At 45.2% G+C, this 71875-nt stretch overlaps 3 protein-coding genes across 4 annotated transcripts; 2 read left to right on the top strand and 1 right to left on the bottom strand.

Annotated features, from left to right (window-relative positions):
- Nucleotides 1–27698: 27698 nt before the first annotated feature.
- On the top strand, nucleotides 27699–35622 carry prdm9 (PR domain containing 9). Of its 2 annotated transcripts, none has more exons than XM_080020790.1 (7): nucleotides 27699–27815; nucleotides 29438–29543; nucleotides 29636–29713; nucleotides 30518–30786; nucleotides 30903–30973; nucleotides 31358–31548; nucleotides 33195–35622. In XM_080020790.1, the coding sequence occupies exons 1-7, from the start codon at nucleotides 27765–27767 to the stop codon at nucleotides 35321–35323; spliced, it is 2895 nt and encodes a 964-aa protein (XP_079876916.1). In that variant the 5' UTR covers nucleotides 27699–27764; the 3' UTR covers nucleotides 35324–35622. The 2 variants fall into 2 exon arrangements, with proteins under 2 accessions (XP_079876916.1, XP_079876917.1); XM_080020791.1 differs by lacking the exon at nucleotides 27699–27815 and adding an exon at nucleotides 28354–28493.
- Nucleotides 35623–35690: 68 nt separating this feature from the next.
- On the bottom strand, nucleotides 35691–60658 carry LOC307245551 (neurabin-2-like). The gene is made up of 10 exons (XM_080021195.1): nucleotides 59168–60658; nucleotides 51412–51544; nucleotides 49647–49767; nucleotides 48216–48320; nucleotides 45954–46086; nucleotides 39108–39257; nucleotides 38967–39020; nucleotides 38613–38842; nucleotides 38259–38355; nucleotides 35691–37260 (listed from the first exon to the last, which is right to left on the bottom strand). The coding sequence occupies exons 1-10, from the start codon at nucleotides 60626–60628 to the stop codon at nucleotides 37210–37212; spliced, it is 2535 nt and encodes an 844-aa protein (XP_079877321.1). The 5' UTR covers nucleotides 60629–60658; the 3' UTR covers nucleotides 35691–37209.
- A 4807-nt stretch (nucleotides 60659–65465) lies between these two features.
- Nucleotides 65466–70593, top strand: sgca (sarcoglycan, alpha). Its single transcript, XM_080021530.1, has 10 exons — nucleotides 65466–65514; nucleotides 65776–65901; nucleotides 66425–66576; nucleotides 66679–66745; nucleotides 67006–67204; nucleotides 67305–67473; nucleotides 67794–68002; nucleotides 68137–68163; nucleotides 69879–70058; nucleotides 70330–70593. The coding sequence occupies exons 1-10, from the start codon at nucleotides 65478–65480 to the stop codon at nucleotides 70358–70360; spliced, it is 1197 nt and encodes a 398-aa protein (XP_079877656.1). The 5' UTR covers nucleotides 65466–65477; the 3' UTR covers nucleotides 70361–70593.
- Nucleotides 70594–71875: the final 1282 nt, after the last annotated feature.

The following is a 71875-nucleotide window of genomic DNA, read 5'->3' as shown; positions in this document are numbered from 1 at the left end:
AGTTTCAGCCCGTTCACCAGTCAGCACATACATTTTACATTACACCCCTGACCGTTTTCCTGACGACAGCTCAAATATTCGTATTTTGTAAACATTATCCCTATTTTTGGGTTTTGGAAAAATTCGAACGATATGGTGAGAAACCTTACCTCTCGCTCGGACAACAGCAGCGCAGAATAAATTGGAGTTTGTTTTAAAGGGGATTCCCTCTTCCCTGAGCGGATGTGATATGGCTTAAAAGGAGTCCACTGTGGAGAAAAATAACAACCAAGGTATTGGGATCGTGATTGTGTCTCCCGAGGATTAGTTCTTCTTCTCAAGTATCCAGTGGAAGGAATGGTAAAAATGATGACCTGCTGCAGCCAAGATAGCCTCTGTTTGGTTTGGTGAAATGGTGAAATGGTTCCAAATTCTGTTTTTCTGACGGAGCCAAAAACCTTGAAATGAACCCTCGCTCCTCGTTATCCGACTTGGTGGTTATGTATTCTACCAGCGATGGTAAATAAATACGCCAAGTTTATCCGTGACTTGGAAAAATCAGTTGCTAATCAAGTTATTTTAAATTTCTGGTATTTCCCTCTTCGCTGCCTTTTTTTTACTTTTTGCCCTTATTGAACTGATGAGACATCTCTCTCTCTCTCTCTCTCTCTCTCTCTCGCTGTCTCCCCCATCTAACCCTAACCTCTGCAGTACAGTCTTTCATCATTCAGACAAAACATTTGAGGTATAGCAAGGTAGTGATTGCACTGTAAACACTTGGAATTCGCTCGCTTAGCTTTGCTCCCAATGCCAATCTTGTGTATTTTTTCCTTCTGCTATGAGTCAAACACATAATTACAAGGAAATACAAGTACAAATGTAGTTTCCCATTTTAAAAATATATTAAATAACACTTTATTTAAAATATGGACTCGAAACAACCCCTGCAACCGTTTCGCTCATAGTAATGCTGCGTAAGCACGGTGAAATCCAGAGCACGGTCCTGAGTTACGGCGCACTCGCTCGCGCACAAAGCAAGGTTTATTTACGGCCGAACGAGACCCGGGTCCAAGGAGCATGTGTAAATCTCATTAGCTGTATATCCAACTGTCTGAGATGCGCAATTACTAAATTATGAATGTGAAATTAATCAGAAAAGGGGCTCAGTCTTTGTGAGAGGGGGGATTAATCTTGTCCTTGTTGCCACTGTTGGCAAGAGACATTATTCGTGACCCGGCCCCGTGTTCCTCACCCCCGCGGAATGAGAAATATATATTTCTGAGCCGAGAGGCAGCGTTTACTTTCCTCCTCTGTAGACCCTGAAAAAACAGTATTGTAATTAGTTGAAATTATTGATCTAAACAAACTGACGAATGACCAGTGGACTATGTATGTATGTATGTATGTATATGTGTGTGTGTGTGTGTGTGTGTATGTGTGTGCATGACAACTTCCCGAGTGCAATTTATCAAGTATACCTGCAGGTATACACACTGCACGTACGTCCCTGTGGATTTACATGTGCATGTGATTTGGTGCAAGGGTGCGTTGGTGAGTGAGGAAACAAGTTGATGAGGGACCAAGCACAGAATCAAGCAAATAACTTGGATTGGAGGCTGATTATTGAGCTTTCTAGACCATGATTGTGTGTTTGTCATTAATGTAAACCACTTGTGGCGCTAACAGTAAGTGAGGCAGTGATGAAAGGTTTGAGACCTCTCTGAGATTTGGTTCCTGACAAGTCACTCAAAGCTCGTTTGATTTACAGGCTCTCCGTTTGTTTGATTCCGTGCATTAATTACTGTTTGCCAGTTGACGGTTCTCTCGTGCCCACTCGCTGAAGCGGAACTGAAGGAGCTTGTTTGGACTTGCTTCCTCCACGAATTGGGAGCCTGTGTGAACGAACGAAACAAACAAAGAGTGACTCACGAGTCATTGGAAAGATCTGTTCGCTACAAACGAATCGTTTGCGAGTCTCGCATCAATAATGGTAATAAACGTGCTTCTTATGCTGTGTGCAGGCTTGAGCATTAGCAGGCTTAGGTGTTTCCAGAGGAATGCAGTTTGAGTAATTCAATAGATACGGTTTTTGGCGCCCAGACTATTAAATGGGGGGCAAATACAATTATTCATCAGATGTCAGCAAACATAGAATAAATAAACAATAGTCTAAATGTTTAAGGCTGTGAGGCATTTTGAAACTAGTTAATGGAAACCGTACGAAAAAATAAAAACTATGCCACACACATATCTGCTTGGCAGTAAAGTGGTACAGTTAGGGAACCTTTAATGGGACGTAATCTATTATGGAGACTCATAAATGTCCTCAGAAATATACACGTCATGGCGGAGTGGGATGTGACATGCACTCTCGCAAAGACATGTCCTCATTTATGTGGCCATAAGCCGGGCTTTTTTTTTTTTCTTTTACGAGGGATTGTGGATGAGTTTTTGAAGACAGGACGGGAATGGTGCTATGTTTTGTTTCATGCACTTTAAATTGTGTCGTGCATCTTTTTTAGTGCCTGGCTTCAAAGGACAAGCTTGCGAATGATGAACAACTTCTAACATCTCCCGGTATTAAAACATTTACCTGTGTAATTCCTTCTTTTACAATCACAAAACAGGACGGTTTCCATTTCTTGACGCATAAACTTGGAAAATATACAATGAGCTCATTGGAGTCCAGCGTGTAGGACTGGAGTGTTTACACTTTGACTTCACTTCGATTTGTGTCAATCACAGTGATTTATTCAGCCCTGAGACAAATTACTCACTCCCCCTTGGCCCCCTGGACGACAGGGCCACTACTCCTCTGATTGGTGGGCTTCGCTCTCATTCGTCTTTGACACCCCACGCCGGCCAGCCAGCGGTACCATCCATCTCCGGTGTCAACGGCGGACTGGGGAGGGAGTCGCACTGTAGATGGAGAGGTCTGCTCCGTCTTGGAAACCACCTTCACTCCCAGGTATCCTCCATGACTCAGTGATTGGTCAGAAATCAATAAGCATGCATAGCTATGGGTGGCCTAAGCACTGGGTGTGGAGCTACTTATTCCACTTGACGTCTGCCTTTAGAAGGATCAATCACAGTGTTTTCAATGCATTTTCATATTTCAATTAATCATTCAATGAGAAATTCAAGCTCTTCCTCCCAGTTCTCCCCACATCTCGAAAGGTTTGCCATATCTGCAGATCCCAAGAAAGATAGTACCAGCCAGCCACTCATACGAGAGGTCATGCTTGGATTGAAACTGGAGAGGTTCCAGAGTGCCTATAAGCCAAATTGGGCTTTTTATCAATGAAGTCCACTGTATCAGCAATTGCGCAGATCTGGGATTATGTCTGTTTGATATGTGTGTGCCTTCATGTACGTGCTCTCGGAAATTAAGGTACAGAACAGCTAGCCACACTAGCAGTACACTGTAAAGGCCAGTTTGGCCTTTTCTTCATCAGTGAGGTCCACATTTTTCATCAGAGCTACAAAATTACAAACAAGTGCCCATGCGAAAGGTACGATGAGTGTACCCCATGTTGAGCAATGGCTCTCAACACGGGGTCCTTCAAGAGGTTCCAGGGGGTCTTCAGAAAAATTACTGATAGTTAAATATCATAATTTTTTCAATTACAATTAGCATTACAATTGCATTAGCACTGTGAGACAGTCTACGATTATTTCTTATAATAAAATCTTGCCAGATTAGGGTCCCAGAGACAAACTCTTATCAATTGGGATCTGTGGCCTAATGGGTGATTATTGGTATTGATTGCCCTTGCTATGAAAAATGTAAAGAATCACTGCCTTAGAGCATACTACAAGTGCCACTGTAGCGATAAAAGTACAACACCGTACTTTATTTTCTAAGGGTGCACAGAGAGCAGCAACAAGAAGCCACATTAACCTCTGCTGTGGAAACCAGGCACCCCAAGGCCTATATGGTGTTGAGCAGATGGACCTTTGACCATACGGCTAGTCTCAACTAGTACAGTGACACCCGGCACCCAGCCCTTTGGCCATTTTTTCTGTAAATTCAAGCCAAACAAACACTAGGTCGAGAATGATGCACAATGTCTGGAATCAGACCTGTTGTTTCCCCAAACGGAGGCACGGGAGGGAAGAAAAAACAAACCAAAACATACAGGTCACCAAGCTTTTCCCTTGGCGTTCATTAACTTTTCATAATGGATAATGTTTTTTTAATGGTAACCTTTGAAAATGCAGAGAAAATGACACGGAGTGAAATCTCAGCAGCGCGGTCCTTTGTTCCAGCAACTGCATTAGTTCATTGGAAACGGCAACGGCGACTTCAGAGCAGTGTAGACAGTAGACTCGATGTTTCAACAACAAAATCCATCCAGGCTCTCTCCGAAAGAGCGTGATCCCAGAATGTTGGAAATGGTTTAATGCCCGCGCTCCATCACAAGATCCATCTGTATATGACGTTGGCCGGTGCCACTTCAGAGGAGGTTCGCCCTGACTTAATGTAAAACTGTGCTCGGCTTTCAGCATGAATTGATATAGAACCCACTCTAAATTCAAATTCTCCCTTTTATTGTCTCTAATCTGATGGGCATTGACACGTGTCTGTTTGGCATTATTTATAATGCATTCCTCAGTCCTAAAGGAGACTTCCAGGGTCCCAAGAGCACATTTCCTCTTTCCAAACACTTATACGTGCACCTGGTAAGTGCCCCTCTCAAGGGTCACAAATTGAAATCTGTCCGTCTACAGTATATACAGTATAACTTTAAGTCTGTACAGCACTGACTTTTCCTTCTTCTTCTGACTAATAATAAGTGATAATAATAATAAAAATAATTAATTGTTATTATTTATACATATTGGAAAACATCTATATTATTATAACATAATATCAAGAATTAAATTAAATTTAGAGTATATTGAAAAGGGGCTCCCTTTCAGACATGATATAATAAACACAAATTATTTATTTAAAGTGTCTTTAAGAATTTTCTGAATGTTTTCTTTTTTTTTGTTTTTTAAATTGTTCTTAATGATTATTTATTGTTTTCCTTTTCTATCGCTTCTTACATAACAACGCAGTAAAGCATGATAAAACAGTTGATTGATTGTTTTTTATTTAAGATATTTACAGAGTATCTGTCTATCTATTTATCTATCTATCCATCTATCCACACACCTTCCACACATTTGCAAAATTCTAATATCTCATATATTGTACTATTTTATTGTATTTTTATATCACACAGTAGTGCAGCCAAGTCTCCAATAACTCATTTTCTTCTCCAACCATCGGCTCTGGACCGACCCTCCATATTCCATATTTGCTTTGGGGTTGTGCGGTGCAGTGTGCGCCAGGGAACGTCCCTTGTGTCGGGGACGTTCATTTGTTTTAATTTGCTGTTAACGCGACTTGTCGGCACCGGCCGCAAGGTCACGTTCCCAATACTGTACCTACGCAGAGAATACACTCTACAAAACAAACCAGATTAATAACACGGCTCAGAAAAATAGTCAAAACAACCGCTGCCAGAGTACTAATGGGCTCCGGTCCTATTCGTCAGCGCTTGTTTTCATCGCCGTGCATATAAAGAATTAGCGTGCGGCTCTGGTGTCGCCGCTGCCGCCGAGCCGTCGACGGATGAGGAATGATAAGTGGAGGGATAAACCGTTTTGGGGGTACGTGGGGAATAGTGGGGGCACCGGGCATCCAGTTTCACGACTCAAGTCGCCATACAGGGTCCCATTGAAAACCTGAGCCCTCTTTTTTTTTTTGTTTTTTGTTTTTCATCATCTGTCAGTTTAGAATCAAGTAGAATACGCCCGGTTGTTTTCCATTCACAGGTGCCTCGAAGCTGGCAAAACCCCCAACAAACCCGAAATAAGATGAATCCAAAACTCTGACGGCAGATCTTCTTTGAGTTGAAAATACTTCAGAAAATTGTATTTTTCTGAAAAATATATGTTTTTGTAACTACTGACAAACAGGAATTAAACAACAGGTTGATTTTTTTTTTTTTTACAACCCAGGCCCCAAGCAACATTAAAATGTTGGTTCCCATCCTGGTTTACCCTCCCCGAATGCTTTACTGTTGAGAATCATACCGCTCTGCTGCAGCGTCTCACCGTGCAGTGTGGTGTGACGAGGGTTAAAAAAAAAACCAGACAATTTTCAAAAATAGTTTCAGACAGTTTCATAAATATTGTCATACAGTCATTTACATGTTGTACTAAAAACGTGTGTAAACAGTGTAGAAAAGTTATGTTGTTTCCTTTCTGTTAATTTGTGTGCATATTAAAAAAAATATAATGTTTTTTTTGACATGGACATTTCTGTCAACTTCTGCGGCTGTAACGCCTGAACTTCTAGATCTGATCTTGTCTTTCTATTGACAAGGTGCTGGAACCAAAATGGCAGTATGGATGTACTGTGGTTAATTGCAAAGAATAGTTGTGATATTAAAAATGTGATATTGTTGTTATTCAAAACATGTGTAAGAAGAAAGAAAAACACTAAGGCAAGTGGGTTCATAATAGAGGTTTTCTGTTTTCAAAAAGGAGATGGAAGTTCTAAGTGAATAGGTGTAAACTTTTGCCCCATTGGACTGCATTGAAGCACTGTGAGAAGCTGCAGCAGAGTGGTAGGTTTTTCAGTCCTGCAGCGCTCAGCGAGGTTGTGAGCAGTTCTAGACGAACATTTTAACAAGGCCTGGGTTAAATGTAGCTAACAATATCCATTAAAATTAGATGAAAACCATTTGCATTTAAATTTAATTATTTTCATTTGAAGCTATGTGTGACCCTATTATTCATTATATCGTAACAACTGAGCACGTTAACGAAGGCCAATGTTCTCAAACAAATGAATCGGGTAAATGTGAGCCGGGGAAAAAAAATCCTCTAATTATCTGAGTCAACGTTATTGCCACCGTCTCTCTTAAAAAATAAAATAAAATTTTAAAAAACGCAACCCCTTCACCACAAACAGGATTCCTTAAAATGTGTTTGTCAGCTGCTAGTTAGTGATAAGCAGGCGATATATCTCGCAGCGGGGCCACAAATCACATTGAGGGATATTAATTCCGGCTTCTCCATGGTCCTTCTCCACAGTCGTGTTTGTACTGTACTTCAAAGGCACGGCATCAAGCTCACGCACAAAATCTTCTCAACTCGCGGACAACTACTAAGCCCAATTCTGAATCCCATCTTCTGCAACTCCCAAAAAACGCTCCCAAGATCTCAAATTATGTAAGAGAAGAGACTTCTTTAAAGGGAGTTTATCGATGAAGGTACCTGAGTGCCTTGGATGACTCTGGGAAGTGAAGAGAAGGTCTATCATCGGGCTCAGGGCTTTTCCATTTGCTCCCTTGCTCCCTTCCCTCCCCCACACGCCTTGTTCCGCTTCCAGAAAGAAAATCAACTTGCTCCTCAACGCCATGTAGAACCTGATCGCACGGCCGCCGAAGAAAAAGAAATGGACGTCTTTGTGAAGACACGTGTGACGAATTCACTTGCTTGACGTTGGCCTTTAACTTTAACCGTTTCCCCCCCTCCTGCTGTTTGTTTGGTGCCATGTTGCCATAGCACCTATCTGGATTTTTCATTTGGGGTGTTATATTTTTTATTTTATTTTTATTTTTTTTGTGACTATCTCCCATACTGCGGCTCTGCAGATATAATGTCTTTCTTCTGGTTCATTTTCTGGTTGACTGCAGTGGCTGCGTGGCCCTGGGGCTCTGCTCTTCGAGAGCAGGCTCACACTGCAGAAACCCAGCGTCCTGCTGTGCTGTTGGGTGTTCCCCCGTGCAAAATTAGGAGATAATTACTGTTGTTATTATTAAGATCTTGCACTTTGCCCTTACTCATTCTTTTTTTGCATTTTATTATTTTTTATTTTATTTTCATTTTCTGTAAAGCGCCTTGAGTCACATCTGTCGTATGAATTGTGCTTTGATATAAATACGTTTATAAAAATAGTAACATAAAAATGGTTGTGTTATTGTTTAGTTTAATTTAATATTTAATTATTATAATGGTAATAATTGTTACGTTATTTATACATTTTATTACATTTAATACATTTTATTTTTGTGGCACAATTTATTTGACTGATGTAACTCAAAGTGCTCCACAGAAAATAAATATAAATAACTGCTTATAGGTTCCCACGGTGGAATTTTTAGAGCTGTGGAATTTTTGTCATTTACAAGTTTAAGTTCTGAGATGCTTAATCCTTTCCCATACTGTTTATAAAGGACAGAGACGGGAAGAGAAAGGGAAATATAGAGAGAAAGAATATGAATTGCAATTGTTGGCTTTTGTTTGTACATTGCTTTGGCTCCCAGTGGAAGTCACCGGCCTTTGTGCTGAATGGAAAAAGGAGAAATATGAGTCTTCCTTTTTATTTTCTGAGTGTTCTCCTGCATGTACTGGAGCATGCTTTAGCACCTTCTCCATCAAGCCAGGCGTGTTTAGAAGGCAAGCGCTGCAAACTGACCCGCAGCGCACAGTTTACACATCAAAATAGGCGGAATAATTGATTCTTATCCCCAAGTCTGAGTTTGTTTATAATGTTACGTGCACTTTTAAACGCTTCAAACTCTGCAAACGTGCACCGGGGGTCAGAGAGGAGCTCATTGAGGCAAAGAAGCTAAAACTAATGATATAAAAACAGGAAATCCTAAGTTATTGTACTTTAGGAGCGAATTGCCTTTTACTAAATGTTATTGGCATATTAGAACCACAATTAGTAGAATGAAGTTAATATCACACTATAACATATCTGAATAAAAAGGATTTACTTTTACTAATAATCTGACAGCTATTATTTTTCTTCATGGTCGGCTCCCACGAAAATCGAGGACCATCAATTAACTCTAACTTTTAATAATAATAATAATAATAATAGCTTATGATTATTATAATTATTATTATTATTATAAGGAGTCATAGTAGTATAGTATTATCATTATTATTGAATTATATTGTTATATGTGTAATAACCTGGACCAACAGCTTCCATCCAAAATCCTCTCCACCATTATCTTCCTGGCTACAAGTTTGTAGGAACTGTGCTTTCCATATCTAACTATTGATATGTAAACATATCATATATCAGATTTGGTTACATCTTCTTAGATTGTCGTGATAGGGCTGGTGATAGCAGCGAGTCCTTCCAAAAGTCTGGAACGGCCATTTTGCCAACACGCTGTGATTCAAAACACATGAGCTCCATTTCAAGTGGCGCAGCTCGTGCTTCAGCTCCCAGTAAAACATCCGCTTTGATCCGGCCTGACGTTTCCAGCTGATCGAATCATATCGGGTTTCCCCTATGGACGGCTTGGTGTTTGGACGGCTCTCGCTGGGGGATTGTCATGGACTCAAGGTCCCGAATTCTCTATCGTTGTCGTTTGGCCAAAAGATTGTGACTGATATTATAAACTCTGCATTATTTTTCTTATTTCTGCTCTCTCTCCCTCTCTGCCTCTCTATACCTCCTTTTGATGTTTGATATTTATGTGTGTGTGTGTGTGTGTGTGTGTGTGTGTGTGCACGCGCGCTGTGTGTGTGTATGTATGTGTATATATATATATATATATATATATATATATACACTTACTGCCTGTTATGCCTTTTGACATGTAGGGCAGCATATATATATATACAGAGCACACACAGCATATGTGTGCATATATGTGTATATATATGTGTGTATATATGTATATATATATATGTGTGTGTGTATATATATATATGTATATATATATGTGTGTATATATATATATATATGTGTGTGTGTATATATATATGTGTGTGTATATATATATATATTTTTTTTTTAATTTATTTTTTTTTCTCGTAATCCACGTCCGACGTCTTGCCAAAGTTATTTGGAAGTGTGGGAACTTCATCTTTGTCGCTACTTGCAATCTCACCATCATTTTGACCGACAATTTTGCTTTGTGTACAATATGATTCACATGACTGCACCATCCCATTTAGAACGGAGAAGACGACGACTAAACAAAACAACCAGTTTTCCATGGTAAAGTAGTGTGCGAGTCTGCCAACTTAACAATTGAAAATCTTATCTGTATTTTCTTTTTTTTCAATTCTCAAATTGTTTCATGCTGCTTCTGCATATCCATATGTTTGTTATTGTTTATTTTCCTTTTTATTGCTGTTTTTACTTTCACTGTGAGACGTTACTCAAATTAATCTCACTTTGCCAATTTTTTTCCCACTTTGTCCTGTGTTTACCAGCCTAATAATACATGTGTGATATGCCAGTATATTCTATCTACAATAGTTTGACAGAAAATTATTTAGCAAATTATGATGACAATGGGGGAGAAAACAGGGAAAATCTATCTTAGTATTTTTTCTTTTCAGTTTATTGCTTACCTTCCTTCTTATTCAGAGGACCAAACTACATTCACGCATGGATCACACGCATGGGTTGTGGATAAGGTACCAGGCATTAGTCTTCCCCGTTCATTACTCGGTACATTCCAGACCTGAGAATGGAAATCCACGCAGTGTCACCCTGACTTAAGGGTTTTATGGATGAGGGACCACAGCCCATCAGTGCACATTTAAAACAACGCTGCAGCTGCAAAGAGCAATCCCTTACATCCTTATCTGGCCCAATAGCACTTTTCAGGACATAGACTTTACATATTTGGACTAATGCCGGGCAAGAGTTAACCCCATTTCACTTTCCTTCGTTCATTTCCTTGCAGCTGTTTACAGGAGTTCCAAAAAGAACTAAAGGCCGAAATGGGTTTTTATTAAACGTCTAACGAGTGTGTGGGGAAGTGTAAAATAAAATACATGCTAAGTGAGAAAGCAGCCAGTGACTTTAGCGCAATGAAACACTACATAAAAGAAAGAGGGGGAGAGCAAGGGAGGTTCGCACCGAGCAGATTGGTGGGAAAATGGCCCGGGAGGTTCTGCTTGTTAAGTCGTTCCACTAAGGCAAATTATTCTAAAAGATAGTAAAAAAAACACAACAACAAAAAAAAAAAACCAAACATGCTTGAACAAGGTCAAAGTTATTGCAGAATTAATCCACAGCATTTCGATTTATACAAAACTTCAGCATTAAGATAAGGAGGGGAGAGTTGAGGGCCACATAAGAAAAAAAACGTGTGAAACAATTTTATTTTGGAGATTAATGTCAGAATGCTTAGAATAAAGTCAGAATTATTAGAAAAGGTAAAAAAAACAACATCTGAGTTTAATCTCAAAATTCAGATGTTAGTCTCATAAACCAAATAATGTTTTTCCACATGGCAATAATGTCTTTCATGTGGCCCTAACCCCTAATCTATAGAAAAGGGGTTGAGTTAAATGTTTTAAACTTGTATCTCCCTTTCATGTATGGTATTGTGTCATCTGTATAAGGCCTGAAATGGCTCAGACGGCTCCTTCTTGCGAATGGTTTGGACGTTGGAAACAGACTTTGCCAATGTCAGACAGAGAGCAGAACCAAATGTGACAAGCGTTGCCACATCTTGACATCTTGTATTATCCAGTAAAAGTCATTCAGCGCCGTGTCTGCGCGTCATTTTTCCTTGCTTGAAGCTGCCCGGGTATTTATTTCACACCTTTGCAGAACGACGGGAGGGAAAAAAAACCAGATCGGAGAACACCTTAAAAGGTCTGCGTCTGCCTCCCGGCATGCAGCGAAGGACGAGGATAGTCGCCGGTCAGAAAATGCACGCCTTAGTCACAAATAAGAGTTTGCGACGCTCGGCTCTACATATACTGTAGTTCTGTAGACTATATATCGCTACATATATATAGGCTATATAATGATCTTCTGGGCTGCAGACGTGATCTTCGCCGCATGAGAAACAAGACATACATGATGTCTCGCACCATATCCAAAAAACATCTGCTCCTAATATGGGTCCGTTTTATCACCCGGCAACCCTCGAATTCTGCACGTACTGGCCCTATTTTATCACTTGTATCAACATGGAGGAAGACCCATGGAGCTGTGAAACATCTGAGCCGAGACACCCGCTGGTTGTCTCTCGGCCATGAACGGTCCGAGGGTCGAGCGAGGAGACGGTGAAGACCCCTCAGGCGTATACATACTGTTTAAACAGGAGTCATGTGTTCGCCGGCGTGCCTGGAAAATTGCGTTTCTGGTGGCGAGCAATGGAGAAACATCCAACTGACTCCGAAGTCGTTTTGAACACGTTGGCTGGGGTCGATCAAAGTAAAGGGCGAAAATTCCCTTGCTCTGAGACTCCTGATAACCTCCCCGAGAGGAGATCGTGGCGGCAACATCCATCAGAATTTCCATCCCTCATGGAAGGAGAGCGAGGTCGGAGGTGGAGTGGCGCTGGCTCGCTGCCAGCTCTCAGCTCCTCCGTCCACAGGTCGTCAGAAGTTCAACCGCATCGCGGCTTTGTTCCGCGTCTCGAGGACTCGGCATTGTGACGGGTTAAGCGGTGCGGGCAGCTCCGTTTCGAGGAAGCAAAACTGTTGAAAACAATGTCGAAGAAGCCGTGGCATGTATGGAAGCACGTGTGGTGACTGCTTGAGGGTCCGCGGTCTTCTCTTATCGGGCGCTGCCACTCTAGACGGCTCGGGCCCCGGCGGTATCAGGGCGCGCGGGAGTGCAAACATCTGTAGTTGACGCAAGCCAACAGTTAATTGCTCATTATAGTAAGACTGAGTGCGTGACTCGGACTCGAGAGGGGAGGGAACCGATAAACCCTGTCTATTAGCCGCCCAGACTGCGCCGCGTTTCTCCTTCTCTGCATGTCGATGGCGTGTGTTTCACATTTTGTGGCTCTGCCTTCTATCTTTCTTCGCTATTCGTCTCCGTCCCGTAAAGCTACCATGCCGCTTCAGAGATGCGTGCTGGGGCTTCAAACACGGCACCTGCGTTTTCTCCTTCGGAAGTCTGGCTCCCCCGAAGGCATTATGCTCGTCTTCTGCGCTGCGGTATTGCCTTACAATTCACTTTCTGTTTCTGTCTGAGGGAATGGAATCCTGTGTGAATTGGCTGATTGTTTCAGGTTTGCTCCCCCTTCCCCCGTTCCAGGATCTGTATGTCTGGACAACCCCCCCCCCCCCAAATAGGGCTGTTTTACGCAGGTCACCTTTGACCTCTGCGTCGCCATATTCACGAGTCAGAAAACATTGAAATTATGACCCTCAGTGCTGTCGCCGGTGAGTGTCTGGAGCAGCTTTTGGGGAAACTGAAAGCCTTTGAGACTCTGTCTTAGGGTAACCCTAGAGATATTCGAGAGATACTTTCACACCGGCATCTCGTAAAAGCGTACCAATTGTATTCTAATGGCTTGTAAAGCATATGTCGAGCAGCTGCAGATGGCATTGAAAAAAAGTGCGGGCTTATTTTGCCACATCTAAATTTGTGAAGTTAAACATCTTCCAGTTCTTTGCAAACCAGCCCCAGGTAACAAAACAGCTTTGCATCGAAGCGAGTAACTCAACATTATTGTACAGAAGAGACGAAGACAATAGGGGGGAGAGAAACAAAATGGAATCGATGTAATTTCCGTGATTGGTGTGATTCACAATGTGGCCAGGGCTGAAGTCCCAGTGCTTGGTCCAGGGCCCGTGCCTCTACGTCTAATCCAAGTGCTCCCCCTAGAGGACAAGAGGGGCACTGAAAATCCTTTGCGTGACGTTAAAAACGATGTTATCTCATGTATTTTGTAACCCGACCAAAATAAAGGTATAAACCAATAAATAAACCACGGCACATTCAAATATACAATAATACGCCTTGATGGGTTGAATTTATTCATTCCAGTCGTCATATCATCTGCCCTTGTATCAGAGGCTCAATTTACAAATACATTTTGAGCTCTTATGATGCAAAATAACGGCTTATTGACGGCAATTTAAAAATTCGAAACCAATCACTTCTATCAAGTGATCAGTTGTCTGCTGTCCAACCCTGTGTGCTCTCTGACAGATGTTACCATCGAGCCATCTGGGGCTAAACAACAGCACAGTGTGGGAGTGGGGGCGGGGGGGCAGGCAGCTCAGCAGGCCTTATGCAAAAGCAAGACAGAAGTGAGCCAGCGACCTCTTTGATCATCTCCGCGACGTGTGGTTACGGCGGTTTCTTGGCTCAATCAAGAGCCTCTCGAACAGAGCGACGCTCCCTCGGTTCCAGAGAGCCGAACAGAACCTGCGTCCGCTTGCTGCAGAGGAACCAGCGGGGTCCAATCAATGGGAGCAATCAGATTCCCCTCTTATCTCTCTGGCTCTGCCTGGGACAGGGATGTTAATCAGCCTTGTATCGCAGTAACGGTGTTCCCGTTAATTGCCCTCCTTTCGTTGTGGGCTGTCTCCCCTTTCGCCGTGTGATCCCTATCGGCAAAATGAGGTCAGAAAGGCATGTGGATCTGGTTTCTCCTTTTGGCTCCGCTCGGCACTAACGGGGGCGGGTTGGGAAGAGCGCCGGCGCTGTGGCCTGCCGCCATTTAGCGCTGTTACCGAGATCAAGGCTGCCGTCGCCGTGCCGATATGCAGACGGTGTGCACACGGCGCGCGTGCTTGCAGGATCGCAATTGGAAAACGGCGTGTTAAATTCAATGAAACCTCGTTCTTATCACAATTCAGCCTCCTGCGAGATTGGCCGATTTGCATATCCGCAAAGGACCCGGGCGTCGACTGCCGGTCTTGTCAGTCTTGGTGCGGTGTTGTGTTATCTGCACGGCTCGGGGGCTAAGCCGGTCAGCCGTCTAACTGACATGCAAAAAGATAACCGTTCAGATTTTGATTGCGTAACGCCGCCAACCCCAGCAGTGACTTGGCCCGGACCAACCTGTCATGCGAGGACGCTCTGGCCAATCCTGTTTCAGACTCAAACGCGGTACTGGCAGAGCGTGACAGAAAATGGCGAAATTTGTTTGACAAATGAACTATGATGCACATATGAGCGTATGCAGATGTAGATCCATGGCGATGAAAGGGTCGCAGGGGTCACGTTGCAGTCCTTTGTTGGCCCTTCTACCCCCATGACCCTCTCTTTCATTTAAGGGAGGCTAACTGTCAGTTCCCGCAGGTCTCCGCTCTCTTCGCTCCTGGCCCCCCTGGCCTCCGACCACCACCACCACCCCCCTAGGCCACCTCCAGGGATCAGAAGGTCTAAGAGCATCCCTCCATCAGACTTTCCCTTCTTCTACCTTTTGCTTTGATTCTTCGCGCTCATTACCCTCCGTCAGCCTCGCCCGACCCTGGTCAAGGGGTTCTGTACCTAGGAGGGACAATGGGGGGGCTGGGGGGCTAGGCTGAGTTGGGGGGTTGGGAGAGGATTGCATTGTTCCCGTACCTCCTCAGACATAGCCACCGGCACAGAAAGGAGAAAGGCACCCGACACACCGTTATTCCGAATTTTCTGTGGACTAAATCAAATTAGCGGTGGGCTGCTCCTGAAAGAGGAGACCCTCCAAAGGTGGGTGGTGGGGGAGGGGGGCGCCTTACCCTGAGTCAGGTCAACCCCCCCCCCCACCCTCAAACGTGGCATTGTAACCCAGCTGTCGTGCCTCTGCGGTCTAAGAGCAGAAGACCTTCACTCTCCCCGATCTGATCCCCAACCTCCTGGAACTCTAATGATGCCCCTGAGGCAGCGGGGCGACAGGGCAGGTGGCGGGGTGAAAGGCCTCGGTGCAGAGGGGACGCAGCTCTCCTGCAGCCCTGCTCTGACAACCCTCACAGGTCTTCTTTGAAGCCTCGGCGCTTTCCCAGTTGCCTCCAAAAATGTCCAGTTGCGTAAGCCGTACTCCTTAGAATAATCTCCATCCGACTTTTCAGTCAACTTGTTTTTGGCGTTGTGGCTGTCATGGGTTTCATTCGCGAGCCAAAACAGAAACTAGACATATATACAATGAGCATTGTTATATAAAAAAAAAAAAACTTGTTTTAGCTGAATGTTTTCGACACACACCCTTCAGAAAAACTTGATTTCTTTCGGTCATAAAAGAAAGTGAAACGACTAAAAGATTGAAGACTGCCCAAACAGGTTTCACACACATTTCTTTAGCTCACATTTTCCTGCAGGAGAACCAAGTATAAAGTACAAGACATTTGTTATGTACTTAAGTACATGTTTCAAGGATCTGTACATACACAAGTACATTCACTTTTCACCTTTTACGGCGCTACATTTCAAAGCAAACGACTCTTTTCACTCGCGTACATTTCTAACACAGTCTGGTTACTTTAATTAAAAACAAATGATAATCGGGATTTCTATATCAAAATCAAGCCAAAGCAAGAGGAGCCAATCCACGAAGCCAATCAGACTGCAGAGTCGCTCTGACTTTCGGTAAAATCTGAATTCTGAAACAAAATGTATTTAAAAGCCTTTATTTGTACATTTGCACTGTTACAAGACACAAGATGCCCCATTTTACAGTTCACTAAAATGGATCAAAAGGTCAAATGTTGAATTCATTTTAAATCAATTTTTGTTTTGAAGTTTTGTCAGCAGCATTTTCTTTTTGAGTAATAACAAATCAGAAAAAAAACAACTTATTTATAGAATGTGATTTTTGCATGGACATTGTAGGGAAAAAAAAGCTACAGTATGAACGGCATGTCATGTGGTGTAGTCTCTGCTAAATCAGCGCTCTGGATATGACAAGTCATTTTACTTTTCACACTTTAAGAACAAGTAGTCATACTTTTCCTCATGCACTGTGGAAACGTCAATGTGGCGCTTTCACCCATTTCACCCAGTTTATACATCAACACTGACCCCCTGTGGACATTTAGTCAATTGTCACTTAAACGTTACAGATCATACAGTAAGATTTCGAACAGAAAATTTGTTTTGCTTGTTCTGTTTAAATGTGTTCTGTTTAATTTGAATCCGTTAAGCTACACCATTATTATTATTATCATTATTATTATTATTATAATTAAATAAGACAGCCTAATCACCTCTAAGAAACAATATCTAACCAGCTGGAACAAGTGAAAAAATCTGTGGACTCCCCGTCCAAACGTCAATGTGTCTTGTTCTCTCATTTTAATCATTTGTCCATTTACCTGGAAGCCTCATTTTCTTCAGTTTGTGAAGGCCGTGACTTTGTCGGCCATTTTCCCTTGGAGCCACCTGCGTGTCTTCTCAGAGACCGACGGAGGCCGGGCGTCCATGAACCAACCGGCGGTGAGCGGACGCAGTGTGGTTCGGTCGGAGCAGTTGGAGGAGGGGGACCAGCTACAGAACACCTCCCTAATACCTTGATCCTTGATTGGGACGGGTGCTTTGGCGGTCATGGCGGTGGGAACCTCCCGATGGTGCTGTGGTGGAGGGCCTGGTTTGCGGGTCCGGTGGCTCCGGCTGGGACGGTCTGGATGACGGGGATGAACCCGGAGGTGAGCCCCAGGCGTCCCTCCGTCAGGTGTTGAGCTCCATGTTGACCCTCAGCAGGGTGCGTTGGGTGGTCAGGGGGTGGTGGAGACTCCTCTCGGCTCGCTCTGGAGCTGTGACAGGGCAGCGCGGGGCCATCAATAAAGATAGATAGCCAGATATGAAAATAACACAAATCAATATGTTTTCATAGCAAATGTGGCATGATAAAATCTGCTGAAACCTACAAAATTGTGATCCACTGAAGTTAAGTTGGAGAGTGAATTAATCGTATTTTGCATATAATTGCACACTAACCATTTTTTGTTGAGCTTTGGTTGTCATTGCTGCGACCAAAAATGGTTGTTTTTGCAGCAGCTTTTCTCAAAACTATTTTTGCAGTAAGATTCTGGGAATTGGCAAAAATTGCAAGTCAAATGGAAAAGTGTTTTTTAACTACTACTGAAAAAAGACTCATTCCCATGATAATACATATTATGGAAAACATTTTACTGCTAGTTTTTTTCAAATTTTTGTAAACATTAAGAACCACAAAGTTACAAACAAAGAACATCTGAATATGCTTTTGCTCTTGGGTTTCACTTACGACGATCAACTGGATCTGGTGTAGGGAAGCGAAAAGTTGCAGCAATTTTTCAAAATTTGCAAGCCCTGGCAAATATTGCGGAGATTGGGAGGTTGAACTTGCATCGATTACTGCGATCGCTAAAAATCACAATTTGCTTGAAGGAACAAAGAGAGACCTGTGGGTGTGATCCTGGGTGTCCAGACTCTCCCAGGAGAGACGGCCCAGGCCTGGGTCCTGCTCTCCGACTCTGGGTCCACGTAGGCTCTGCTCCTCCTTGAGCTCCAGCTGGACGGAGAGTCTAAGGAGTAAAACAACACTGGGAGTGGTAGAAATGCTCCCATTTTCTACCCAAACTAAATGACATCACATTTATTTTTTGATATGAGTACGGTATAAGATGTTCGATTTCTTTTAAATAAACGGATGGATAGATAGAAATACCATCCACACTTTAATGTAAGTAAATCTAGTGCTTAACTTTGTCAAGTTATCAACTCATAAAGATATGTATTTTTTAATATTTAATTATATCTTATTTTATTGTATATGTTATTACTTTTATTATTTATATTTGTAGTATATAATGTATTGGAGTAGATATAAATCCATTCAAAACATCAGCTCAACTTTCCCACTCTTTTCCATCCGGTGCTACCTGAAGCCTGGCGCCATCTCCTGCCGTACAAACAGCCTGCGCGGTGGACGGCTCGGCCAACGCCGCTCCCCCAGCGCTGTGGTCGTCAGTCTTACGTCTTGGTGGCGAGTGCGTTGTGGCCGAGGTGGGAGATTTGTTGCCGGTTGCCCCGGTGACCATGGTACCACGCTGACCTTCGTCCGCCGCCGCCGTGTAATCCCGGCTCACTTTGACAAAGTGGTAGAGCTGCAAGCTGGAACTGGTGTTCACCAGCACACTGAGAGAGAGGGGGACTGTGGGATGGATGTAATTTGTATGCACAATATGTAAGGAATAATGTGCAGGCAGCCGGGCATTATCCCAAAATAAGCCCAGACAAGGTGATGAGGACCTCATATCGCTGTAAAGGAAGGGGGTTATTTTGTGATAATGACCGGTGGGTGCACATGATTCCGGTACTAGTTACTAAATAAAATAATACATTGAGATGGAATATTGATCTGAAATGATATAATACATGGTATGCCTGGTTTTATAACTAGGACGCCAACTTTTATAACAAGTACAGTATGCTTGGATTAAGAGCTTCTGCTGAGAAAAATAGTCGCCATCAACGTAACCGACACTGCAACCACATAGTGAACTATTTGTCCCGCATATGACAAACCTGTTTACTGTTATTAATGTTAAATTGTACGTTAACACATCTATCTTGTGGACGTGAATCCAGGTGGGGACGTTGTTGCCTGTGACAACATTCATTATCAACAAGCGGTCATTATTTGGAAAAAACCCTGACTGCTGATTGCCACGATTGACCAATCAGAATCGAGTATTTGAGCAAACGAGAACTGTAATAAATAATCCATATCTTAAATAATCAGAATGCTGACAGTGACTAGAGTTATTCTACAATGAAGTAGCAGAAATCCATAAAAACCCAGTATTTTTAGAGTATTTTTAACTGGGATATATGGGAGATGAGACTGGCGATAATGAATTAGTTGGTTCACCACTAAATTTGGCTTTCGTAGGAGCTTTAATTGGACTCGTCCTGAAGATGAATGAACAGCACGGGGCTGAGCTTTCTCCCCGCCTTCATGACCCTCAGACAGAAAGTCAGAAAGTTAAACACGCGGATCTTTCCGTCTGAGAGTCAAGGACGTCACTGCCCTGGGGAATAATCCATTAACATTAAACCAGGACTAACTTATGAAATGGTGGAAATAATGAATCGGGGTCAATTTCTTAAGCGCTTACATGGGATGGTTGAGAATCCCAAGGCACTTCTCGGCCTCACGGCTGGTGCTCCACGCCATGTCCTGCCCTTCAGCGTCTCCGGACAGAGCGTGCCACCGGTCGAAGAACAAGCATCTGACGGAGCTCTTGTGAGCGTCGATCATCTTGAGAGTCGTTGGGAGGACATTGACCACAAGAAAAATAATAGTTAGAAAGGGAAGAAAACCAGGATATCCCCGACCACCGTCCTCAAGCATTAGGGCCACGGACCCCATTTGTTTCCATTTTGTCCCTGGGACCCCAATCTGAGAAGATTTTTATTGTTGGATATAATTAAGTCCAGACTTCCATGCCTGTCTATGCCGTAGTTAGGGAGATAACGTTGAAACTAGGGTAAAAAGACTCATTATTGCACATTATTGGACAGAATACATCCATGAAAGCAACGGGAACACCCCTCGGCAGGCCCTCGTACCCTAAGCAGTGAAGCGCTCTGAACGTCCCAGATCTTGACGAGGCCTCGGTCACAGCCGCTGCAGACCAGCGTGGCGTTGGTCTTCACGCACCGGACGTGGCCCGGGTGCCTGAACCCCCACCTCACCTCTCCGCACACTTCCCCGTTTTTAGATTCCACGCTTAAGAAATAAATATGTTCCCGGTGAAAGAGCTGCTGTTTTTTGTTTTTTTGTTGTTGTTTCTTTTCCACGGGATTGATTCAACTTAAACTCGAGAGACGGGTCATCAAGGTGACCTTTGACCTTGCGGTCTTTGCCCCTCGTGGTGAACATGATGGTTCCCGTGTGTCCACATACCAGCATCACGCACGCTTCTGTGGTCAGACTCCAACATCTGAGACACGAGTTGAGAGAACACGGAGTTAAAAGCTATGACCTCTTTTCAATCGCCCTGTTGTGAAAATATTTAAAATTCAACTTAAATAATGGAAACTAGGATTAAAAATGGACTTATTATTCCTCAGTAATTATTTTCAGTTTGTGAGTCATCTCATTGTCATAATTGTGCCGTGGCAGAAACGAGTTGTGAAACACTGATTTCAAATCCAACGTGCCATAAAGGGAGACTTTTGGAAAAGTGTGGAGGCGAGCACCTGATATTGAGGTCAAAGCCGGCGCTGACCACCAGGTTCTGGTCCTCGCAGAGCAGCACCGCCCGCACATGGCCGACGTGGCCCTTGAGCGCCGGCGCAGCAGCTTTGTTGGACGCGGCGTTCAGCAGACGCACCGTGCGGTCTTTGGAGCTGACGGCCACCAACCGCCCTTCTCCTCCATAGCTCACTACACGGTAAGGGTCCTTGCTATCGAAACACAACCACGCACGTACGCTATACACGTACTGTTACGTATATACCACAGTATATTCTACTGTGATACAAGCGATAAAGACCTTGGCGGGGATTATTCTGAGATAATGACTGGCTGGCTGCACATCATCCCGCTTCTTACGCTGCTAATTTCTAAATGAGATAATACATTGAAACCTAATATTGATTTAAAATTATTTTTTTAACCATTGTGTCTAGTTCAAGAGCTTCCGCCATTTAAAAAAGAATAATAATAAATAGTCCATACCAACGTAGTTACAGCAACTGCAGTTTCTATGTCGCGCCACCAGATGTCGCCGCTAGCTGGTGTTAGCATTAGCAAGTAGGCGGCGTGGAATAAGGGATGTGAATCCAGGCGGAGAAGTGGTCGCCTGTGACGACGGTCACTAATAACAGATCAATGGTCGCTATTCAGGCCTCCACTCTCTAGGAAAGGCCTGATTAATGTGACAGTTTGTCAAATTGGTACTTTGAAGTGACTGATTGCCTGCCTACGGATAAATCCAATTCTTTAAAATGACCTTTAAGTCGAGCGTTTACCAAAAAGGGTTAGTCATGAACAGTGTTGTGATGCCAGATCTATAATATCCATTCATTACCATCGTTGGATAATTAGGAAACATTTGAAACAATGTTATTCAATCGATGGCATAAAGCAGAAGTGTCATGCCTACTGGTTTTCTTCAGCTACTGAAACAAATGATATTCTAAGTCTGAGAAGAAGGACAATAAACACTGACTTATCCAGAAGCGTGTTGACGCTCTATAGACCACAATAAACTTTTCGTTCCTCCCTTTGCACTGCATTAGTTTTCACGCTGGTGCAAGCTGCTTGGAAAGGCTGGTGCTGTCAAACCAACAACAGAAAAACAAAAATCTATTCAATACGGTTTTTCTATTTTAGAACACAAACAATAGGTAAGGTAAGGAAATAATAAGAATACAGTGGTACCTCGACTTACGACTGTAATTGGTTCTATAAGCACGGTCGTATGTTAAAACAGTCGTATGTCGAAGCAATTTTTTCCCGTATAAATGATGAAATCATGACGGTTGAAAATAAACAAAATACACAAACACAGTAAATATGAAAAAAATATCAATAAGCCACGAACTACATGCACACACCATGTATGTCGTTCAGGGTTGTTCGTGATGCAGTATTGCTGCGCCGTACTGTTGTATACTGTACTGTATTATCCCAAACACTACCTCACTTTATTCACATTCACATGCCACTTTAATTCACATGCCACTTTAATGCACATATCTGTATATACATAATTGCCTATTCCATATACATAAGCAAATTACCTCTATCTATTCCATTTTATTTTTATTGTATTTTATTTTATTCTATATATTTTTATTTTATTCTATAAGTATTTGACTTACTGTATTACGTTTTAGGAGTCAGTTAGTTGGTCTATTAGAAATAAATTTTTCCTAGGACATATTGTGTGTTATCACCGGGTGCGTTGCATTCCATTTCACTGCATATATGTATGAAAGTATGTATATGTATGTGACAAATAAAAAATCTTGAATCTTGAATGCAAATTAACTGAACAAATTAACTCAGCCACAACATTAAAACCACCACTAATAACCACTAACATTGTGTAGCTCCCCCTCGTGCCATCAAAACAGCTGTGAACCGTGGAGCCATGGACTCCAGACCTCTGAAGGTGTCCTGTGGTGTCTGGCACCAAGACGTGAGCAGCAGATCCTTCAAGTCCTGGAAGTTGGAGGTGGGGCCCCCGTGGATCAGGCTGGTTGTGCCAGCACATCCCACAGATGATCGATCGGATTCTACATCCAGATGATGTAGAAGAAAACTTGCTTCTTCAGACCAGGCCACCTTCTTCCATTGCTCCACGGTCCAGTTCTGACGCTATCGTGCCCACTGTGACCGCATGTGCACTCTGCGTCTACGCAGCCCCCTACGCAGCAAGCTGTGATGTCCTGTGTGTTCTGACACTTTCTATCAGAGCAGCATTAACTTTTTCTGCAGTTTGCGCTGCAGCAGCTCTTCTGTGGGATGGAACCAGGCAGTCTAGACTTTGCTCCCCACGCGCATCAGTGAGCCCATGGGTGTCCATGACCCTGTCACCGGTTCACCGGTTGTCCTTCCTTGGACCAGTTTTGGTAGCTACTAACCACTGCACACCGGGAACACCCCACAACTTGCTGTTTTGGAGATGCTCTGACCCAGTCGTCTAGCATCACAATGTGGTCCTTGTCAAAGTGGCTCAGATCCTTACGCTTGATCATTTTTCCTGCTTCCAACACATCAACTTCAAGAACTGACATTGACACTAACTTACACTAATATATCAATGCAATCTTATTCACAACACCTGTCAGTGAGATATATATATATATATATATATATATATATATATAGGGAAAACCAAACACATTTTTTAAGAAGCCACAGTCTGTTTTTTCCCCCTCTTTAATAAACTCCATTGAATCCTCCATTGAGTCTTTGTGTCTGCAGATTATTCTGAGTGGGTTGCCATGGCAGAGAGCTGCACTTCTCATATCCAAGGGAAACCCACCCAAGACTGAAAAGGGAGATTTAACAAGGACATTGTTGTGTCACTGAGTCACATCCCCGTGGTGTCATTAGAGCCTCTGCTCTAAGATACTGATCCAAGTACTCAAGTCCAAACACTTTGGAACAAACAAGATAAAAAAAATGTTCTGCACTGCTACTGGAAATACAACTTACTGAATATTAGAGATGGATGGATGGATGGATGGATGGATGGATGGATGGCTAGATAGGTGTCGATAAATAGACAGACAGCTAGCTAGACAGACAAACAGATAGATAGATATACCTAGTATCCTTTTGGACATGTTACCTAGTACCTTTTTGGACATGTTACCTAGTATCTTCTGGACATGTTACCTAGTGTCTTTTTGGACATCTTACCGAGTATCTTCTGGCGTGTTACCTAGTATCTTCTGGCGCGTTACCTAGTATCTTCTGGACATGTTACCTAGTACCATTTTGGACATGTAACATGGTATCTTCTGGACATGTTACCTCGTGTCTTTTTGGACATGTAACATGGTATCTTCTGGACATGTTACCTCGTGTCTTTTTGGACATGTTACCTAGTATCTTCTGGCGTGTTACCTCGTGTCTTTTTGGACATGTAACATGGTATCTTCTGGACATGTTACCTCGTGTCTTTTTGGACATGTTACCTAGTATCTTCTGGACATGTTACCTCGTGTCTTTTTGGACATGTAACATGGTATCTTCTGGACATGTTACCTCGTGTCTTTTTGGACATGTTACCTAGTATCTTCTGGACATGTTACCTCGTGTCTTTTTGGACATGTAACATGGTATCTTCTGGACATGTTACCTCGTGTCTTTTTGGACATGTTACCTAGTATCTTCTGGACATGTTACCTCGTGTCTTTTTGGACATGTAACATGGTATCTTCTGGACATGTTACCTCGTGTCTTTTTGGACATGTTACCTAGTATCTTCTGGCGTGTTACCTCGTGTCTTTTTGGACATGTAACATGGTATCTTCTGGACATGTTACCTCGTGTCTTTTTGGACATCTTACCGAGTATCTTCTGGCGTGTTACCTAGTATCTTCTGGACATGTTACCTAGTATCTTCTGGACATGTTACCTCGTGTCTTTTTGGACATGTAACATGGTATCTTCTGGCGTGTTACCTCGTGTCTTTTTGGACATGTTACCTAGTATCTTCTGGCGTGTTACCTCGTGTCTTTTTGGACATGTAACATGGTATCTTCTGGACATGTTACCTCGTGTCTTTTTGGACATGTTACCTAGTATCTTCTGGACATGTTACCTCGTGTCTTTCTGGACATGTTACCTCGTGTCTTTCTGGACATGTTACCTCGTGTCTTTTTGGACATGTAACATGGTATCTTCTGGACATGTTACCTAGTATCTTTTTGGACATGTTACTTAGTATCTTCTGGACATGTTACCTCGTGTCTTTTTGGACATGTTACCTAGTATCTTCTGGACATGTTACTTAGTATCTTCTGGACATGTTACCTCGTGTGTTTTTGGACATGTTACTTAGTATCTTCTGGACATGTTACCTCGTGTCTTTTTGGACATGTAACATGGTATCTTCTGGACATGTTACTTAGTATCTTTTTGGACATGTTACCTAGTGTCTTCTGGACATGTTACCTAGTATCTTTTTGGACATGTTACTTAGTATCTTCTGGACATGTTACCTCGTGTCTTTTTGGACATGTTACCTAGTATCTTCTGGACATGTTACTTAGTATCTTTTTGGACATGTTACTTAGTATCTTCTGGACATGTTACCTCGTGTCTTTTTGGACATGTTACCTAGTATCTTCTGGACATGTTACTTAGTATCTTTTTGGACATGTTACTTAGTATCTTCTGGACATGTTACCTCGTGTCTTTTTGGACATGTTACCTAGTATCTTTTTGGACATGTTACTTAGTATCTTCTGGACATGTTACCTCGTGTGTTTTTGGACATGTTACCTAGTATCTTCTGGACATGTTACTTAGTATCTTTTTGGACATGTTACTTAGTATCTTCTGGACATGTTACTTAGTATCTTTTTGGACATGTTACTTAGTATCTTCTGGACATGTTACTTAGTATCTTTTTGGACATGTTACCTAGTATCTTCTGGACATGTTACCTCGTGTCTTTTTGGACATGTAACATGGTATCTTCTGGCGTGTTACCTCGTGTCTTTTTGGACATGTTACCTAGTATCTTCTGGCGTGTTACCTCGTGTCTTTTTGGACATGTAACATGGTATCTTCTGGACATGTTACCTCGTGTCTTTTTGGACATGTTACCTAGTATCTTCTGGACATGTTACCTCGTGTCTTTCTGGACATGTTACCTCGTGTCTTTCTGGACATGTTACCTCGTGTCTTTTTGGACATGTAACATGGTATCTTCTGGACATGTTACCTAGTATCTTTTTGGACATGTTACTTAGTATCTTCTGGACATGTTACCTCGTGTCTTTTTGGACATGTTACCTAGTATCTTCTGGACATGTTACTTAGTATCTTCTGGACATGTTACCTCGTGTGTTTTTGGACATGTTACTTAGTATCTTCTGGACATGTTACCTCGTGTCTTTTTGGACATGTAACATGGTATCTTCTGGACATGTTACTTAGTATCTTTTTGGACATGTTACCTAGTGTCTTCTGGACATGTTACCTAGTATCTTTTTGGACATGTTACTTAGTATCTTCTGGACATGTTACCTCGTGTCTTTTTGGACATGTTACCTAGTATCTTCTGGACATGTTACTTAGTATCTTTTTGGACATGTTACTTAGTATCTTCTGGACATGTTACCTCGTGTCTTTTTGGACATGTTACCTAGTATCTTCTGGACATGTTACTTAGTATCTTTTTGGACATGTTACTTAGTATCTTCTGGACATGTTACCTCGTGTCTTTTTGGACATGTTACCTAGTATCTTTTTGGACATGTTACTTAGTATCTTCTGGACATGTTACCTCGTGTGTTTTTGGACATGTTACCTAGTATCTTCTGGACATGTTACTTAGTATCTTTTTGGACATGTTACTTAGTATCTTCTGGACATGTTACTTAGTATCTTTTTGGACATGTTACTTAGTATCTTCTGGACATGTTACCTCGTGTCTTTTTGGACATGTTACTTAGTATCTTCTGGACATGTTACCTCGTGTCTTTTTGGACATGTTACCTAGTGTGGCGCTCCTCCCTGAGCGGCAGCTCGGTGTCGCCACCGCGACAGCGACAGCGCGCCCATGAAACACTTGCACTGCGTCCGGTCGTCGCTGCGGCGGAACCAGTCGCGGAGCGGCTTTTCGCTGATGGGAGGGGGGGGGGGACGCGGCGGTGGCGTCAGGCCGTCAACACGCTGCTCCCCAGCCGCTGGCCGGTGTCCTCAGCTCGCCTTTTGCAGCGTGGACGCTCCGCGAGGGGAGGCGGGGGAGCGCCGAGCTCCAACTGCATTCGGGAACGCGCGACCGGACGCCCGGACGCGCCGGTCGCTTGGCAACCGCGACGCGACTTACTACGACCTACTGCGGGACCTGCTCGCCCGGGGCCCGGCGCCCGCAGTGAGTTGGGCGTCTTCGGGCGGACGCGGGTGAAGTCCTCCCCAGACGTCGCTCTCGCCACATCCAGGACGTTCCGCGGGGCGCGCACGCAACCGACCGACCCGCGCGTTTTCGAATGGGGGTTCGCGGTGGTTCCCGTCGTCGTCGTCGTCGTCGTCGTCCTGCTCCTCCGGCGGGGGAGTCGGCCGGTCCCGGTCTGAGCCGCGGCTTCATCCCCGGTCTGTCGACTGCGCTCGCGTTCGGGCGAGCCGGTCGCGCGTCCCCGAATGCAGTTGGAGCTCGGCGCTCCCCCGCCTCCCCTCGCGGAGCGTCCGCGCTGCAAAGGGCGAGCTGAGGACACCGGCCAGCGGCTGGGGAGCAGCGTGTTGACGGCCTGACGCCACCGCCGCGTCCGTCCCCATCAGCGAAAAAGACGCGGGGACGGAGCGCAGCGTCGGTGGGCGGACACAAAAAAAAAAAAAAGCGTGCGCCGCCCGGGAATCGAACCCGGGTCGCAAGAATGGGAATCTTGCATGATACCACTACACCAGCGGCGCCATGTCGGGAAGTGGGAGCAGACAGAGGTAGATTCAGTGAAAAGTCTTTTTGCGACGCGCCCGGAGCGCATGCGCAATAGTTGCTAAACCGAACAGAACAGCTGACCTGATTCCGACATAGCGACTAACTGATTCCTAACATTTGAGGAATTCTGTTAGTGGATAGAATAATATGGATAAAATAAAAAATAAAATAACACTAGATATATATTTTGATCTATACATATTGTTATAAATATACATGTTACATTACAAATGAATGCGTCCTGGTTACACATTGGACGGCTTTACTCAAGGCTATTACTTTGTGGGCTGTTTCCTCTGGGGGGACGTGTTCCCGCAGAGGTTAATTGTACATTGTTGATTTTTATTTTATTTTTTTTCCGCCAGTTGCCGCTGTTCTCCTCCGCATCTCCTCCCGTTCGTCGTTGCTCCCGTCGCCGCCTCCGTTCGGGCCTTGAACGGAGGCTCCCTCCGCCGCGCTCGCCATCGGCTCTTACTTTGAAGCGCAAACGGGGAAGCGCTTGCGCTTTTATTTTGGAGCGCGAGCGCGCGGCCGGCCTCCCTTTCCGGCTTTCCTGAGTGTCGCTGCGGTCCCCGCTGAGCTGCCGGGCTAGCACCGCTGAGCTGCCGGGCTAGCACCGCTGAGCGCGCCGAGCGGACTAACGCTGTTTCGGGATTGATCAGCGAGCCGGCGGAACAATGGTGGTTCATCTGTTTGCATTCCGCGTTAACTGCGGCGAAGGGGCCGGGTCCCTGCGGCCGTGCGGCCTGCCCGAGTAGGAGCATTAGCAGGCGATTATGTTAGCAAGGCTGACCCGAACTCAACGCTAAACCAGGACGAGGATCCCTCGGCGTTAGTCAACCATGGTCCTAACAAGTAGAATATTGGATTTATTATTATTATTATTGTTTATTATTATTATTATTATTTATTACAACTCGGCGGTAAATCCGTAATGTCTGCTGCGACATGCTGTGACTAAACATACTTTCTATCGTAACTCGCTTCGGCCAAAAGCCTCCGACCAGTGACGTGACGCTGATTGTCCTTCACCGTCTTTTCAGTTTGTTTTTAGCTGAAGTTTTGGGCATTTTGTTTGTGACTCTTTTCGTAGCTTGATTCTATGTTGACTGCTTGTATTTGTTTTAGCTTCATTGTCCATCGCCTAATGTTTGTCCTTTTTTATTTTATTTTATTTTTTTTTTACGTTTATTGTATATTGCAATTTTTTTTTTTTTTTAATCAAATTCCATTTTTTTTTACTCATTTAGTTCACTGTAGGTTTCCCGTGCATTGCAACGTCTTTCTATTTTTTGGTCATTTCTTCTGTTTATTTTCGTGGCCATCCTTTTCTGTTTTTAGTTAACCTTTTGTGTTTCATTGTATCTTACAAATTATCATTATTTTTTGTTAAGTTTCTAGATTTCATTTGGTTTGTTTCCTATTTTGTTTTTATTGTTATACCTATAATTATCTCTTGTTTTTATGTGAGAGGTTGTGACAAGGCAGTTGACCTCCGTCGGTAAATAAAGTATCCATCTATATCTGCTATATAGATTAAAATTATATTACAGAGGTTTCCCTTATACTAAGCATGCTGATATGCTGTATAATTTAATATCATTCTATCGTTGACACCCAACAGGCTGCACTCATGTCAGGCAAAGGCGACCTCGTGGAGTGGGTGGAAACCACGGAGGAGGTGATCATCTCTGAAGAATGCCTCCCCCCAAACGGCAACGTCTCCTCAGGTATGACACGTTGTCCTAAATGATGACCCTGCGCGTACAAACCCCTTTAACATGTCGATGTATTCATATATATGCGGTTCTGTTGTGATCAGAAGCGCCAGAGACCCCGATCCAGAAGCTGCTGGACACCATGGTGCAGGGGGAGGACGCCGGCTTTGACGACGGCTTTTGTAAGTGGAAAAAGTTTCACTTTCCTTAGCTGTGTGTGTGTGTTTTCCAAACCCCAAAAATGATTATAGTTTTAGTTCTGTAGTGGCAGCTTATGCCGGAGATACACTAAAATACTTCTAAAGAGGGGGATCACAATATCTTGCAATTCCAACTCTAGATGAGCCAAGACTTAAATATTAATCCAAAAATATTATTTATATTATATTTTATAAATGTTTTTTTTTTTAATATTATAAAACTGAGCTGGCATTCTCACAAGAGTTTAAAAATAAAAAAGCGTTGACCCCATGGTCCACTTGCATCTCTATACGCCCATCTATGCATATCCCAATCACATTGATAATACAAGTATCAAAATATTCTGCAGCATTCAACGGCAAACAGTGGTTTATCTCTTGAGCATCCATGAGTCAAAAATGAAAACAAAAGTTTTTACGATAATGTTTTTTTTAATTATTCCAAAGGAGTGAATGAGTTTATTTTGTCAGGTACATTTGCATATACAAGGAATTTGTTGTGGTGCTTATTAGTGCATTAAGCATAAGGACAAAAACAATTTGCATAAAGAAAGCTTAAGTCTGAAAAATCACAAGTTGCTTCGGACAAAAGCATCAGCTAAATTACATAATGTAAAAGATGATAAATAACAAAAAAAAATCCAACCATACAAAAAAAGCCAAATATACAAAATGCATAAGTTATTACAGAGCTTTTCATCCACTATTAAAGATAAGCACAGGAAACTGTTGAATTTGACACTAACTTGGTGTTTTTTTTCTTCCTCTTTTCTCATGTTTTGGCAGATTGCGAGGAGTGCCGTTCTCTGTTCCAGGACCAAAGCGGCATCAACGGTCCGTCCTTCATCCTGGACTCGCCCACCGACCTGGGCGCACCCCAGCGGGCGCTGCTCACTCTGCCCCACGGCCTGATGATCGGCAGGTCCAGCCTTCCCAACGCGGGCCTCGGGGTCATAAACCAGGGGCCCGCGGTTTCTCCCGGCATGCACTTCGGGCCCTACGAGGGCGAGGTGACCACCAGGGAGAATGCCCTGGCCAGCGACTTCTCCTGGGAGGTACGGGGGATAGGCGGTTAACGTTGAAAACCCTCCATGTTGTTGTTGTTGTTTAGGGAGAAGGTTATTGATCATTTTGAAGTGATTATGATTGGTGTTGTTCTGGGGTTGCCTAGATTTATAAAGGAAAGGATGAAGAGTACGAGTACATTGACGCGTCCAGAGAATCGCACTCCAACTGGATGAGGTAAAACTTTGTCAACTTGTGCTTTGCATTGAATTTCATCTCTATAGTCTATATGTATTTTTTATATGTGGCTGTTTTTGTTCTGTATTTTTGGCTATTTTTGTTTTGTATTTTCATTACGTTTGTCAGACTTAAGCTCTTTTTTATGCTCATCATCTGCATAGAAATGCACCTCACGACAACAAATTACTTGTGAAAATACACTTAACTAAATAAACTCATTCTGATTTTAATTGCCCAATTGTTAGGGGTTAGAGTCCTCTCATCCTGAGATCAACAATTTAAAAAATGTGCTTTTAATATTGTTAGCTTTGCACTGTAGTTTACATTTATTTACCTTCTTAGTTTTTTAATATTCATCAAGCTTCCCCCCCCCCCAACCAGGTATGTGAACTGTGCTCGTAATGACGATGAGAAGAACCTGCTGGCGGTCCAGTACAAGGACAGCGTTCTGTTCCACTGCTGCCGCACCATCCACCCGGGGGACGAGCTGGTCGTGTGGCCCAGCCCAAAACTGCTCAGCCGCCTCAGCCAAGCCTGGACCCAAATCTGGTTAATGAAACTCACCCCAAAAGGTACGTTCCTTCACGTGGAAACCCAAAGGTACCTTTACAACTCCACAAATACGAAAAGATGCAGGGCTTCCCCCGACTGAAGACTTTCCTAGTCTACCAATAGTTGTCACTTCAAGCGAATTAGTCGAATAATACTCTCACGTTTACGGTATTAATTTAATTATTAAAATATATTTTTGGGGCGTCATAAAATGGTTTGAGGTCCGGGGCTGAGATAGAATGTTAAAACTAACATTGTTAACACTGTGTGTGAACAGTACAGATAAATACAAAACCTAATAACCAGCCTAACTTCATTTACAAGCACTGCCCGTGCTGGCACGCACAAAGCCAGCCCCCTGTTGACAACAGCGGTTAAACATTACAATGGTTCAACTTATTCGGCTCCATTATTATTTTATTAATGTGCACATTAAAGTCCTTTTTTTGTGTTTGCATTACAATAACAAGATAAAACAGACAGAAGCTTACAAAATGCACAGAGACGTTTCAATAAGGTATTATGAAAAAGGGGAATCGTAAAGACACGGACCCAGACACGGCACGTTCCTCCAAATAAAACTACTACAATTAGTGCCGTCAAATATTTGCATTGAACGGCCAAATCTGATTGGGAGTCGGGGCCCTCTACACATTTAAAGGAGATATTGACAGTGTTTTTCCTGGGGCCACGGATCCCCGCTCCCCGCTGTAAGGCCGGCCGGCGGGGATTCCGGCTTGACTGCGCGTTCCCAGTCTCCGGCTCCCAGGGCTCAGGCGCACTGTTGCGAGGGAATTTAAACTAATTTGGTTATTGAAGGATGTGATCAACGGTTTCAAATGGCTCTTATAATATACCCAATGTTTTTTTCACAAGATACGCAATATTTATCCAGACTTTTAGACGAGTGGACTTCATGCGGCGCACACGGTGACGCGAGCCGCCTGTTAATTACCGGCCGAAGCCGCTCATCCAAAGCTGTAATTATTCTTCTGTTTCGGAACAACCAGCACGGAGACTGAACATTTATTTTTGTTAAAATTTCATTTTGACAAGGCACAGCTCCCGAATGGAGTTTTTATTTATTTTATTTTTTATTTTCCTGCGACTAACCGACAAATGAGGAACTTGGTCGACTGACACTGTTCTCCTCGACTTACATTTGATCGACTGTTTGGGGGCAGCCCTAAAAACATGTAACCCAAAGGTATGTCCATTACCACGTCTATCTACCAAATTTAAACCCAAAGGTACCTTCACATCACCTTTTATACTAATAATCAAACCCAAATCTGAACCTGACCTCGGGAAAGGACGTCTCTTCAAAGAAAACGTTACGAGCACAAATCTTTCCTTGGCTTGAATTCCTGAACCAGAGCTTATTCAAAATATCCAATCAATGTCCCATTTATTTGCTCTGGGTGTCGGGTCGCTTTGATTGACTTATTGATTTGATATACTGTATTGTCACTTTCTACATAATGAGAATCGCTACCAACCTTTCTGGTCTACCATCTGAAGTGCATTACAAAACATCATCACGGAAGAAATTCAGTCCAATACATTAATAACTCGGTAAATAAATGATAATCGTAGCGACTTGTGCTCGTTTTTAAGTTGAATCTCCACCTTTACACCTTTCCTTTCCTCTGTTATTGCATCGCAGAGAGCAACGCGAGCGCCGCGTCCCACATCTTCCTCTGCACTCACTGCCAGCTCTCCTTCACCACCGAGGCGTACCTGCAGCGACACACCAGGAGCTTCCACCGGCCGGCGCTGGACGACGGCGCCGGGGCTGCGGACGGCGAAAGCCCCTCGCCCGGCGACGGCAGCCAGCACCCCGCCCCCGGCTCCCTGGTGGTGCTGTCCGTCGACCCCTTCGAGTCCAAAACCTGCCCCGACTGCGGCAAGATCTTCAAGCACGCCCACCACCTCAAGAGGCACAAGCTCTGCGTCCACTCCAACCGGCGGCCCTATTGCTGCCCCCAGTGTAGGCGGAGCTTCAGCCAGGCGTCGGGCCTCCTCAGGCACCATCAGGTTCACAGGAACCAGAGTTTGATCAACGACTGCGACCCGGCGCCCGGTCCGGACCACATTTCCGGCGAGGAGATGGAGAGTTCGGAGCGAGGCGGCGGCGGGGAGCCGATCGTGGCCGAGATACCGCCGGCGACGACGGAAGTGATTGACAAACCGTCAGAAGGCGAAGGCCTTCCCCCGGCGGAGGCGGATGGAGGCCAGGAAGAGTCGATGCAACCGTCAAGTTTATGCACCAAGTGCAATAAGACCTTCATGAATGAATGCCACCTGAAAAAGCATAAGATGTCCGTCCACAGCAACCTACGCCCTTATGTGTGCACCATCTGTCGAAAATGCTTCGGCCAACACAGCGACCTGGCCCGGCACGTCAAGTGCCACCAAAACAAGGGGAAGAGGAAAGCGGAGAGCCATGTTCCTGCTGAGACGACCGCCTTCGACTGCCCGAGCCGTCTGCTGGCGCTCCCCTCCGAGGACGCCTTGCAGGAGCAGGGCGTCCTCGGTCGGCCGGAGGACGTCGTCCGGACGTCTCCCCGGGCTTCCGAGGGGTCGCCCGGGGAGGAGAGTTCGGTGTCGGCGGACGACCGTCAGGACGAAGACCCCAACTTCATTGCGCCGCCCTCGGTGGCCATAAAAGCCGAATCCACCCAACAGCCCCTCCGGCAGAGACCGCAGCGGCCCGGGGTTCGATCGAGAATCTCAGCCATAACCAGGCTGATTGCGCCGAAGCAAAAGGTAAATATTGGCAGGAAGGCGATACAAAGCTCCGCCCAGGCGACGGAGAGCTGCAGCAACTCCGAGGCACCCGACGCCAACCCACCGCCCGAGGAAGGAGAAGCGAAGAAGCTCAAAAACAGCAGCTGGTACAGCTGCGGTCAGTGCAAGGAAACGTATAAAAATAAAGACCATCTGACGGCACACAGCTGCACCGCCGAGCAGCACAAGTGTGTCCAGTGTGGCGCGGCCTTCAAGAAATCCGGCTTTCTTAAAAGGCACGAAAGGATTGTGCACGTCGACACCAAATCCTTCACCTGCAAGGTCTGCGACAAGGTCTTCAGCAAGCTGAGCAACCTCCAGCAGCACCAGAAGGCAAAGAGCTGCGAGAAGCATCACTGCACGTCGGAGCTCTTCACGTGCCCGTACTGCCAGTTCTCCTTCACCATGAAGAGCTACCTGCGCAAACACATCCGCCGGCATCACCCGGTCGAGTTCCTGTCGCAGTCGGACGGCCAGGGAAACCAGCCCGGGGACGATGTCAAGGACCTGAGCTGCCCGCACTGCGACCAGAACTACGTGAGCGCCAAGCACTTCAAGGCCCACTCGTGCTTCCAGCAGGTCCGCATCGTGTACCTGTGCACGGACTGCGGCAAAGGCTTCACCAACCACTTCAGCCTCAAGCAGCACCAGCGCGTGCACACGGGCGAGAAGCCGTACGGCTGCCCGCACTGCGGCAAGAGCTTCTCCTACTCGGGGCAGCTCAACGTGCACATCCGGACGCACACGGGCGAGAAGCCCTACCTGTGCACCCACTGCGGCGAGAGCTTCCGGCAGTCGGGCGACCTGAAGCGCCACGAGCAGAAGCACACGGGCGTGCGGCCCTACACCTGCCCGGACTGCCTGAAGAGCTTCAGCCGCCCGCAGAGCCTCAAGGCGCACCGCATGCTGCACCTCGGCCAGAAGATGTTCAAGTGCAGCCTGTGCAGGAAGAGCTTCTCGCGTAACTACCACCTGAGGAGACACCACCAGAAGATGCACTCGTGACAGCCTCGCTCCTCGCTCCTCGCTGCCGCGACTCCTTTCGGGGAAATTTGCTTGTTCTTTGTTCTTGCGCCCTAACAATGGCTGCTTAAGTTCTTAAATGTGCTACACGGGGTATTTCTGCCATTAAAATATTTAATGTCACGATTCTAGTATTCATTTCAATTACTTTATTCTTTAGTCTGTTCAGGGCGTTTACCATTTCCAGCTTGGATACGTAAGAGTATATCTTTTTTTTTCCCCAGCGGGTTTTCAGTACAAATATGATTAGGCATCGTGGTTCAATGCATTGCTTACACTACGTGGACTAAAGAACAATGTTGTCATAATAAAATAATGACCACGTTTACAATCACTGTTGACCATTTATTCCACAAAACATACAATGCAAAGCATGTGCCCTGTACAAGCCTTAATATTATCAAAATACTCATCACGCCCATTGTAAGTTCCTTTTCTTCCACTTCAGTTCCTCCTTCCCTTCCCTCATCATCCCTACTTCCAATACTTCCATTGATTTTTATTTTTTTTTTTATTTTAATTTTTTGTATATTTTTTTTTTGGGGCAATTTGTTCCGTTAGCTTGGATTTTTCGCCGCTGTTATACATTATAAACACCGAGCATAATTAAAATATTCCAGTTTGGTCTGGACTATACAAACGTACTGGTATGAGAAGTTGACACAAATTAGTTCGACCTAAGTTCACTGTGCGCGGGGTTCGAGGAAACGGGCGTAAGAACCCGGCAGTGTTTTTGGGGGGTGTCGGGTGCAGCTGCTGGTTCCAGACACTGAGGAAAAAAGTTTTAAAATCTAAAAACTTTTTTTTTGTTTTAACTGCTGGTAAAAGATGCTTCTCAACACCCACCCTGATCCGGTCTAGTTGTGTTTCTTCTATCAGTAGTTTGTCTAACTAATACGAGTTCTACACAAATCCACTCTGGGAGGGAAACAACCAAAACAAAGTCATCGGAAAATCCCGCCCCCCCCGTTACGGTGTTACGGTACAGTCCGTTTTCCATGGGGTCCTCTGTGGAATTTAGAAACATGGGTTCGTTGGGATGGTTTGTTTTTTACACTTACAAAGAAGGAGGGGAGGCGGCTTGAAGCTCTTTGAAACGTAGGCAGCAGATGGACTTCAGGATTGACAGCAAAAACCCTGCAGAGGTGTTGGGTAATTGTACGATTTAAAAATAGTATGATTTAAAAAAAAAAAAAAAAAGACACCTTGGACTCTCTCTCTCTTTCTTGGACCGCAACGGTAGAATTCCCACGTCTCCTATCACATAAATTACACACTGATCGTCAATGTCATTAGTTAATATTATGTTTTAAGTGTTATACACAATAAAAATATGTACAAACTCAACTTCTGCGCCGTGAACCACATACGGTAGAATAACCGGACGAAGGAAATGTTCACAAAACGTAGGCAAAAAGATGAGGAAGAGGAGGAGGAGGAGCAGGAGCAGGAGGGGTTTGTTTGTTCTGCAGACCCTGGTTTCTAACTCACAACAAAGAAAAGAATACAACTCAAAACAAGGTGGCTAAAATACTGGATTCCAGAGAGATAGAAAATAAACGACGCAACTGCAGCTCGACAGGGAGATTGTGTCCGATCAAACCGTTATTTATGAAATGTCAACTGGGTGGGGTTGGGGGTGGGGTTTTGGGGGTGATGCTAGCCGGGGAAACAGGACTTTGGGGGGGTAAACGTTTACAGAATGCGAAACGGAAACCAAGCTTAGAAAGTTTGATACGAGAAAATACCCTGCGCTTCACCGCGAGTACAATAACACTGTCATGTCCTCCATCTTCCAGAGACACCGAAAGGAGAAAAGGCTTTTTTTTTTTTTTTTTTCTTCGTTTGTTTGTTTTTTGTTTTTTTTTTTATAAAGGTTCCGACTTCAGCTCCTCCACCCTGCACTCCAGGTCCGCCACCTGTTGGAGAGATGAGGAAACGCAGTCGAGATTAGTATAAAAAAACAAACCATAATAATAATGAGGAGACAGATGTTTTACAATGTAAAGTGAAGCTTTTTTCCCCCCAAAATTTGATAACGGCGTCGTACAGCCCATCGTTCAAATCCAGCAAAGGATTTCTCGCGGCATTTTATGACTGCACCCGCGCCATATCTAAATCATATCGATACGGCGATATGAAACTTGATATCGTCTCATCGCAATACTGCAATGTAGCGAACTGTTGATCAGGAATCTCAGCGCATACATATGGATGCATGTGGAAAATAGAAAATAATATATAATAATATAAGAAAAGGGACGCGTGAGGGGCTCGTGAGGTCGACCAGTCCAGGTGTAGTTTGAAGAGATGGGTCTTCACGCACAATAAACTTTTGAGAAGCAACCACTAGTAATGGTGAAATGATAGATATTTTCAACATTTTATAATAGATATTTTCACATTTTTATATAATATAATGAGCACGAGGTTTTACTATGAAAGACAGCGTCTCCGTCTGCAGGTTGAGCCTCATCCAGGTCACACGACTCTACAACCGCCCGACTCCAAACAGGAATGAATGGATGAATGAATGTGTTCACACACACTCAATATTTAAGAAGCACTCATTGGTAATGTGGAAATGACAGGTATTTCGAACACTTTATGTAAAACATTTTGAAGGCAAAGTAGAGGAAAGCCCCGTGTGTCACAAAAAAAACGTTTAAATACAACCCGTGGACCTGCATCACCACAAAAAAAAAAAAAAAAAAAGCTAGGGCTGCTGTTGGAAGCCACCGACGCTCGACTCTCATGCGAGCGGCGTCCGAGCTTTTTCAACATTCAACGAAGAATCTTTTTCACCAGACATCAGCAGAACGCGTCCCACGGCTCCGCCCGCGCTGCGGTCACGTCCTCTCGCGTCGGACTTTCTTCAAGCGGGAAAGGACTTGCGAGGGACAAACGGACGCCTCACCTGTTCTTGGAGTTGCCCAGACTCCTCTTTGAGGAGGGAGGCCTCGGCCCCGTCTTGTGCACAACGCTGGGTCTCCTTCTTCAGGTATTCAATCTCTCTGCAGGGGGGAGAGCGAGAGAAAGGTGAAAGGTGGAGGAGGATCAGCTACACCGGCGCTTCCCAACCCGCCCCTAAAAACCCGGGCTTACTCTGACGAACACAGGGCCGCCACTCTGCCGGAACTGACTGGCGAATTGAGTGCGGCCTTGCAATTTTGATCTTGCAACACAAGAGCTAGCCTCCATTGTTGATGTTTTTTTTCAAGTGGAAAGGGGCCCAACACGGGCGTTCAGCCCGAACAAGATGGAGTCTTACTTCTGCTGGTACTCCTTGATCAGGCGCTTGGCCTTGCTGTACTTGCGCTCCAGGGCCTGGTACTGGGCCTGCGTCTCCTTCAGGTGCTCGTCCACGGCCTGACACAGGCTCTGGGCCTCCATCCAGTAGCCCTCCAGCTTCTCCATGCGCTCCTTGTTCTCCTGAAGCGTCTGCTCCAGCTGCACCTTGTCCGCCCGCCAGCGCTGCTTCTCCTGCTCCGCGTGGTGCAGCTGAGGAGGAGAAGAAACACCGTCCCAGCCTCCAATCCCATCCTGGACTACAGCCGTTGAAGCTACTCAAAATCTTAAGGACGGCACATTAGAGTCTCGAGCGGGTATCGGAAGCGTCGCTCACCTTTCTTTTCAGCTGCTGGATCTCGGCCTGGGTCACGGCGTGTTTTATCTGGAGCTGCGGGGGAGAAGCCGGACGTTGAGAAACACACATACACACCGCAAAACAGTCGCCAACGTGACGGGGTGGACTGCGCCGCCGCACCTCTTTGTACTTGTGCGCCAGCTTCTCGGGATCCGTCTCCAGCGGCGACATGTCCTCGTTCTCCGCCAGCTCGAACACCTCGATGGCGCTGGGGTAGGACGGACTCAGCTCGTCCTCGTCCTCCTCCTCGTCCGTGCCGTACTCGCCCGTCTGCGAGCGGAGGAGGAAGAAGGGATTGTCAATAATGCATTAATTCGCCGGCGAAGCCGAATAAAGAAGGAAGGCGGCTGGAGGCGCTGGCGGAGGATCTCCGTAGCACACAACCAACTGTCACGCTTTTCAGGGGACCAGCCACCGGCGGCCATGTTGCGGCTCCATTTTCACGACTCCAATCCTCCTACTGCCGACAATGAACGACCGAGACCCCCCCCCCCCCCCCCAAAAAAACAAAACAAAAAAACACAGGCTAAAAATAAGACGCAGAGATTAATACCGCAGGAAGCATTGCTGCGGCGCGGGAATTGATTCGTCCTATTTTGCCCTCACTCTCCCAAAACCGGATTATCTTTTTGATTTACGCCGACACCGCCTGCGAGAGTGACGCTCGTCCACCAGGCGGGGGCTGACGGAGGCGGCGCGGAAGCCTAACGACGGTTACCAGGCCGAGGTTGTGATGGTGCCGTGAGAAGAGGTTGCGGGTGATGAGCAGAAGCCGTTTCAGGGAAACGGAGCCGGATTTGACTTGACTTGACTTGACTTGACTTGACTTGACTTGACTTGACTCAACGGCGGCGGTGGAAACGGGGGCTCGGGGGGGGATCTTACTCAAACACTACTCTGGTCACTCACTAGATACCACTTGAGCAAGTCTTAAAGCGGTTGATATTAAAGGTACTTGAGCATCAAAAGTAATTACATGGTATTAAATGTACTTAAGCATCACAAGTACAAGCCAGACCTTTCTTTTTTTGCTCTGACTTTATTCTGGTTGCCAATATTTATATATAAGACGCATCTTTCACTCCGACATGAGAAAACATTTGTTGTAAGTACCGCCCCTGGGTGTCGGGTCTCCACCAGCCGTTGCGGGTGTGGGTGCGGGTGCAGGTGCGGGGGGTGCGGCTGGCGCGGCGCCGCCGTGCCACAGGGCGCCGCTCTCCGAGGCGCCGCTCTGACCGGGGCTCTCTGGGAGGAGCCTGTGCTCGTTCAGCCGCGGTGCCACAAAAACACCAGGCCCAGCAGGGGCAGCGCTGCCGGGTGCCCCCGACAGGCCCCCGCCACCACCCCACCCGCGGGCCAAAGGGAACAAGCCGCTCCAACGCTTTAGCGCAGGGGTCTCAAACTCGCGGCCGATATTTTGTGGCCCCCGACTTGACATTAACGTTTAGTGTTAGTGCGGCCGGCGCGCTTCTCTCTCACGCACCTGTTTGCCGAGTCGTTGCCCTGGCCGTTTTATTAAATTTTTTATCACTTATGGGCTTCCGTAGCTCAGGCTCGTGACAGCGTCCGGTGGTGTTTGTTGACAAGTTAGCCGACGCGTTAGTCACTTGGTTGAAACGTGATTCCGGAGTGACACTAAGTGGAAGGAAAATATATCCTGTCGCCCAGTGCACGGTACAGAGGACTCAGGAAGTGGGCGGACTCAACAAGAGTGATCAGTGAGCTGATAAAGACAGCAGAGTGCTGCAATAGGAAAGGGAATTTTTTTTGAATACTTGAAACCCTTTCTTTGTGGAATACTTGATGCGGCCCAGCCTCACCCAGACTCTACCTCCAGCGGCCCCCAGGTAAGTTGAGTTTGAGACCCCTGCTTCAGAGTGTCCCAATTCCGCGGGAAAACGGCAGACCTGGCGACTTAGTGGGAGCTGGCTTCACTGATATCGCTGGCTCCCAGTTTTTGGCGAGTAACAAAGTTGTTCAGGGGAAAAGTATACTTTTTGGGGCTAAATGTCGCTAAGTAAAAGTAAAAGCCGACAGAAATATAATAACTCGAGTACAGATACTCCCCAAAAATACTTGAGTACAGTAAATAAGTAAGTACATCAGTTTTACTTTGTTACTTCACACCACTGCTTGACGGCCCCTGAGGTGTGTTTCGTCTGGACGTGCACGTTTCTAGATGGTGCCCAGACAGTCCTAGACGAGCGGGACAGAGCGGAAGTCCATCCATTGCTATGGCGAGTCGGGCTGAGAAGCTGCGACGCGCTGCGGTGCCGAATTTCCAGGCCTGCTCAAGGCCCCGGGAAGGAAATTCAAAATTTGTCAAGGGCGGCTTAAAACGAAGTAAATAAATCATGTATATTAAATAAGGATGTTGTTTACCTTCACAACGGACGTCAACACATCCGGTATCGATAAATCTCCTATTTATAGAAGTGAATTGTGTGTATTTGTCATTTCTGTTCGCACTTGGCAAACACTCTTTAAAGGCAAACCTGACCATCTTGGTGAAATATTTTGTGAACCCCAATAGTGTAACAGGGAGTCTCTGTGGCATTTAAGTTACTGAAGCTAAATGACTCAGATATTCACATGGAGCCGCCTCGTAACAAGGCCAATTACATCGTATGAGAGCTACTACGGCTAACTATATACAGTATACACATTCCTCTCATTCGGACATACAGCAAGAAAGGCATCATCTCGTAAGGTTACCGAACATGACCTGCCAATTCCGATTTTGGCCAATTCATTCAACTGCACGTCCAATAATAAAAACACTGACGATTAAATATCTTTCATGTTGTCGTCGGAGCATTTTCAGCTTAGATCCGTGATCGGAGAAAACTTATTTTCTTATCATCTGATCTGATTGCGGTGATCTGCTGTGCGTCAATGACAGATACATCCTGTGATCGGATCACGCTCGCGTGATTGGACGGCTGTGGTAACCGCGGTTTTCAGTTACCCCAATAGTGAGATTGCTGATTTTGACACTGTCTGTATATTATTGTTCGTTATTGACTATGGGACAATAACAGAACATTAAACTGTCACTGAGTTCCAATAAAATAAAACGGAACATAAAATTGTCACCGAGCTCCAGTATAATGAAACCTGTATTTGACCTACTAACTTTTAGGACACAACATATAACTAACATGGAAATGTCCAGTTCAAACTTCAAATTAAGCTCACAAATATTCCTTTCTATTATACTTACAGCAATGGCAATCATGACAAAAAAAATTACAATTAAAGAAATGGCCGACTCTTCTCAAGCTCGTTCACTCTAAGTCTGCCGTCACATGAGACCGACTGAATCAAATCCCGCGACTTGTTTTACTGGGAAAAAAAAGGAGCAGAACCGTTCATCACGAGCGCAGCTGGGGCACAAGGATCAGACGGAGCAGACGGAGCAGACGGAGCAGACGCTCCGCTGTGCTGACAACGATAGAAACGCAGTCTGCACAATTTTGGAATATTGTCAGGCGATGGACAAATAACTCTTCTAATGGTCGAACGACCTCCAGCCGACATTTCCTGATGCAGCCACGTTACATTACGTTGGGTTTAGGGTTTGAGTATCAGAGCATTTTCACGAGTAGGAGAGCATGAGCACAATATCGGCGCCGAATCTGAAAAATACCAGACGCTGCAAACCGGTCATTTACGGTCACCAGCCCATCGATCGGTGCCTCTCACGGTTCATATGTTAACATTACGGTCACATTTTTGTGCTTTATTATTACTCCCCCGCTTCCCGTTTTACCTCAGCAATGCAGCTTTACACCTCAGTGGATAATAAAGTACTGCAGCGGATGTTGAGTGAGAGGAGAGGGAGGGCTTGCAGAACCACAGGTCGTAGCATCTGCTCCAATCCCAGGGATGTAATTTAAATACCCAGCAAATGTATGACATTGTTTTGTATTGATGGATTTCCGTCGTTAAATTACCACCCATCGATGTATCTTCTTCTTCTCTGGGCTGCTCCCGTTAGGTGTGGCCACAGCGGATCATCTGCCTCCGACGCCTTTTGTTCTGCGCATCTTCCTCCCTTACACCAACCGCCTGCACCTCCTCCCTCACCGCGTCCATGAACCTTCTCTTTGGCTTCCTCTTTTCCTCTTGCCCGGCAGCTCCACCCTCAGCCTCCTCCTCCCAAACGCAACTCTCATCTCTCCTACGCAACGTGTCCAAACCATCTCAATCTGGCCGCTCTCACTTTTCCACCAAACTGTCCAACCTGAGCCGTCCCTCTAATGTGCTCGTTCTTAATCCTCTTCATCCTCGTCGCTCCCAATGAAAACATCAACGTCCTCCACTCTGCCACCTCCACTTCAGCCACCTGCCTTTTAGTCGGTGGCACCGCCTCTAAACCGTACAACATGGCTGCTCTCACTACCGTCCTGTACACCTTCCCCTTCACTCTTGCCGGAACCCTTCTGTCACAGATCACTCCGGACACTCTTCTCCACCCGCTCCGCCCTGCCTGTACTCTCTTCTTCCCCTCTCTCCCGCACTCTCCGCTGCTGTGGATGCTCGACCCAGAGTACTTGAACTCATCCGCCTTCTCCACCTCCGCTCCTTGCATTCTGAGCTTTTGGCCGCCCTCCCTCCCATTCAGGCACATGTATTGTGTCTTACTCCTGCTGCCTTCCATTGCTCTTCTCTCTAACGCATGCCTCCACTTCTCCAGGCTCTCCTCCACCTGCTCCCTACTCGATCACAATGTCATCCGCGAACATCGTAGTCCACGGAGACTCCTGCCTGATTTCATCTCTTAACCTGTCCATCACCATTGCAAACGAGGAAGGGCTCAGAGCTGATCCTTGATGCAGTCCCGCCTCCACTTTGAATGCCTCCGTCACGCCTGCTACACACCTTACTACCGTCTGACTGCCCTCATACATATCCTGTACCACTCTTACGTACTTCTCTGCCACCTTCGACTTCCTCATGCATTACCACACCTCCTCTCTCGGCACCCTATCATATGCTTTCTCTAAATCCACAAAGAGGCGGTGCAACTCCCTCTGGCCTTCCCTGTACTTTTCCATCAGCGTTCTTAAAGCAAACATTGCATCTGTAGCACTCTTTCCTGGCATGAAACCACACTGCTGCTCGCTGATCCCCACCGCTCCTCTTAACCCAGCTTCCTTACCTTTCCCACAGCTTCATGCTTGTGGCTGATCAACTTTATTGCCCTGTAGTCACTACAGCTCCGTACGTCTCCCTTATTCTTGAAGATGGGTACCAGTACACTTCTTCTCTACTCCTCCAGCATCCTCTCCCTTTGCAGGGTGGTGTTAAACAGTCTGGTTAGGAACACCACTGGGTTTGTCATCTGGGCCAACTGCCTTTCCACTCTTCATCTTCTTTAATGCTGTTCTCACCTCATCCTTGCTAATTTGCTGCACTTCTTGATCCACTGACCCCACATCATCCACTCTTCTCTCCCTCTCATTTTCTTCATTCATCAACTCCTCAAAGTACTCCTTCCACCTTCTCAACACACTCTCCTCACTAGTCAGCACATTCCCATCATCATCCTTCATCCCCCTAACCTGCTGTACATCCTTCCCAGCTTGGTCCCTTTGTCTTGCCAATCGGTACAAGTCCTTTTCTCCTTCCTTACTGTCCGACCTCTCATACAACTCGTCGTACGCCTTTTCCTTCTCCTTTTCCACTTCTCTCTCCGCCTTGCGCCGCATCAGCTTGTACTCCTGTCTACCTTCCTCATCTCTCTGACCATCCCATTTCTTCCTCGCCAACCTCTTCTGCTCTCCTGCTCTCTCCCGTACTTCCTCATTCCACCACCATGAGTCCTTGTCTTCCTTCCTCTTCCCGCATGATACACCGAGGACCTTCTTGGCCGTCTCCCTCACCACTTCCGCAGTTGTTTCCCAGTCATCTGGGAAACAACTCATTCCCACCTATCGCCTGCCTTACCGCTTCCCTGAATTGCATGCAACACTCCTCCTTTTTCAACTTCCACCATTTTATCTTTGGCTCTTCTTTCACTCTCTTCCTCTTCTTGACCTCCAGAGTCACCCTCCAGACCACCATCCGATGCTGCCTAGCAACACTCTCCCCTACCACCACTTTGCAGTCACTAATCCCTTTCAGATTGCACCTCCTGCGTAAGATGTAGTTCGCCTGTGTGCACCTTCCTCCACTCTTGTATGTCACCCTGTGTTCCTCCCTCTTCTTTAAATACGTTTTCACAACAGCCAATTCCATCCTTCTGGGCGGAATCCACCACCATCTGTCCTTCCACATTCCTCTCCTTGACACCGTACCTACCCATCACCTTCTCGTCACCCATGTCTCTGGTCCTTTGGCCAACACGCCCATTGAGATCTGCTCCGACGACCACTCTCTCTCCCTTGGGGACGCTCTCCAGCACCACATCCAACTCACTAAAGAATTCTTCTTTCTCTTCCATCTTACACCCAACTTGGGGAGCAAACGCACTGACCACATTCATTATCACCCCATCGATTTCCAGCTTCACGCTCATCACTCTGTCCGACGCTCTCGTCATGTTCCTCCTTCAAGACCATCCCTACCCCGTTTCTCCTGCCATCCACTTCATGGTAGAACAGTTTGTACCCATCTATCTATCTATCTATATATATATATATATATATATATATATATATATATATATATATATAAATTTATTTTTTGCGTCGTTTCAGCTGGCATTTTGTACCTGCGTATTTTGACAAAGAATTGCGTGGTTGGTACACAAAATACTTGCAGGATGCCAGGTCCGTAAAGGGAATTTTAAGCTCTCATTCATATAAAATGGGAAATGTCCCGCTGAGCAAACTACTACCGGAAAAATTGAGCTCTTCCATTTCCCCTGTAATGCGAAACCCAGACACAGGTCGAAAGGCGGGAGGATACGACCGTGGGACGCGACTACGGATTCCGTGTGAAGTAGAATGGAGATCTCACCTCCTGGTCGTCCATGTACTGGTTGTAGCGCTGCTCCATCATCTCCCTCTGCCAGCGCTCCTGCTCCAGCGTCTGCTGGATGAGCTGGGCCACCTCGCTCTGCTCGCCCGGCTTCTCTCGGCCAATCAGGAACCTGGAAACGCCACGGAAAAAAATAAAAACATAAAAAACGAAGACTGAGAAAAGTGATCTGGATCCGTCGACGTCTCAGCCTTCTCTGAATCTTTTCTTTTCTTCTCGAGCATCAAAAGGCAGCGCGTCGGCTCGTCAGGGACAAAAAAAGGCTTTATGTGCAGCGCAATATAGGTGTACGAGAGGCGGATTTGCATGTTGCGCTTTTATTTTATTATTTTTTACCTAATTTATATCTTGCCAATTTTTATACTTTTATTCCTATTCCTTTATTACTATTGCCTATTGTTTTGATGAGTGCTGCTGTAACACATGCTCTGTGTATGTCGCTTTGATAAACAGTTTCTTCTCCTTTTGTGCCCGCAGAACATTTTTTATTAGTTATTTTTATTTTTTTGAACATGAGGTTTCGACCACATCCTGGTTCTTCCTGTTGATTAGAAACTCCCTTCACGACTGAAAAATCATGAACACAAGACCGAGCGAGCTCTAGAGATTCAGCAGACGGACCACGGGTGGCACGGAAGGCACCATTTTGCAAACAGAATTTGCAAAATTCAGGGTTTGGTGGCCGACCGCTGTTGGCGGTAACTGTTAGTATGTTGTGTGTGACTTTTGGGAAGATCAGAGTCCTATAGAGAAAGATGACGCAGCCATTATGGATTCAGCTGCAGAGGTGGAGAAGGGCTTTGAGAACAGGACGGGGTTTTTCCTGGCTCAAAAGGAGGCGGCGGTGGTAACGTCCTGATCGTGTGCTACTTTTTACAAGCAACGTAATTTAAGGAGTTCTAATAATTCTATGATTGAAGAGAATGATAATTGTCACGTTAAGGCATATTTATTTCAAAAAACATAAAGCCGTGCCCAGTTCAACATTAAATAAAATACAAGATAAAAGCTAAAGTGTTTATTTACAGTTAACAAACAGCAAAGTTGTTTAAAGTCAAATCAAATACAACACAAGCTATTGTTTTCATTTACAGTTCACGGGGCCCTCTTGCAGTGCAGTTGAACATAAAAGCCTTTGCTTTCATTTACACATTTCACAACCAGCAAAATGTGGCCCTGCTACAGGGCAGTTGAACATTGCATTACAGCCATTGTTTGCATCAGACCATTGACCATTGTCTAAAGCCATTGTTTTCAGAAAATAGTGTTTTCCATGAAGACTGTGGCATTAAATTACACATTTTTTCCACCAAAATTAGCGCCTATACGCAGGTAGAAGGACCAGATGAAATGGTTACTTCTTTTTTATATCTGCTACTTACTCGGTTTCTTTCCAACTCGGCGCTGACTTATTTGGAACCGTGTGTGTGATGTCATGTCATGTGATCCATGAACCAATCAGAAGACAGGAAGGAAAATGCTGACCTCAATATGAGACTAAACAAAAGAGATGTATTCTTATTTTATCCTTATAAATTAAGAACACATCTCCTTATTCTGACACTATAAATGATGGTTTTATACTATTATTGTTATAATAATTTTTTTGATATGTAAACATGTAAAATGTCTGGAACTCCAACGCATGTCAGAGCCTCACGCCGTAAATGGGGCAAAGATTTGCGTGTCTACCCGGGTGTCATGTTTCCAATCACCCCGTGCTCATGGGACCACGTTTGTGCCGGCGGAGCAGGATCGCTCCCCCGCGAGGACGCTTTTCCGCTCGCCGATGCTGCTCTGTGCCTGCGCGGGTTTTGAGACGTACTCCAACGCCAAAGGAGACACCTGTCGGAGGGCTGGAGGCGGCACGAAATTTGACGGGAGGCGGCCGCCTTGTGACCCTCTGTGCAGGAAAAACCCCGTGGGACCCGGCCTATTCATAAAAATGTCACTTTGAACAAACAAGGCCAGGTCAGGGAATGTGTCTGTGCGAGTGGACTGGGAAATGAAAAGGCTGTTATGGCTCAACTTGATAGCTGCACTCAGCTGAGTGACGGCTCGCTGTGCTTTCTCAGCATTTAGACAGACAGACAGACAGACAGACGGACGGATGGACGGACAGACAGACAGGGAAATTGCAGTGTCTCAGCAGCTCACATCAAAACAAAGTGCATTCTGTTTAAAAGCGTAACCGACTTGACAGCTCCTGACATGTCTTTTGTCTGAGGAGGTGTGACTTACCTCACGGTTCCCGAGGTGTTCCTCAGCACGGAGGCAGCGAAGCTCTGCGTCACCCCGACCAGACTGGTGCCGTCCACCTCCACGATCAGGTCGTTCACCTGGATCCTGGTGAGGAGGAGCAGATGTTTTTCAATACTGTATTGTAATATTTCCGCATAACACCACATGCAAATGACGTGCCGTGAAAAAGTGTTTGTCCTGTGGTGTGGGGGACGTGTGGTTTGAGCAGCCACACCTGTCCTGGGTCTGAGTAACTGGGGCCCGGGATCGGAGCGGCTGCACGCCTGTTGCTCCATGGTTGTTCTAATGGGCAACAGGTAAAACCCCCCTCCCCACACACACTCAGGAGAGGAGCACCTGACACGACACGTGTCCATCTGCTCCCGGGCTTATTCCAACCAGCCCACTCTCTACAATAAACTTGTACGTCTGAAACCCCGCCGCCTGTGCCGGAGGGCCCTGAAAACACCCGGGTGGCGTTTGGGAGGTGGATCTGCCACAGCCCCCGACCTGGTCACCTCTATTGACGCGTATTCATCACACCGAATGCTTTCAGATCTTGAGACAAGCTGTAATATGAGACAAAGGGAACAAAATAACAAGTGTCCTTGTTTAATTATTATTTCATTTTTCCTCTTTTTTGTCAGAACGTACATTTCTGACAGGTTTATTGTTTTTTGGAAGGTGTGTTGCATATTGCCTCTCTGTCTCTATCTATCCATGTATATATTTGTTTCATCATCAAACACCCATACTACCAATGTTAAAAGAAGTGTGTATTATAATGAAGGGATGATTAATGATCATCAGTCTTTCACATCCAGGCGGAGGAATTTCAGCAGAACTGCTTGAGTCCAGACACAGTGGAAGGTTTTCCAGCACAATCAACGAAACATGTGTAGCTCCAGTGTTATCTGACTTTACTCTCGACCAGCACTGGGAGGTCTAACACCGGAGCGTTCATCCCGAAACAATTTATTTGATTTATTGATTTAACGTGCCCGTTGACCGGGTAAAACAAAGCGGTCGATATCCGACCAGGGTCAAAAACAAAACAAGAGGGCGTTTTTTGGCTTCGGCTAAAGCACAAATATGATAAGATTTTAAGTGTAACTCACTTGATGGAACTTGAGGTGTGTTTTGTCTAAAAGCCACGTATCCGTTATGTTACCTACTTCACTCCCTGAGGTGTGTTTTGTCTTTAAAGTGTAACTGACTGGACGATCCCTAATAGTCATGTATAGCGTCATGACAACCAATTGCACCCGCGAGCAGCTTTGGGAGATTGATTTGCGTGGGTTGAACGGGCAAAACAAATTAGTCGAAATCTGTACCAGGACAAAAAAAACACTCGAAACGAAACTAAATGAAACGAGCGCTGAGCCCCAGATGTTATAAAAAAAGATATAATTTCTGCATTTGGGACTGTACCTGTTATCCCTGTGCGCGGCTCCTGCGTCCGTCACCGTCTTGACGAAGATGCCCAGCTTCTCCAGCCCCATGTCGGCCCCCGCCCCCATCCCGATGATGCTGATGCCCAGACCGTCACCGTCTGGACGCAAAAGCACAAAACAGATATTCAAGCCCTGAAAATCCACCAGGATCCATCACCATGCCCGGTCATCAGATATGGATTCTTTGTCCATAAATATTTATTCATCCTGTGCAGAAATATCCCAACAATATTTATCCCGAATACCTACAGCCACAACTTGCAGCAATATTCTTTGTGTTTTAGCTTTCTTATGCTACTTTACAACAATGGGGCAACCAAAAAATGGCTAAATAAACAGATGCCGAGTCTGGTTCTTTGTCCGTTTAAGCTGAAGTAACGACATTCAATTATGTGTTTAAAACATTAAATTCTATGAGGATTACCGAAGACACCTTCATTCTATCTTGTCACAAAAATAACAGGTAATATTTCATCTTATTGTTTTGCTTTTGTGTGACATTAAGAAGTGATGTTTTAAGGGAATAGTGAATAACTGATTAAAGTCCTAGATTCTGGGTTGCTGCAATTATTTATAAACTGTATACTGTATATTCTATAGAGCTTAGAAAAGCAAACATCAAAGTGTGTTTATCTGCTAGTATGAAACATATTCCAGCGTCCACCAATAGCAGCATCCAGTGTTTTACATCCCCCTATACACAATTCTATATATAGTTTTCTATAAATATATTAATGCACAATAACTCGCACCGCTACACTTTATCTGCCTGGAGAATGTCACCATGCTGGACTGAAAGGCCATTTACTATTGACATCTATATTCTTTCGTACCTTGGAGTGAAATAGAGCAAATAGAAGACAATAAACTATAGTAGAGTACGTAATAATTGTGAGGAATGGGGCTTGTGAAATAAATCATTCTAAAGTGATGAGGATTTTAGTGCAGTATATTACAGAATTGGTGGTAGAATTGGTTAGTTTTGGTACATTACGGGACATTATATTTAATTGACCTTTACTGTAATTATTTGTGGCATTCAGGAGTTTTGTCAATGTATAAGGACAAACGTGTCCATGGCAAGATCATTTTTGGATTGATTGAAAATAAGTAATGTGAAAATATATTCTATATTCCATGTTCTGGGGTTTCAGAGCCTAATTATTTTTACAAAGCCAAATGTATTATTTACAAATAATAAAAATGAATACAATTTCCCTCTAAATATTTCTAAATATAATATATACAATAATATATATATATATATATATATAAAATGTTATATAAATGTCATATATATTAAAAATTAAACAAATAAATATAAATATATACATAAATATATAAATATACAGTAAAGATAAATTACAATTTAGAAATATTTCCCTCTAGCTGAACTTCTCTTTCGCATAGTTTTCAATCAGAGCGCGACTGATTCCAATTGAAAACTCAAAAACACCATGAATTGCAAAAAAATAAAATAAATTTAAAAACACAGGAAAGAAAACATTGAGAAAAGAAATAGGTTACAAAAAAAAATTCATAAATCGCATTTTGACCAAAATAGCCTTTGCAAGCGGACAGGGTAGCGCCCTCTAGTGGCGAACATGAAGCGTCCTGAACACTGGACCAGTAAAATGGGACCAGTCCCGTGAAGACATATTGTGGACTGAAGAGGGATAAAACATGTACATTAAATATATACATTTTTAGAGAGATTCTTCGGGGTACTATTTGTCTGGCACCTTTCTCCAGCTCCACGGGGAACAGGTCCAGCCGCTCCACCCTCTTCTCCAGCTCGTACTCGGCCGACGCCGCCATGGGATCCACGTCCTCGTTACGCCGGTCGTAGTCCTCATTGGGGTAGGTGGCAAATACCTAAAAACCAGAACGAAAAAAAACAGGCTGAACAGACACAATGAACCGGCATGTGGACAATCAGAATGAGTTTCATTCGGCTGAAAGACTGGTACATTGCTGAAACGGTTTACTGAAAAAAGAATGAAACAAAAATAGCCAAATAGTCTTCCTTTTGACAAACAGTGCTCATAGTGGGCACACCAACAAGTTTTACATTTACATAATAAATAAAGGATAAATAAATAAATTACAAGATAGGGGAAAAAAATGGCAATACACAAAAAACCTAAAAAAAAAAAAGGAACAAACAATACACCTCTGTACGAAAATGATGTATAGCGGTGTAATAATGTGATAATCAGAGAGAAGCACGGACGAGCATGTGGAAGTTGTTGTGGAGAGAACAGAGACAGAGCTTTCCAGTCACTGTGACACTTTACATAAGCACCTCCTGCATGCTAATGGAGCCGCTGCAGCTGCCATTCACACACACACACACACACACACACACACACACACACACACACACACACACACACACACACACACACACACACACACACACACACACACCAGAGTCGGCCGCTTCTTAGAAGCCCTCACTAACCCTTCGGTCCTGCACACACTTTGTATTTATTTTATTTTCACATTTTTCTATCTGCTAGTAAAACTGATCCAAATTGAGTATCTTTATATCTATCTAGGCAAATATCTATATATCTGAAAGTGAAAACAGAAATGTGGGGAAAAAAAGCAATATTAAAAGACCTCCAAAAGTATCTCAAAGTACTTACAGCACTTTATTAGAAATTAACTCCCTAAAGAACCACTATGGGTGCACTGTACTCAAGTAGTAGAGTAGTTAGAACTAGTTACCTCTCTCTCTCTCTCTCTCTCTCTCTCTCTTTCTCTCTCTCTCTCTCTCTCTCTCTCTCTCTGCAGGCGATGACACATCTATATGGAATATTAATATAGATATTTAAGAGGATGAAGTGGCTTTTGAGTCAGCAGCTTTTAGCAGCTTACCCAACGTCCGGAACGACAAAAAAAAATAATAATAAATAAAAAAAAACAGAAACCAGAAAAGCAACACCTCCCAGATCAACAGCATCCATCCTCAGGGCTATTCCCCCCCCGGGGAGAAATCAATCCAATCAATCCGCTTCTATGATTCAGACATGGTCCGTATCCAAACCGTGAAGGAATGAATGAATGTGAATGCACCAAGAGTAATCACCAAATATTCAACTAAAGGTCAATTCCATCAACTGTTTGGTCAACAGCAGACTGCTGGAGCTTATTTGTTGTTGTCATTGTCAATTTGTTATTATTCGTTGTTTATTTTTCAGTCGATTGTTCTTGTTTATGGTTGGGTTTCTTTATGATAGTGTATTGTCAGATTATTGTACGTTGAAATGTTCCCTATCTTCTCGTTAACATTTAGGTTCGTTACTGTATATGTTGCCATTTTGTCTTGTTTATTGTTGATTTATTATCTTAGGTTTATTTCATTGCTTTTTGTTCATGCTTAGGTTTACATTTATTGTTTATTTTTCACTGGAAGGATGTTGTGATACATTGTTCATTGTTTGGTTAGGTTAGGTGTGTGTGTGTGTGTGTGTGTGTAACAATAACCCTAAGGCAAACAATGAACAATGCATCACAAGTTTACGTTTAGGGTTAGATCCTTTATTCATCCTTGAAGGGAGGCTATCTATCTATCTATCATCTATCTATGTACCTATCTATCTATCTATCATCTATCTATGTACCTATCTATCTATCTATCTATCTATTTATCTATCATCTATCTATAATCTATCTATTTATCATCTATCTATGTTTCTATCTATCTATGTATATTTCTATCTATCTGTCCGTCTGTCTGTCTGTCTGTCTGTCTGTCTAGAGTGTTTGTTGCGAAGCGGTCTGATGGCTTCTGATTTAGGTTACCTTTGTATTTAGAGGGATTAGCAGAATGTGGATTACAAACACACACAGACACACACAGACACACACACACACACACACAGACACACAGACACACAGACACACTCACACAGACACACACACACAGACACACACACACACACACACAGACACAGACACACTCACACAGACACACACACACAGACACACACACACAGACACACACACACACCCTACAGTACAGTGTGCTGGCCTCCTATGGCTGGTCAGTAACAGCAGATAAAAATCGCTTCTGGTGCTTTACAGATCAGGAGGCTGGAGCCGGTGCGTCCACGCTCCTTCAGGGGATCAAACCGGGTTCGTTCACGGAGGGGTGGAAGAAAAAAACAAATACAATCAGTTGTGTTTGTTTTATTTCCTAGTGCAACCTCGGCAACACCACGACAAAGTTGAGAGGCCAGTCAACTTTCTCTCACTCGGAGATCTCTCTCCTTCCTGAGAGTTGAGCAGATCCTACAACCCACAACACAGACGGACTAATAGGATCCCACTTGACCTTCCTGACCCCTTTCTGACGCTACACGCTGAACACTACACCAACGCAATGCCGCCGCGCTGTACTGCAGGCCTGGACAGGCATAGCAGGGGGATGGAAGTCCAGACTGGACGCCAGTAAGAGCTGGACGCCTTTCCCCCCCTGTTGGAAGACAAACATTGGGATTAAGGCAATAGCAGGGTGGGGGCTGGGCTCCACGGGCGGAGCTCTGGCTGGACGCTGCTCCAGTTGTGGCAGATAGTAGGTCACAGTAGCTAACAGATGGCCAGGAAACTCCTTCCCTCGCTCCGTTCTTCCCTCCCTCCCTCCGCTACCAGCCACATGGGATGTCCTACTAAAGCTCTGTGGGGCCGCTAGCTGCACTAGCTCTCCAGCTAACAGCTTGTGTTTGTGCCTGCAAAGTGCATCCACTTGGGATTGCAAAAAGGAATTAAAAACGTGACAACCACCAGTGCGTGACAACCCACCAGTTTTGCGGCTGCTGTGGCTGGGATTGGTGGAATGACATGATTGGGATGGACCATAGACCGTGGACCATTCCAACGTCAATGGTTCTCTGGCTGGTCTGTGGTTTGGTAATACCGTGGGAGCAGTCTTTTTACTAGATGGTTACTGGTTACTACACGCCACTCAGGCTCTGTGGTGCTGCTGGCTGAACTAGCTCACCAGCTAACAGCTCGTGTTTGTGTCTGCAAAGTGCATCCACCTGAGATTTGCACAAAGGAATTAAAATAAACATCCAGCACCTGACAAGCACCAGTTTGCAGTTGTCATGACTGGGGTTGGCTCAGCAGGGTCGGTATGGACCAAGGACCACTCCAACATCCATGATTCTCTGGCTAGTCTGAGGTTTGGTAACACCATGGGAGCAGTGTTTTTCCGAGCAGGTTACTCCAGCTGTTTGATTCCCCGCCCCCCGGCTGCGGCATCTGCCCTGCGCCTTTATTCCTTGACTTTTCCAAAAACAGATCTAATTTTGGACGGGGCAGAAAGGATGTGTGGAGGCGGCAGCAGCGGTTGGTTTCCACACCGCACAGCCTTTCTACGTAGCACCCAACACTACATAATTTCCAGGGCCTGGCCTGTTGTTTTATTGTCGGGTCTCAGCGTTTTTTTTTTGGCATGCAAGCTTGTTGTAGTTCCACAACACCCTTTCTGCCGGTGATTTTTAATCGAAAAAAAAACTGACTTTACTAACACAATGTGCAGGCTCCAAAATGGAGACCTTCATTTTCTTCTGCAAATAACCCACTATTGTGAGAGCTCGCCAATGAGCATGAAAACAAACACATGACGCAAATCTGAAAATCAGATTTTTGTGTGTAAAAAACAAAATAATTATGATAATATTAATAATTACTTCCATCATGACAAGATCCCAAATTGTTATCTGTATTGTTATGAGCCTCCATCAGCAGAGGGGTGCAGGTGTAATTGCTTCCAAATCCTGCAAAAATTGCAAGATAATCCTTATCCCAGATGTGCAACGTACAGAAACTTGGGAGACGACCCAAACGCTGCCCGTACCGTTCCCCTTCCAGCCAGTAAAGTGGATACGGTGGCTTTGTCATGGTAACGGTTGCATAGCGCCAGAGCACGTCTGTTTTGGCAGGCCGAGCTTGGTCAGGAGATGTTTAAGCTGAGCGTCGACAGGGGAGAGCAGCCTATGAATAAGGACGGCGATGGAGGCCAGCGCAGCACAACAACAAGGCGGAGGCGGAGCCGGAGAAGCGGGGGGGAGGAGGGGGGGGAGGCCACGAGGCGGGCCCACATACAGTCCACGTCCGTACGGACTCCAGATTGACATTATCGCACACCGCCATGGGAATAATTTGTGCGCTGCGCGCTGAATGCAGACGAGGCAGCGCACGCAGCGGCGTTACGTAACCCGGTTTGTCGCAGTAACCTGAGCGAGCGGGGCCAGCGGACGCCTCACATCAACAGTGTTCCAGCGAGCAGATCTGCAGAACGGGGATGTGGGGCGGTGTGACCTTGCTGATAATCTGTCTGCACTCTGCGGATAACGTGTGAAAGTGTGGCCCGCCAGCCGGGTCAAACGGATGGAGTTCAGGACACGTTTAGGACGCCGCACTCTACGTATAGTGTTTCACAGCGTGGACATCTCCTGGGCAGGTTCACTCGAACCGCCAACACGAGCGTTGAGGTTTAATCATTAAAACTTGCTCAAGTGGATATAGAGCGTGACACGCAAGCTGGCCGACGATCAGAGCCCTTTTCATTGGCTGCAAAGCTTTGCCTTATTGTGAAAAAGTACTGATAGGTGGGCTGATGACTATCATTTTGAGGAAAAACAGGCTGAGAAAATACAGGAAAGACTGAAGGGCAGGGAGGAGAGAAAGATAAAGAGGGACAAAAGATGAGGACAGGTAGAACAAGATGGAAATGAATCATAGTATAGACGGACAGACGGACAGAAGGACAGACAGACAGACAGATGGATAGAGTCCATCACTCTCTCTCTCTCTCTCTCTGTCATTCTCTTGATCACAATGGCCACTTGCCACAAATCCGCGGATCATCCAATAATACATTATTTTTCCATTTTTCTGAAAACCTCTCATCCTCGAAAGGGATGAATAAGTGAAAAGTCGGTGTTCCAAGAGGCTTGAGGAGGAGCGGTTATTTGGTACCGTACACTGGCACCAAAAACGGGAGAAATCGAACAAGCGTGAATCGAAAAAAACAACAAATAAACAAACAAACACACACACACACGAGACATGCGAGGCGGCTCCCTGCCACAGGAGGTGGGGAGCCATGTCTGTGACGACGACTGCACCAGCTATTTTTAAAAACAGTAGGAGACTGGTGACAAACACAAGATGGGGAGAGCGAGAAGAAGGGAGAGTGAGGAGGAACGAGGGAGCGAGCAGAACGAGGGCGTTGTGAGAAAACGAACAAAGCGGCTATAGTGTGAACTCTGCAGCCGGAGCAGCGTTGGCTCCTTGTAAAAGGGCCGCTCAGTCCCAGACGGGGACACAAACGGGCTGCATTTGTGTCCCAAAAAGAATGCCGGCCGCCTCCGCCGCAACAGGCCTTAAATTGTGGCTTTGCGATCAAAACATAACGCAGGGTGGGGGGAGAAAATATGCGCTAAAAATGGCAGAGCGCGGGCATTTCCTGTTTCGGGGGGGGGGGGGGGGGGATCCGTCCGCTCGACAGCGGCGTGACATCTGAACCGTGCGGAGGGAAGAGCGCACTGACGCCGCCGCCGTTTGCAGACGAGGGGGGACCCACCCCAACGCTCGTCCACGTCGAGGCCGTTCTGAGTCACTACGGCATCAAGCCCACTGTTCGCTGAGGACCATAATATAATGTGGTCAAATAGGGCTGGGGTGATCCTGAAAAAATCTGATATCAGACCAAGTATTTTTGCAATTTGCAGTATTTTGGGGATGACTATTGGATGAGTATTGCTTTCATAAGATGTTACACAAGATATTAGTGTGGTTATAACCAAAGCAGTTAGCAGCATTGATTCGAATGCCTCTACTTCTACTACTACTACTACTACTGCTACTACTACTAAATTGCAGTAATGCAGCCTGAAAGACAAAATTTAACTACATTGTGATATTCCCATAACCAAAATCCCAGATAATACTTTGTCTCATATCACGACATTAATATCGTATGGATACATCGCCAAGCCCTACGACCCGGCAATAAAGGTTGCCCAGTTGCCCTGGACATTGGGCAATTGTCAATAATCACGTGCAGTTCTGGTTGCGCCGTTGTCAGTTTTCACATGTAAACAAAAATATTTCCGCCAGGGGAAGTAAGTTATCCTGACGCACTGATGCACTCGTTTATAAAAGTGACCAAATTCTGCAACCAGTTTGTCAGTCTTGGCAACGACAGCTTGATGGTTGGTGTTTGACTGCAGGCCAGGCCAGGCCCTGGCATTAAATAACTCAACGTGGGTTCCTCTGCAATGGCCGCAATAATTCTGCTCGTGAGATTGGACCTGAGTCGGGGCACATTTGGTTTTTTTTTCCAGCCCTGTGCGTTTGGAGATGGGATGGACGAGGGGGAGCGAAAATAACTTTTTAACTTGAGTGGTGGTGGCGTGAGCCAGGAAGCCAGAGTCTGATGCTCCTCTCCGGGTCATTACACCCAGTCCATACAGCGAGAGGCTCTTTAAATCAGCTCCACAACTCCCTCCTCTCCTTCTCCTCGGTCTCAGTGGCCCATGAAGGAATCTCAACATCATTTTCTTTCCCTCCGGCTATCTTGCTCTTTCTTTCCTTCTTTCTCCTCCGTTCTCTTGCAGTCACTAAATGTTGGACTGTTTCTGTAGTAATAGAAAATAAAAATCGGACTCCACTAATGGCTCACAGATATCACTTTTAATTGGCGTTGTAGGCCTACGTTTCTCTCACGATGGGTCGGAGCGCCAATTAACCCAGGCCTCTGTTCCCTTCCCCTAACAATTATTTGCAGACAGGGCAGCTACATTTCGCGATAAGTATCTACACGGCATCATTTTCAGAGACATCAACAGTCGGAACATTAGGGCGTCCGTTAGCGGCTAGCTAGAAAAACCATGACTGTGGAGGGAGGCTGTGCAGCAGGCCTGCGCTTAGGAGGTTAAAATAAATAATTATAATAATAATAATAACAATAAGAAGAAATTAAAATGGAACTGATAGAAATCAGAGATAGCACAGAATGAGTTAAATAATAAGGATGGACAATCAAATTGCCTACAACCTTGTAATGGCTTCCCTTAATGTTGCTGCAAACACACTCACTCACTCACTCACTCACTCACAAGTCGATGCAGTTGACTGCAGTGAGGACTCACATTAATGCACTGCCTTGATAATTTACTATCCACAGAAGCTGGAGTAATTATTAACACACTTTAAAGAACACATCTGTTCACCATTACTGCTTATAATTGCAAGTGGTTTTCATTTGCCGCTGCATTACTTAGGAATTACTCTTCAGAGTCATCCAATCCACACACATTTAAAATGCGGTCGTTTAGCTGACTTATTTGGATTGGACTGTGCAGGTTGGGCTTTGGCGTCGTGCTAAGTGACACCTGGATAGGGGACAAAAGGCGGGTGCTGTGATGTTATCAAAGCCGCTGTTGTGATTGCGAGCCTCCGCATCCTCCACTCTCTCACCTTTATGGCCTCCGTGCTGAAGCGGATCTTCCTGGAGGGGGGCGGCTCCTCCTCGGCGGGCAGCCCGGTGATCTCCACGCAGCTGGACTCTGGATCGTAGCGGTCATCCTCATCGTCTTCCTCCTCCTCCTCCTCCTCTTCCTCCTCCGCCTGGCTCCCCCCGCCGAAGTCCTCCCCCACGGCGCTGTAGGCACTGATATCCACCGATTCTCGCCCCGACTGGTCCTCCCTCAGAGTCCTGTCTTCCTCCGCCACCTCGTCCTTGGTGCCCATCTCCCCAATGCCCCCTTTGGGGGAGCTTTGGATGAGGCCGGCGGCGGCGGTGTTCCCGTTCTCCAGCGAGACATGGGCGTCACCTTGGAAGCCGCCGTCACCTGGTTCCTTGTCCTCAGAGCACTTTGCATCACCTTTGACCTCTACGCCCGCATCTGAGACTGTCTTTTCGCCCAGGCCTTTCGGGTCTAACATGGCGGTCGGGGCGCCCTCACCCCGCTGTTGCCCCCTGTTCAGGCTCTCGCAGGGCGGTGTGGTCTTCCCCCGCAGGCTCCTGGGAGGAACCTCTTGCTCCTTCTGCTCGCTGTCCTCCTGGTGGTGGTGGTGACTCGTCGGGAAGGCCCTGGCCCTCTTAGTGATGATCTTGGAGTTCAGCACGCCCACCTTGGCGCTGACCCCGCGGGAGGAGGGCAGCGGTGGCGTGGAGGACAGGCGGTGGAGGTTGTTGCGGAGCTCGGCGGCGCGCTCAAACACGGCGCTCAGCTGGCTGACGGTTGGCGACACGGCCTCACAGGCGTCCAGGCTGTCCAGGGACTCTGTGCTGCCGTTGAAGCGGGCCATGTCCAGCCGCCCGCCGCCGTCCTGGAACCCCGACGAGGCCTTGTCGGTCTTTAGAAGGACCCGGGTGGTTGCCAGGTGGTGCTTTTCCTGCCTCTCCTGCTGCTGCTCGAAGATCCGGCGGGTCTCCTGCAGCTTGGAGTAGCTGGGCGACGAAGCCCGCTGGTGCCCGTTCTCCGCCTTGGGGTCGAACCTGTGGACGCGCTCGGACACGGTGGACCCCCCTAGCTTGAGCAGGGCGCTGTGGTCCACGTTCTCGTTGAGGCTGCCGGCTCTGGGAAGAGACAGGCGCACGGATCTGTCGCCGCTAACGCTGCCGGCGCCGGCGTCCTCCACCACGTCCACGTCCTCGTCCCCGTCACCGTCCCCCTCTCCGCCCTCCGCATCGGCGGCGGGCGGCGCGGTCTGCATCTGCTGGAACATGTTCTTGATGCGGTGCACGTTGGAGCCGTACCTGCGGCCCCTCGGACCCGGGTCCAGCTGCGGGTCCCGGTCCCCCCCGTTGGAGGCGTGGTCCTTGACGGGCTTCAGGGCCTGCATCCCCGTCTCGTAGGCGCTGCGGTGCGGGGACGGGCTCCGGAGCGTGGAGCCGGAGCCGGCGCTCTTGGAGGTGGATTCCGTCTTCATCATGGTCGGTCAGGCCAGGTCACACCAGCGAGCATGCATGTCTCCCCCCGGTGTCCCCCTGTGCAGGACGACGATCCACGCAAAAATGAAAAACAAAACCCCCCCCCCCAAAAAAAAAATCAAATAAAAAAAGATGGAGAGAAAGAAAACGGGTCGCGGGGCGGTTTCCAGGAAGGGCCCGTAACATCAGCTGTGTTTAAAGGGCCTCAGACCCGGTGACTCCGCTCCGACGCACGATGCATCTGTCATTACAATGCGAAACCCGGTCTGTTCACACGCGCGGGGGGAGGAGGAGGAAAAACAAAAAACCCAAAACACACGCAAACAATTGTACCGGGCGGCGAACACATCAGCGGCGGGGAGGGAGCCGGGGCGGCGGGCGAGCGAGCCGCCGGAGGCAGGTCTGTCAGGCTCGGATCCCCGCTCGGAGGCAGCGGCGCTGGGATCTGCTCCTTCTCCGACCGCAGATTTCTGCTCCCGGAGGCGGGAGGCTGCGCGCAGCACGGGCAGCCGCCGGGTCCTAGCGCCGGTGGCGTTGCTCTGCTACGCGGTGCATGGGACGAAAATATATTTAATATTTGACATGACGATTATTTGACTGTCAACTGATGCATCATGTCCATCAATATGTTTTCGTCTCTTTCTACAAACGACTACTAATATTATTCCGTTATCTATTTAGTATTCATTCATAATGTAATCATCGTTTGAGTTTTGTATTTTTCTGTCTTCATGTTTTCTCTATGTATATTCTGTACTGGATATTTTTCACTGTGTCGTATTTTTTGTATTCTAGTTTTCCCATTGCAGGTGCGCGTGATCGTCAACGTCAAACTGATCAACAGATCAAATAATGAGATAGGTTAGGGGAGATAAGACTCAACGTTCAGGTGAAAAATATGCATATACTCATCAGCTGCTCCACATATCAAATACATACGTACAACACGTCGTTTCATGACGTCCAATTGTTTTACGAAGTATTATGTGATGGGTTGATAAGCGAGGATCGGCTGATCAACATAGGCCTCGTTATTTTTTTCCGAAACAAACGAAAGCATGATTATAAAAAAATAGATATACATTTTCGTGTAATTTTGGCTTGGATTTTTACAATATACATAGCTGACACAATTAGAACTTGCCCGCGGGAAATCGCCGCGTCCTGCTTTACGTACTAGTCACCGTGAGTCTAACAGGCCGCGCGTGCGCGATTAAGAGGCGGTGAACAACAAAACTCAAGACGCGTCAATGACACGTCCGTTATTCGCCGCGCATGCGAGAGGACACGTCCCTACAGTCGTGTGTGTGTGATGACCACAGCACTGCCTTCGACGTGCGCTCGTATTCAATGGGCTTTTGCTTCTTGGCGCCCGCGTGATACCGGCTGACGTGAGAGGGACGGGCGCGCTCGCCGTCCGCCCCGGGGAGGGCGTGGCCGCTGCCCTGGAGGTACTGGGCGTCTCCCGACGTTGCGTGAGGCCTGCCCCCCCGGGAACCCTCGTGGTCGCCACGTTTACGGGCGCGGACGCCTCTGGTGCCCTCTGTCGACGTGGCACAGGAACACTTTCTGGCCTCGTCTTGCGACTGTGAAACATCCCCAAAATGTTGGACCGATCCAGAGTCTCACTTCCTCCAGGAGCTCACTCCGTCTACTCCGTTGATCTTAAAGATGTTATGTCGTTATGATCATCTAGATGGTGGCGCTCTTGGATATCTGGTTAATTTCACTATTCTATATGCAAAGTTTTTTTTATTTAGACTGAATTCTCGACTTGAATCACTCGGTTTACTAAACAACAGAAAAGCAATGAGTTCTTGAAACATTATGGAATATTTCCCAATATTTCCCAAACCCGACATAATATGTTTATACAGTACGTGTGCATATGTGTATCCCTGCTTTTTGATCTGCATGTGCTGCTTTTGTTTTACATTAATGTTTGTATAGTATCCTTTTTGTTATATAAATATAAATATATATATACACACACATACACACACACTACTCACAAAAAGATAGGGATATTTGGCTTTCAGGTGAAATTTATGGAAAATGTAAAAAGTTCACGCTACAGTGATATATCATGAAAGTAGGGCATTTAAGTAGAAGCATGCAATGGTGGTTTCCTCATCTCAAACAATTTATTGAAACAAAAGCCAACAACAGTGGTGGGTTTACCACAACAAAAAATGTCAATGTCTCAATAACTTGTCATGTGCCCTTGAGCATCAGTTACAGCTTGACAACCACGTCTCATGCTGTTCACAAGTCGACTTATTGTCTGCTGAGGCCTGGCCCCCCACTCTTCTTGAAGGCGGCCCTCGGGTCATTGAGGTTCTGGGGTACAGAGTTACGAGCCTCTACACGGCCACTCAGCTGATCCCAGAGGTTTTCTATGAGATTCATGTCTGGAGAAAGTGCAGGCCACTCCATTTGAGGTGCCCCAGTCTCCAGCAGCCTTTACCTAATGAAGCCACCTCCATGAGCTGGAGCATTGTCATCCATGAAGATGAAATGAGGCCTGTGTTGTTCATGCAGGGGCACAATGACTGGATGAATGATGTTATTCAGGTAGTATGGGCTTGTCACTGTACCATTCACAAAGTGTAGGGCAGGTCCGTATTGACCAGACACACCTGCCCACACTGTAACACCACCACCACCAAAGGCTCGTCTGGTGACACCAGTGGCTGATGCATAGCGCTCTCCTTGACGTCTCCAACATCCTTGACGTCTCCAACATTTCTGCTCAACGTGAATCGACTTTCATCAGAGAACAGCACTGAGGCCCCTGGTCCCTCGTCCAGCGTAAAGGCTCCCTGGCCCGTGCAAGACGATGATGCCTGTGCCTGGTGGTGTGGTCAGGTGCCCTTGCAGGTGGTCTAACACGCAGACCACGCTGATGTAAATGGTTTCAAATGGTCTGATGTGACACTTGGTGCCTCTCACCTCCCTTAAATGTGCCTGGAGTTGAGTGGCATCATCATGCGGTTGCGCAGGGCACTGTTCACAATGCAGCGCTCATCAGTGTGGGATGTGGCCAAAGGACGTCCACTTCTATGCCTTTCTGTGACTCTTCCAGTCTCTGTATCTCTGTTGCAAGCTGCTGATGACGCTCTGTGACGCTCTAAGCTCAGTGGCCACTTCCCTTTGAGAACATCCTGTTTGAAGCCTCGTAATGGGGAGGTACTGTTGATCAGTTGTTAGGTGTGGTCTTGGTCTCATGATGTCAAAATGTGAACAGCATGATGAAGAGGACTGTTTAAATACCAATTCTAATTGAACCAGGAAATGTATTCGATCGATTCATGAATCAAACACCCGTTGTGAATTTTGCCGTTCAGCTCCTTGTTAGAGAACAGCAGGTTGTGCAAAAAGTACTGAAACATTGAACAGTTGGACATGTGCATTCAAAAGTTTAGAGACGGTCAAATTAAGTTCACCTGTAAAGGTTATAGTGCATTTTAGGTTCATCCTGAAACTTCACCCGAAAGCCGAATATCCCAAACTTTTTGTGAGTAGTGTATATAAAAAGAAAACCAGCAAATTTAAAGCACAAAAGAAAGAATAGTTGCATTCTGGCGCCACTTAGCGTCCACCTGTGCTGTTGCATGTGACAAACCCAGATTGCTGCAAGTCCTTTAAAAGGTATTTCAGTTCAGTTCCATCCATATGTTTTTATTTATTTTTCATCCATAACTGCACAATTTCCTACTTTCACATTTCCTTTAAGTGATACGGAGGTGTACTGGTTCACTTTTAGGTTAATTGTTCATTGTACATGACCATTTATTTATTTTTTATTTCAGTATAGGGCCAATTTTATTTTTATTTTCTGTTTTTATTTATTTATTGTGATCGCCTGTTTGCTGTGACATGAGCTGCCCTAACACTGAAATTTCCCACCGGATGAATAACGTACCTGTGGATAAAGACTTTATCCACATATTTCTTTTTGTCAAATTTAGTTCAGTTATTCTGCATCAGCATCAATATCTCCCCCTCTACTCAAGCATCTTACCTTGCCTTACCTGTTCCCGATGAACTCAACTCACTTCAAACTTACCTTCATATTTACCTTCACTCTTACCTTTATATTTACCTTCATTCTTAGCTTTATATTTACCTTTATATTTACCTTCACTCTTACCTTTATATTTACCTTCATTCTTACCTTCACTCTTACCTTTATATTTACCTTCATTCTTACCTTTATATTTACCTTCACTCTTACCTTTATATTTACCTTCACTCTTACCTTCATTCTTACCTTTATATTTACCTTCACTCTTACCTTTATATTTACCTTCATTCTTACCTTCTTACCTACCTTCATATTTGCCTGTAGAGAAATCCATGAAAATTCTGATGCTTACCTTAAAAAGTACGGGTTAGATTTATTGCTAGTTCATAACCTGCCCTGTTTCTACCAAATACTTACTCTGTACCAAACATATTACTTAACTGCAAATTGAATAAGAGAGAGAGAGAGAGGATTTTTCCAAAAGACCCAGTTTTAAATGTTGTTAAAATGTGTCTTAAATTGTTAACTTGAATTTAACTCTTAGATACCCACAGACACCCGGAAACCTAGAAATCCATCTACGCCCAGCTGCCTTGTATTCTATAGGCCTGCTTTTTTTTTCTGCCCTAATAATTGTGAGCCCCATGCACACACACACACACACACACACACACACACACACACACACACACACACACACACACACACACACACACACACACACAGGCTGTTGTTAGGTGACAGGGCTAAAAATAGTCTTGAAGTGTCTGTGGCTCTGGCCAGGCCCCGTCCACTTGGCTTTGTCAATCACAGACCAAAACAAGATGGCAGGCGAAAAGAGCTGGCTCTTCCTTTCGGCAGGCAAGTTCCTTTCACTACTCGGGCCCATTTGTTTATATTTATTTTTCTATGTGCACTTACAGCAATATTAATCATCCTTGTTCCTCAAAGCATAATAACTATTTAATAATCAATCTCCATCATGTGAGACACTCGATCAGTTTCCAACACCGGAGGGGCGTGAACTAACGTGATCATTTGTTTGTTTGTTTGTTTTTCTTTGCGTGACAATTTGAGATTTATTTAGTTTAATCCATTTCCTGTGTTTTGTTTTGTCCACAGTTTGGGCGGTCAGCTTGTTGGGGGCCAATGCAGATCTCAAATTCACTATTCCCGTCGGGAAGTTATTTACATACGAGCTGATGAGGGAGACTTTCCAGAACGACTTCCAACCTCTATCCATACTCAGTAAGCAAGTCAACCATTATGCATTGTAAAAACAAACAACAACACATATATACCAATATATATATTTATGCCTGTATTTAATTATTAAACATTATGTTTACAATGTTTACTTTTCTGCTTTTTTTTGCAAATTCCAATGTTTATTGCATATTGCTGACTCTGCTCTATTTTCATTCTGTTACTTCATTATCATTTGCCTATTGTTTTTGATGAGAACTGCTGTTTCTTATTCATTGATATTGCAGTGTATTGTTTGTTTATTTTTATTGATTATATATATTTTATGTAGTTAAGAGTTATTCATCTATTTTTTTTTCGAGACTACATGCACAATCTCCTACTTTGAAATTTTCAATTGTTGGTACAGAGGTTTACTGGTTTATTGTTTATTTCCAGGTTTATCACATATTGACTTTTTTTTTTTTTACATTTTACATTACATATTTTTATATAAGCCAATTTCTTCCTATTTTACATATTTATTACATTGTGACTGCCTATCTATCCATCTCTCTCTAAACAGCTGGCATATTGTACGATGACCCCATGGTGTTTAAGTGCAACCTGCAGCACTTCCCTGACCTCCCCGAGTGGCTGCGTTTGACTCAGAGGCACCCGTACGATAACGGCTTCCTCTACGGCACGCCAACATCTCCAGGGAAAAGCATTATTGAGGTATATATTCACCCATCTGGGGGGTGTACGGCGATAGATTATGTATTTATATTTATTTCGTGGCAGATATTGAGGAAACGTGATCTTGAATGTGTTTTACAGATTAATGCGATTAACAAGCGAACCTATGAAACCACCAATGAAAAACTCATCATTCAGGTAATTCCAGGTATGTGCTGAATCTTACTACTTTGATCGGTCAATGGTCAATTGGTTCATTCTGTCTAACCACGTTCAATGCTGGATACAACATGGCCGCCATAGCACGGGGCGCCCCCCTTGCTTAACTATTCAGAATTCACAGAGAAAACCTTCCACCAATGGAAGTGTTTTCTCCGGGTTCTCTGGGTGGAAATGCCGGAGAAAAAGAAAAAGAAGAGAAGTAACACTGCCGCTGTCGTATTCACTTGTGTATTTTGGTCCCCGCAGAGAAGACCCTGCCCTACCATGCAGAGTTCTTCATCAAGCTGCGAGAGATCGAGAAGGTGCTGCCCTCTCCTGTCCAGGACGAGATAAAGCAGGACCTGCAGAAGCTGTGGAAGACGGAGGCGCTGGAAATAGTCAATATTACCAACGCCCTCGACCGCGGCGGCAGAGTTCCTTTCCCTTTGGCGGGACACTACGAGGGGTAAATATGCCGCTGACTCCCCTCGTGGTCCATGCATGCATCCAATTAAAAGGAAGTTCCCTCTTGCGGCACAGAAATAATGAGAATGTGCGTGTCTCAGGGTCTATGTCAAGGTGGGCTCGGAGAAGTATTTCTCAGATTGTCTGCAGAGGGTTCTGACCCCGATCCACCAGAAGCAGTGCAAGGCCGGTTCCAAGGTCAAGATCCCAGGAGGCTGCAGCTACTGCAGCATCCCCAGCAACTGCATCACCTGGTGCAAGACCAAGCTGGTGAGCGATATGCAATGTTTCCCACACCGTCTCGTACGCGAGAATACAGTGTTTTTCATGTACTAGTTCAGTTCAGTTCAGTTCAGTACAGGTCTTCATTGTAAATCATGGGGAAATATTAAATATATTTCAATATTTCATAAACCGCTGGTCTGAAACGTTCCACGAAGTTATTGTAAATGTATGCACGTTGCACCTAACCCTGGAGAATCTGTACCTCCATCCAAGGGGGATTGGGTAAAATTCCAAAAAAAAAAAAAAAAAAAGGTGGTATTTCATAGAACCAATGTTTCCATTTCCCCCCCCCACCTACACTGTAGTTTGACTTCTCTATGCCCGAGCCTTCAACGCCTCCCCCCACCATGGGCCCGGGGATTCTGGAGTCCGGGGAGGACTTCGACCCTCCCGAGTCCCCTCCCGGCCGGGACTTTCTCCCAGACTACCTGGTGACCGTGATCGTGCCTCTGATCCTGGCCATCGTCCTGTGCATCCTGCTGGCGTACATCATGTGCTGCCGACGGGAGGGCGTGTACGTGTTCGCTACAACTCACTAGAGCGCTGTGGGACCTGGTTATGAGTCCAAATGTTGACGTGTTAATTTCACTGACTTGCGTCAATGTTGGTCTTCGTAAAGCCTCATTAGATTGTTTTCATTTCTTATAGGGAGAAAAGGAATGCAAAGACGCCAGAGTGAGTATCATGGCCCATTTGAATCTGGTCTATTTTGGTTTAATCTGCAGTAACAACTACATGAACTGTGAAATTGCAGTATTTTTTAATCAACTTATTACGTGGCTCCGTGGAATTCTTGATTCTTATTGGTCAATAGCAGCAATCACCAGTCAGGTATTTCTGAATAATGATCACTGACCTTAAAATAATGTGTTAATCCACCTGTGTGCTCTTACTAACACTTGCTTGTGGCACCATCTCATGATTCTACACGGGAAGACTCCAGATTGAATGTGAAAAAGTCCAATCTCACATTAATAACAGTAAATAGGTTAGGCATATGGAGGGTAATTGTCTTTTTTGTGGGACGAAGAAATCACTACACTGGTGACTATTTTTCTTAGCGGAATCTCTGAAACTAGGCATGCCAATTGGAAAATAACTAAAATATAATCCAGTGGTATTTGAATGTCCACATGCAAAGTGTTATGCAGATTCATCCAACGTCATATCATAATGTCCAAAGTGTAATATAATGTAGTAATATTATAGAGATCATCCACAATATTAAAACCACTGACGGATAAAGTTGTTAACATTGCTCTTCTCGTTCCAATGGCACCTGTTAAGAGGTGGGATGTACGTATTAAGCAGCAAGTGAACAGTCAGTTCTAGAAGTTGATCTGTTGGGAGCAGGAAAACTGGGCAAGCGTAAGGATCAGAGCCACTTTGAGAAGGGTTAATTGTGATGCTAGACGACCGTGTCAGAGCATCTCCAAAACGACAGGTCTTGTGGGGTGTTCCCGGTATGCAGTGGTTAGTACCGACCAAAAGTGGTCCGATGAAGGACAAGCGGTGAACCGGCGACAGGGCCATGGACGCCCAAGGCTCATTGATGTGCGTGAGGAGCGAAGACTTGCCCGCAGGTCTGCTCTCACAGAAGAGCTTCTGTAGCACAAATTGCTAAAAAAAAAAGTGAATGCTGGCCACGATAGAAAGATGTCACAACACCCAGCGCATCACAGCTTGCTGCCTATGGGGCTGCGTAGCCGCAGACAGAGTGTCCATGCTGACCCCTGTCCACAGCCCAAAGCACCTACAATGGGCACGTCAGAACTGGACCATGGAGCAATGGAAGAAGGTGTCCTGCTCTGATGAATCACGTTGTCTTCTACATCATGCGGATGGGTGGGGTTAGGGTCCGATCTGATGGAGCATGTGTGGGATGTGCTGGAACAACAAGCCTGATCCACGGGGGCCCCACCTCCAACTTCCAGGACTTGAAGGATCTGCTGCTCACGTCTTGGTGCCAGACACCACAGGACACCTTCAGAGGTCTGGTGGAGTCCATGCCTCCAGGGGTCACAGCTGTTTTGGTGGCACGAGAGGGACCTATGTGTTATTAGTGGTTATTAGTGGTGGTTCTAATGTTTTGCTGATCGGTATAATATAATACCATGATTGGTGATAATTATATGGTATAGAAGTTTGTCATAAAATCTACACTAGTATAATATAATCCAGAATTATAGTCAGGTATTAATGTATAAATGTCCATGGCAAAATATAATCCAGTAAAAATATTATTAATGTACAGAGAATAATCCAGAATTATAATCTAATTAAAAGAATCTTTAAACACACACACACACACACACACACACACACACACACACACACACACACAATGTGGCCTCTGCATTTGTCTGACACGGTTTTATAATGGAATCTAGGATCCAGCTGTACCACCACCACACCATCCACGGGAACAGCAACGAGCTGAGGAGAATGGCCAGCGGGCGCGGCGTGCCTGCACCCATGTCCACCCTGCCCATGTTCAACTTCCGCACCGGGGAGAGGGCTTCACCGCTGCAGTCTGACAGCCCTCGTATCCCCCTCATCATGGCCCAGCAGTACGTTTATTTGTTAACATACTAAACCCGTATTCATTATTCTAATGTTACGACTATGTATAAATAACGATAGGAGGTCAAATTACATTCTGATATACTGAAATTCTCATAACCCTTAATTGGTTATTCACATTATATTGAAATGCTTGATCTTTCAGTCTTAATTATTTTAACGTGTGGTACTGAACTGAGCGATAGAATGTGTTTTATGAATAGAGTACATTGGAATCAGCTTTTAAAATGCATTCATCTTGATTTATTTCTTTTACAGTGAACCCTCCATTGACACACTGCCGCGGTGAACCCAGTGAAATTCCCCTTCACTTTTCTCTAGATCTCTCATTCTGCATCGACCTTGGTTTTGGTGAAGAGCTTTTGAACATTCATTCAACATAACATTCATCAATGTGTTTAAAGAATACAAGTTAAAAATCAAATGTGTATAGGTTGGTTCTCTATTTCTACAGGACGTGAGATGCTAATGACGTCTTTGAGCTTGTTATTATATCATTGAAATTAAAATATTACTCAATTAAAAAAAAAACTGTAGTTTTGTTGTCTATGACAGTGTTTCTCAAATTGGGGTATTTTGGGTACTGCAGGGGTACTCGGGGGGTGTTATATCTGTTATATCTAAGGTTTAAAAAAAAAAACAACACATGAAACAAACGCAGTACATCATTTATGTTAATTTTCTTCTGAACCACTGTTCTATGACAATTAGCAAAGCTTAAAAATCACAGGCCAAAGGCAAAGAAAAAAAGCCTTGGAAACCCCAGTGAAATACTCATGTTGCTACTTCCTTCAATATTATATTCTCCTAAATATTATAATTTCTCTGCAGGCACACACCAATGAACACACTCCCAATTCTAATGAACAACATGCAAGAACTGGTTCAGCTAATGGAAGACAAATTTAAGCAAGCGGTTCTCAAAACCACCGGCAAAGACCACACAAACAAAACCATTAAATAAAAAAATATATAAAAAAAAGACAGTCCTTTAATTGACGCCCCGACTTCTATAATACTTCCTCTAGCGTGATCGCATGTTGGACGGGCAATGCGATTAGTTCACGGGTCATTTTTTGCAGAAGGCCCCCAGGTTCCAATGTGTCACATTGCGACCCAGCACACAGCCATCCATCCACAGCGACGCTGTGTTTTCACAACTTACCAAGTGAAGGTGAGAATACTGAGCCATCGGTGTATTCAGCGCCTGTAAAGAAATGTAGTACCATACTCCTATTAGTCGTCCATCACAATAACAACAAGCAGAGTTCTACACATTTGTGGTATTTTTAGAGCTTGACAGGATAGGGGGGACCGTGTTTTTTGTTGTCATTTTAAAAGTGTGCCGTTGCAGAAAAGAGGTTGGGAAACACTGACTTGAACAATGAATGCACAACTTACCGCCGGATGAAGCCCAGAATGGACCGAGGTGGTGCCATCCACCCAACCTCCAAAGGTTGGGTGGATGGCACTGTGGAAATAGGCTACTGTCACTTTGTGTACTGCTACTTGGTAAGGTCGGTAACCGCTGGCTACTACTGAATAAAAGAAAGAACAGTTGGAGGGATGACTATGACGATTGAGTTTATTTTCACATTGAGGTTACAATAAGATTTCAATGCAAAAATGAGTCCGTCAGCGACGTGGCGGAGCAAGGGTTGAACACCACCCCAATCCAAGCCAGATCTGGAGGCGAAGAAAGAAGAGAGCAATGGAGCAAGAAGTATAAAGGAAGTCAATTAAAAAGTGAGTAACTCGAAAAAATACTTTCAAAGAAAGAGAAATAATTACCAACCCTCCCCGA

This window comes from Zeus faber, assembly GCF_960531495.2.
Source record: "Zeus faber genome assembly, chromosome: 20".
NCBI lineage: Eukaryota > Metazoa > Chordata > Actinopteri > Zeiformes > Zeidae > Zeus > Zeus faber.
Note: the sequence above shows the minus strand (reverse complement) of the source record. Positions and strands in the feature narration are given on the sequence as shown.

Excerpts from the sequence above, each read along its gene's own strand:
- sgca (XM_080021530.1), top strand. The coding sequence starts at position 65,478 with ATGGCAGGCGAAAAGAGCTGGCTCTTCCTTTCGGCAG. Across the intron at positions 65,902-66,424 it reads CCAACCTCTATCCATACTCA|CTGGCATATTGTACGATGAC; the intron begins GTAAGCAAGTCA and ends CTCTCTAAACAG. Across the intron at positions 66,577-66,678 it reads CAGGGAAAAGCATTATTGAG|ATTAATGCGATTAACAAGCG; the intron begins GTATATATTCAC and ends TGTGTTTTACAG.
- LOC307245551 (XM_080021195.1), bottom strand. The coding sequence starts at position 60,628 with ATGATGAAGACGGAATCCACCTCCAAGAGCGCCGGCTCCGGCTCCACG. Across the intron at positions 38,843-38,966 it reads TCCAGCAGCTGAAAAGAAAG|CTGCACCACGCGGAGCAGGA; the intron begins GTGAGCGACGCT and ends TCTCCTCCTCAG. Across the intron at positions 38,356-38,612 it reads ATCAAGGAGTACCAGCAGAA|AGAGATTGAATACCTGAAGA; the intron begins GTAAGACTCCAT and ends TCCCCCCTGCAG.
- prdm9 (XM_080020790.1), top strand. The coding sequence starts at position 27,765 with ATGATACCACTACACCAGCGGCGCCATGTCGGGAAGTGGGAGCAGACA. Across the intron at positions 30,787-30,902 it reads CCAGCGACTTCTCCTGGGAG|ATTTATAAAGGAAAGGATGA; the intron begins GTACGGGGGATA and ends GGGGTTGCCTAG. Across the intron at positions 31,549-33,194 it reads AATGAAACTCACCCCAAAAG|AGAGCAACGCGAGCGCCGCG; the intron begins GTACGTTCCTTC and ends ATTGCATCGCAG.